Raw genomic sequence first — 72,089 nt, 5'->3', positions numbered from 1 at the left:
TTTGGTTGTGCAGGAGCCCCATCTTGTTGCGTCCTTTCATGCATGCACACTTGCATCTGCACATATGGTTTTGTTTATTTGCATAAAGCCAACAGAACCTCTTAGATCACTTTACTTTTCCGCTGCCTGATTTATCTGTTCCAGTAGGTCAGCCTGCATACCCCCCCTTTCTGTGTCTCTTTCTCCCTCAGTTCCCCTCTTCTGTCTCTCGCTCACTTCTTCCTGCTCTCTCACTCTCTGCTGCATGTGGTTTTTATTCATCTCTTGTTGCAGTATCTCCAAGATTTATGGAAAGTTGGATGAGCCGTCACTTCCAGCTGCCATGAATATACAGTCCAGATGAACGTGTGTGGGAAGAAGAGTGTTTTACAAGAGAGTTATAATGACCAATACAGCCAAAGGTGGATATGAACTATGCAGTTTTAAGTTCTCTTATGAAGCATTTATTCCTGTTTCTTTACTCTCAGACTATATATGTTCGATTAATCAAGGGCTGAGAAAAAAAGCATCAGATCTTTGCAAAGACTTGGACCATTTCAAAAAAAGTTCTTTATTAATGATCAGACAGAGCAGCCGTCTTGCTTTCTTTCTTTCAGCTGCTTTCTGAATATGTTGCAAAGATACAATGCTAAACGTTATAACCATTAGACACTGGCCTGTTGTATGTGAGAGGGAAGCTTAGTCAACCTTATATAAGCAGTGAATCATTGTGATTTCAGGGGGGTTGCATGTGCTCTCAACATGTGGAAAAGGGGGATGTGGTTTAGCTTGCTCATGATATGACTATGTCAAGTTAAGTAAACCTCAGCATGAGGGACATTCTGTTAATCATTCAGTCTTAATTCTGTAGCTGCGTTTATGGGTTTCCTAGTTTGCTCAGAATTTGAATCCAGATTCACACCATAAAAAAGGAACATCATTCAAGTGATTTCACAATTTGATCCGAGTCACTGAACCTTTTCTAAATTATGTCAAATTGCAGCAATCTGTCAATGAATATCCCAATGACACGCTCAGTGCCAATGTACAGTTTTGAAACGTGAGAGAAATCTGAATGCAGATGTGCTGTTGAACAGACCTTATTTCCTTCAGCAAGCACTGCAAAAATTAATAGTCTAACACAGTCTAAGACCTTGAGCTGAACATAAACCATCGCTTGAAGATTAATCCAAAGGAAATGTCTCACATATTTGAAGGCTGTTTTAGGTCTTTCCAGATGTAAGAACTGAGCTAATCAGTGTTTTCTCTGTGTGTCTTTTCATGTCCAACTTGTGGGTTTGATCAATGCAGGAATGTAAGTGACTCAGCTGAGTTAACACTAAAAAGAAGATTTAATTTGTTTAATACGATGATCAACATAAACAAATCTCCAAAGAGATATTGATTTTTTTTTTTTAAAGAAAAAATTACCAAAACCAATGAATGCCACATAATAATTTGAAAAAGGTGTGTATTCTAGTTTTGAGATCCTTTTCTAAAGGTTTGCTGTCCTTATTGAAATGGTAGCATAATGGAAAAGTGCTTAAACGTCTTCTTTTGAGGACACATAAGCCACTTAAGCCATCAGCTTTACAAGTGATCACATGACAATCAAAAAGCTCCACTTTTGCCTCTACAACCACATAAGAACAGTCATTTTCACATGCATACTCTCTGGAGAGTAAGTGCCCCAAAAAAGAGGGAAACATTTTTTCAATGTATGCATTATCAGCGTAAACATGGAATAATGGAGCTCATGCTGTGCTGTTGGGTCAAGGGAACACCAGATGTTGGAAGCCACTTGACACTCAGTCTCACACTATCATGTTAAATGGCTCTGGATTTTGCAAACAATGGCACCACAGTGTGAATGAGCATGTTAGCTTTTTATTAATTTCCTATTTCATTTCAGCCGTATAAATCAGATTTTGTTCAGCCATGTCTTTTGCCCTCAGGTTAATTTGCTCATGTTTATATGCTGTTAGTCTTCAAAGCACAGAGGCTTTATGGTTACGCCCAACAGTAAGCTAGCGCTTAAGAAAGAATTGAAGATTCTTCACACACCCTCATGTGCTATGTAAAAAACAGAATGAAAGTTGGGGGTTGGGCAGGTTGGCCTTTCTGTGTGCCCTCCCTTTGGGATACACTGTATAGTATCTGTGACCCATTCTGGCAGATGCCCATTCTCGGGTATCTCTTAGCTTTCACATACTGTACCTCTCATTAAACTTATTCAAATGGTTTTAGACTATATCAACACCTGTGTGTAGGAGGCTTTCTGGCAATCCAGAGTTCATTTTGTTTGTGGGTAACATCGTTGTTTGCCAAGAGAAGCACTGTGGGTTGTTGTTCCCTGATTTCAGGAACTGTACATCATTTGCAAGTCAGTGCAGTACAGTCACCTTTTTTTTTTCTTCTCTTTTGGCCGCCACACCTTGCCTCTCACTCAACCATGAAACACCATCCCACTTTGTCACTTGCACAAACTTGTTAAGATTTTTTTACAAGTACATGTCACCTGTTCCAGGAAATGTTGTCGCTTCAGACACAGTTGCAGGATATATTATAAGGGCACATGAGTCTTCCACTCTGCTGGTGTGAAAGTTCACAGTGAGTCACCTGTGAGTCAGTGAGGTCATCCTCATGGTAAATGAAGTGAAAATGAAACAGTTGACATACGTTTCTATGAATAAGCATCCTCAACCTCAAGCTTTTGTTTGCCTTGAGCAATACCATTGAAGACCCCTACACCTACTCGGTTTCCATCTTCATGCTGTGACTCCTCTCAATGTGGGAGAGATAAACTCCACATAACAGCATAATAAAACACGTGTATGATTCACAGGAATTTCAGATACTTTAAGTATCTAGGGAGGAATATTTGTTTGAGATTACTCCAGACATGTTTCTTGGAATTTACAGATTAACAGAAAGGCCCAGTGACGGGGACCTAGTGGCCTAATGGTGAAAGCGCACACCATAAAACCGCAACATCCAAGGTTCAATCCCTGGCATGGGAACCTTTGTTGCATGCCACACCCTTGACTCTCTGCCCTTGTTTCCTGTCTCACTTCACTGACTCTCAATAAAGGCAAAATGCCAAAAAAGCAGTCTAATCTAGGTCCTGTGAGGTGACTCTGGAACCGAAAACATTTGGGATTTTGCGTTATATATATTTATATGTTATTATGTCCCTTCTGATTCTTCTCTTCTTGCATCTTTCATAGCAGTTAGTGCAAGCATCGGCCCTTTTCAGAGATGAGCTCACACATGTTGGTCTTTCTCCTAAATACCCTTTGTTAGCTGCTGACTCCGGGTCTCAGGAAAATAGCTTCTTCTGTGGCCTTGTTGTGGTCCTCCAAGGCTCACATGGGCCCCCTTTGGCCTCTTGTGGCCCCTCAGCCCCTGTTGATGTCTTTATCCTTTATCCTCCTCCCACCAGCAGGCCAGATGTTCGTCTGTAATGCTTTTGATAAAGAAAAAAGCTTCCCATTTCCCACAGTCTCTCACAGGCACACACCAAGAAGGGCGCAAGGAGAGCAAGACAGTTATCATCCACATTTTTAGATTTTTGTTCAAATGAGCATGGGCAGTGGACAGCATGATGCTCCAGTATGCAGTAACAACATTTGATGGACGAGGAGACTGTTGTTGTGGTTTGCAGTGTGCACAGTTGTGATCATTTGTGTCCACCTCAGAGGTTTTGAGATTGCAGTTGGCAACAAAAAAGCTAACGATAGGGTTTACTCTGCCAAAACTTCTGTTTTGACCTCCATGCAGTGTCCTTAAATGTCCTTTTGTCAAGTTCATGTTTGTGTCCTTTTGGCTAGCTCACCCTAGCTAGTTTCAAATCAATTTATTTGATGTTTCAGACTTTGTTGTGCTACCTTTGTGACATTTCAGTCAGTTATAGTGCTAAATGTGAGTACTTACCTGTATATCACTCTTTTTTGTCAAATAAACTTCCCTTATTCCAGTAAAAACATATTTTCTGGAAAAGTTCTGAAAAAGAGCAAAGGAAGGCATGAAAGAAAAGTGATGAAAATAACCTTCACTGTTATAAAGAGTACTGTAAAAACTAGAATTGAGCAGCTCGGTTTCTCTGTAAAAGGAACATTTGCAAGAAACACACAATAGACTCAACAGACTAGAGAATTGACAGATCACTCAAAACTCGCACTGATTACTTTCAAACACGTTTTTTAATGATATTTAATTAGTTGAATTTTGGTAGGCCAATATTTTGGTTATTTACACACTATGCTTTGTTAAAGTGAATTTTGAGGAAACCTTCTTCAAATGCCTGCCTTTACAAAAAATAAGAAAATAAATAAAGATGCTATTTTAGTTTAAATCATCCCCAGCCATGAACTAGCTGTTTGTGTGTCTGTTGCAACAGGATATGAAAGCTGTGGGACAACAGTTAGAGGCTGAATGGTACTGTAGACATCTCTATTGTTTATACCTTATCTAGCTGCCTCATTTCCTCCCCTGTTAGCACTCACTGTTTGTCTCTCTCTCATTTCCTGGATGCAAAGTCTCCATAAACAGTTTGGGTGTCTGGATAATTGTATCCAGACTGTGTGTGGATGAACAGTTACCTCGTTGTGGCATGCACAAGTTTTAAGGCTTGTAAAGATTAAATTCATGGCTGTATTTCTGAATTCATGTGTAACATTTTAATATTAACACTCCAGCAGTTTGAAAAGTAAGTTACCTTCCATTGTATTCAAAAGAATAGCCAAGGTGAACACCTTTCTTTCTCTGGCCTCCAGTGTTTTTATTGTCTATTCAATGCCAGTGTTTACTAATTGGTTCCCTCTTTGGACAGCCAGGTGTGACCAGCCCCAAATGTGACTCCGCATTCCTGCCTTTGGAGACTCTGTAATTAGCTTCAACTCAAGCATTTCGTAGCCCAGCAGCTTTTCTCCTGTTCCTTTTGTCTGTATGAGTCTGTCTCACCCTCTCTCCCTCTGTCTCCCAACATGATCTTTAATCCCTACTCTACACCTGTGCTTTTTGACTGGGCTCCCCTTGTACACCAAGGCAAATATCCTCCCCATTGCCAAACATAGCAGATCCTAATGTTGTTTTTAAAGGGGAATCAGAGACATTTAGGTATGTTGGGAGTCTTAAAAGTAAATACAATGTTTCATCACTTATGTTTCTTCAAATAGAAGCCAAATGGGCTTTGAGATCCTGAAGCTGTGAGCTTTTATTTTTCAAATATAGACTAGTGTTAGTATGCAAACTCAGCCTCCTAATAAATAAATATTTCTAGTTGTTTAATATTTCAGATACCTTTTTGGTTTCAGCACTGAATAATTGATTAAATAAAAATGTTCTGACCCAGTCAAATACCCAGTCCCACAATGATCCCAAATGACTCATCAGAGCGTGGCTGACCAGCAGTGCTTCCCGGCCAGCCAGCAGCCTTATCAACAGACAGGGTCTTAGAGGGGATTGGAAAACCGGAAGAACCTTCTGCACAGGGAATAGCTACTGCCCCGCTGTGTGTGTGTGTGTGTGTGTGTGTGTGTGTGTGTGTGTGTGTGTGTGTGTGTGTGTGTGTGTGTGTGTGTGTGTGTGTGTGTGTGTGTGTGTGTGTGTGTGTGTGTGTGTGTGTGTGTGTGTGTGTGTGTGTGTGTGTGTGTGTGTGTGTGTGTGTGTGTGTGTGTGTGTGTATCCATGCAAGCAAGTGTGAGCCGGCACAGTTAGTATAGCGTCAAAAGTGAGATGTAAATGTTTGGCAGTAGTCATTTCACTTGGATTTAACTACGTCTAGCTACAGAACCCTCATAGAAAACAGCAGTATTTTTTTCTTTTAAAAGAGGTGAAAAGAGCGTATTTGGCTAGCTGGGTTACAACTACAGTGATGGGGAATGTTCACTGTAAATGGCACCCTTTGAGTTTCTGAATAGGCTTTTGTGCAACTCTTAAATAATCTGGCCAACCAAAGGTAACCACCAATGAAACAGGCCCCCACCTCTTGCCTGTTTAACAGGTCTTAGTATGACCTACTAGTCAGGTTGCATGAATACAGACTTGTGTATGGCTGTTGGCCAGTGGTAGTTTGTCTGCAAATGGACTAAGTCCCGGGTGTCAGGGAGCAATGCTGAGGATTCTGTACTTGTGTTGATTATTTATAGCTGTACTGACATTTACACTGCTCTGGTGGGGAAAACTCAAGGCTACGCTGTCCTTTGATTATGTTATTACCAGTCTTTTTCAAGACGGGCAAATGTCACTCTTTTAATTCTTAATGTCCGTACCTGGTGATTTTCTCTAAATGTTGGTCTGCAGGCCTTTAATTTCACGTATGTTTGTGGAAATGCACTTTTAGAGGGTGACTCATTTTCCTGATATAGGCTTCACTTCTTTGGGGAGTAGCTGGGAACTCAAATGACCTTCCTCTTCATTTTCAAGCTGCAGCAGGCTCACTTGGCTATGATGTCCTAAAGTTGAATGTGTTATTTTCACTCTCAGATGTACAGTATCACCCAGCCTTATCTGTGTGTCTACTATTTAGTAATGTGAGATATTTAAGAAGCAGTCGGCATAATATGTTATATATACCCATTACATAGAGGAAATAGTAATGTACCCCCGCTGCAAACCCACATGAACTTGGCACCTGCTTCTATCCTATTTATCTGATTGACTGACAAAGTCATATTGTACCTGTATCTTACCCCATCGGAAGTTTGTATAATACATAAAAAAACCACCACCAACCCACTTGGCAGATTTTAAAAGAGATAACTGTTGTTTGATCAGTCATTTCAGTACTCACTCTCTCCTAGTGCCTGTCATCATCACAACAACACGTGTAAAACGTCCTCTGATTATACCACTGCACATTTCACTCTTTTGCTGCTTTTATTCTACTTTTGAGTGTGTCTGCACAAATGATTCAGTGTGCTTGTGCCAGTGCTGCTTTCAGGCAGGCAGAAGTGAGTCTAGTCTTGTCCAAACAAACGGTTGAATCCAAGAGCTTCTGTCTGGCTATTTACCGTGGAGATGATGTCATTGTTATTACTCTATTTGCTTTTAGAAGCTGTAGTAATTATTGTCTCAGCAGCACCTAAACCACTAAGATATCAACACTTGTTATTACAGTTTAAAGGCCTCAATTAACCTTCATTTCAGTTAAATTGAGGCTGAAGACCCATCTGTTGCACACATAAATATGTTCAGTTTTTTTCCAGTGCTACCTGCATGATTAAAGAAATACTTTAATTATCACTCTCATAAATAATAAATGAAGTTACAGCCAGCAGTCGGTTAGCTGAACATGACCGCTGGCTGTCTGTCCGAAAATAAAAAAAATATTTGCCTTTCAGCATATATAAGACTCAATTATTGACACGTTATATCTCATTTTCATAGTCAGTAAAAAAAAAAGGAAGCATATAAATGGTAAGTTATGGTCTTATGGGGCACTCCAGGATGTACTGGTAGTTTTGTTACCTCAGACAAAGGCAGGCTAGCTTTTTCCAGACATGGCAGTGGTATCAATCTTCTCTTCTAGGGTATCTGCAAGAAAGCATATATTCCAGATTTGTTGAACTATTCTTTTAACGTTTTCTACTGTGACACAAAGTTGAATCAGAAAATGTTGGTACCACAATAAGCACTGGTGCCCTCCTCTTGCCCTTTTGGCCTAAATCCAAATGCAAGGAAGCAGAAGTAGACAATCATTAACCTGGACACATAATAACACCAGAGTAGGAGGAGATCTCAGCATCTACACTTCAGTTTTGAATAAGCTCCAAAGAAGCAGAGTTGGTGGAGCTACTCTGCTTCTCTGTAATTACCCAGAGAGCCCTGGGGCAAATCCATGTGGCTGACACGAATGCCTTCCCCTTTCTTTTGCTTTCCTTACACACACGTACACACACAGTGTCCCAGCGTAGCGCCATGTGTCTGCAATATGGGAGGTCTTGAAGTCGTGGCCTCTGCATCTCCCTACACTTGAGGGGAAATGGCACTCGTGCCCATCTCTCTGCCGGAATTGTACTCCCTGTTCCTCACATCTCACTGTGTTCACTCTGATATACCCTAGCGTCCTCTGCTCTTGACAGACTCTTTAATCATTCGGACTTTGTTCTTTTTGTTAAAAACGTAAGTACTGGGTTATTATCACAGTGTGGGAACATCTGAGGTATTTAATTTCGAATGCCTCTGATTCTATGGTCCCCTTGAGTCCATGTTTTCATACAACATCGAGAAGAACACAAAGTTGTGTGCAGGGAAAATTTTGAGGTTATTATCACATAAAGCCCATGAATCAATATTTGCTCAGTAATTTGCTTTCCAAAGGTCAAATAGTATCGCATGATTGTCTTGTGTAATACCCATGCTTGTATTGTACGCCTGCCAGAGTCTCATTTCAGAGACAAAAATGGTTCTCAGAATGAGAAACCAGTGATCATGCAAAGTGGTCCATAAAGACCAATAGAGCGTAAACACATCTGAGGCAGGTTGTATTGCGTTCTTGCCAGCATGTACAGTTTTGCATAAAGGAAGTGGGACCAAAGAGCTTAAGAAGAACTCAACGGGGTTATCTGTGGGGTGTTTATCTGTCCCAGACTCCCTCCTGCTCTGGGAGTGAAAGCCCTGAAACTGCTACTCCTCTGTAGCCTGTTTGCTTCAGACGGTTGTGTGAAAAGTGGAGGAGGGGTGTTTGGGACTGTGTGTCTGTCTTGAAGCTGAAGCCAAGAGAAGGGGGGTGTCAGATGAATAGGAAGACAGGTCTCCTGGTCTGCTCTCCCCACGGCTGGAGCTTCCCATCATGCTTTGCATGCCCTCTAACAGAACTCTTTATGGCCTTGGGTTTGGCGCCAGATCTCTCACACGCTTGCCAACAGCAACAAGTTTATTCGTGAATTCTCTGCTATCACCATTTTTCTACTTCTACAGTTGCATAGACAACACAGCATGGTAAAGTTTTTTTTACTTTTAAGGCATGTGAGAAACTCTGATAAGTTTGTCAAGAAGCAGGTCAAAAACCTTAATTTGACAGTACAAATAACCAGACCATGACTGCAGAAACATTTCACAGGCCTACAGACAATAAAAAGTATCAACAAACTGTCAGATGAGGCTTTATGGGTGTAGTGAACATAAACCCCTCCTTACTTTAAGCCGACAGTTGTTTGAACATCTTTGAACTCCACATATTGAATTACTTTTGGTGTCTGGAAAAGTGCTACATTAAGTACCGAAATGGAAAGATTATTTGTTCTAATCCGAATGTGCCTGCACATATAAACAGTAAGTTATTACAACCAACCCTAAAGCACCACTTCAATGTCCTCTGGGAATTGTCTGTTTATCCGTTCAGCCAATCATCTCTCATCCCTTGTGTCTTGCAGGAGGTGAAGATATTCCGAGCATTGATCCTGGGCGAGCTGGAAAGAGGGCAGAACCAGTACCAGGCCCTGTGTTTCATCTCTCGCCTCAACCGCAATGAGATAATCCCCAGTGAATCCATGGCCCGCCTCAGACAGGTATGACACACAGCATTTCTGCATTGTATAAGAAACTTTTTCACTGAAGAAAAATGTAATATTTATATGGATCTGAAGAGTCAATATTGTACTATCTGCTCAGAAAAATCCTCAGGCCATTCGCTTGGCGGAGGAACGGAGAGGACTGGAGCAGCTAACAATGAGTGCTGCGGTAAATCTAAGTCGGGCCTGGCAACTCAGCGCCCACATCCACAACATGTGCAGCGAGGCTCACGAGGCCATCTACACCAGAGAGGCCGATGTCAAACACTGGCTGGACAAAGGTCAGCGGTCATCTTATCTTGTTTTATCATTGCAACTGGCATAGGTTTTGTTGGTGGTTTGAGAAAAACTTCTGTCTGTTCTTTCTGTTTTTTTCCCCCATCCCTCCTGATTGTCTCTATATTCTCTATATCTCTGTACTGACGGTCCTTAACACTATCATTTCAGCTTCATATCGGACAAACATTACTTTTTTTAAAGATTGATTTTTTGGGCTTTTTGCATTTATTTAGTCAGTAGCTGGCAGAGATGCCGAGAGGGAACAGGGAGAGAGACAGGGGAATGACCTGCAGCTTAGGTCCCTGGCCGGATTCGAACCTGGGACACTGCGATTACGTGGCATGCGCTCCAACCACTCGATCACCAGGGCGCTCCAGGACAAACACTACTTTTGACTTAATTTTAGTGATATCATTCCCAGTATTATCTCAAGTTTTTGTTGATAAGCTCAATCACTAGTAAAGCTAAAGTATTTGCTTCACCTCCTCTTTGTCTTCACATTGTGTAGAAATGTTCTATTTGTACATTGAAAATAATCTTTAAAAAACCTGTGAAAAAAGATGAAGCAGGGTGACAAGTAGTTAAACTGTTTATTTATATATCATCACCCTAAATTGAACAACATATCATTATTTCCTTTAACTATTTGGCATTTTGCAATGGGACCCTGTATCTTAATAGTAATGAAGTCCAAATTATCTGGGCTGAGGAGAATCTATATGACAGCACTATTGTCCCCTGACAGTACTGTTACAGAGGAAACAATGTTGATGGTCATGGTTCAGTGAGCACTCTGCACCATTATCTGCAGAGGCAATCACAGTAGCATCTCCTTTGCATAACAAAGCTCCCCTCTTACTGCACTGTCTCCTTTCTTTTTAGCCACTTTGTTCGCCCTCTCCAGTTCAATACAGTATGTAATTGAGCAAAATCAGAAAGAGAATGATTCACACAATCGCAGATATCTTGCTTTTGTTTTTAATACCACACGCTCTGATAATAATGCTCCTCCTCTGTCTGTTATAGGTGTGGATGGCTCCATATTTGAGGTCCTGCCCCAAACAACAGAGGTGCCCAGCTTTCAGGCCTGTCACTCTACTAAGGACTTGTGGCAGCCATGTCTCTGCACATACAGCCTGCGTTTGGAGTGGTACCCATGTCTGCTTAAGTACTGCCGCAGCCGGGACACCACAGGCAAAGGCTCCACCTACAAGTGTGGCATAAAGAGCTGCAGCAAGGGCTACCATTTCACCTACTATGTTCCCCAAAAACAGCTCTGCCTATGGGATGAGGAAACCTAGCATTTTATTCTGGATGTTTGAGAAAAGAGAAATACATTTTAGTCTCAGCCAAGCCAAGGCATCTCCACCCATGCTACTCAAAGTAAACACAGTAATACCGGACCTCGGTTTATATGATGTTAAGTGAAGCTGTCTCAGGTTGGGAGTGGTGAGATCCAGATGTTCAAGCTGAAACTGAGATGAATTCAGGTTCCAAATGAGACCAAAACTTTTATGGAAGGAGAGACGCAGCACATCAGTATAAGAGGACCCACTAACTTTGAGCCTTTTCTGGGAAAATTACATATCACTGTCGGTTATAGTGTGACTGCCGAGAAGCTGTCATTTTAGTGCCTTTTTTGGGGGTGGGTGGGGGGGATTATTGGAGCAGATGACAGATGCCAACAACAATAACCTCTCATGAAAGCTACATTATGCACAAAACTGGACAGTGCATTTTTGGTCAGTTAGACACCAGCAAAGGAACAACAGTTCCACTTTGATCAAACATCATATACACACAATCTTCCATCCTGGTGAAGGAAAATTTGGATGGCTGATTATCTTTCTTTATCAAGCTCTGTGAAAAACTGTTTATTGCCAGCTAAGGTCCTGTTTATAAAAATATATGCTGGCTGACAAAGAAAATGCTTGTCCAATGCTGGCTTTATTTATTTTGGTTGCAACGTGAAATTATGGAGGACTATTTTTTGTGTCTTTTTGTTAAAAATAACCTCATGAGATTTATTTTCTTTCTCCATAAAAACAAGCTCTTAAACTCACATGTCTAAACCACAGCTCCTCAGTAACAAGAAGCATTCAAACACATCTCAAAACACTTTAACCTCTTGTCTGTTTCTAGTTTTCATACTGTACAGAGAGTGTGGATAAACAGGTTTATTATCCTCTTTAATAGGACAGTTTTAGTTTGGCTTCACCCTGTCATTCCCCATGGGGGACACCTTATGCCCACCACTTACATTCTCAGTCTGTTTGAAAGTGTCAAATAAACCAAAGTCAAAAGAAATGCTGTAAAAAGAAGGGTGTAAAGTTTCCATTTCTAGAAATAGGCTCTTCAGTATGGTGATTTTCCATGTTAGGGTTCACTTAAAAGTGCAGTATGGCCTTTTTAATCTATCTATACTGCCATCTTCTGGTTGCTCAGTTTTTCATTGTTTCAGTTTCCTGCTAACAGTTATGCCCCAGTGCCAAAATGATGGATTTTGATTTCAGTTTTGTGTTCATGTCTACAGTTAAATGTTGATGATGTATAATTTATGCATCTCAAATCCCTTATCACTTATAATGTGTAATTCAAGGAGCATTTCTTGAACTTGTGGGACCAAATTTCATTTAGTCTGTCTTTGAGTGTCTCTCCGGAGCATTTAGTTTAAGAGTGATTTTTATTTTGTCTTGCCACCATTTTCATTTCAGTCTTCAGTGAATTTCATTTTGTGTTTTCGGTGTCCTGCTAACTAAAGAACCAAATGAGTGAAACATTTTTATTTGTGGCCTTTTCTGGTGATCAAGTGCCTTAACATTTCCACTGATATCTTTGCTATGTTAATTGTAGATTAAGTTGTTAAACATATTTTTTCTATGAAAGAGTTTTAAATATGCTGTAAAAAGTTGCCATAAGGAGAAAATGAGGCAATTAGGTAATAAGAGTTGTGTTTCCGATGAATTGTTTCAATAAAGTTTTTCTTTGCACTGCATATACAAATTTAACATCTGTTGTTTTAAAGTATTTGTGGACAGTTTGTAGTTTATTAGACAGTAGGCCTATGCAGACAGATGACACCCTGGTCCTGGGCTGCACACAAACTGGTAACATTTTAACTGCATGAATGACTTGCACTCTTTGGCCAACAGGACTCATCCTGATGCTTTAATTTTGATCATAATGTGGTGCTTCATTGTGTGCATGCAGAAACTATAAATTGTTGTGGATGATTATGCATAGCGTTGTGTAGTTGGGACTGAATGCCTTGCAGGAGAGATCCTTGTCTGAGGCCAGGTTTTGCAAGTAAAAGGTCTCTGCAAACACAAAGTCACAGTGCAGCCCCTTTGTTACACATTATGATGTTAGTTGTGTTATACTTCTTCCATTTTGTCCCCCTGCTGGAGGGGAGTTTGGTGTGTAATGTTTGCTATTGACCACAAAGTGTCGCCACCGTCGCAATTGGAAGACAACCAGAAGGATGGAGACATGGTGATTTATTTCGTTAAATATTTATTAAGGATGCCATAACCTGTAGGCTACATAATATAGGGAAATACAAACAGGGCACAGTTCTTGTTAATACTACTACTGCATATACAGCGAGTAAAGGTGGAAGACAGGAGTGAAGGGATGCTGAGGGAACCGACTGGTGCTCTCAAAGGATAACAAATAGTCAGCGTGTCTGCAAACAAACCTTTTACAGCCTCCACCTGAGACATACCGCCACCATACGACATAAAACACACAGGGTTGTAAAACAAAGACGCAGCCACATGTGCATAATCAAGGTAACGACGTTTTTATTGCATTTGTGAACGTGTTTACAGTCCCATTATTAGGATAACTGTGTGCTAGCTGGCCCTTAGCTTGCTACTCGTTAGCTTGCTATATGATCCAGTTGCTCATCCTGCTGTGAGAGCATCTTCTTCAATGAGCATGCACATGCATGAACTAATTTAGCAAGGGGGATGTAAACATTAATGCCCTCATTTCATTATTTAAGTTCTCCTGGTAATTTAAACCCTAGTAAAGATAACATTACTTATTAGTTAAAAAAACTTCTGCACCTCCATCATTATTTCATTCAGAAAACATTAACAGCACCTGGTAATTATCATTTTATTTAACCAGAAAAAGTTTACAAAACATGCACAGATTTAAATGTATAATGAATTACATACACATGCTGCTAAATAAAGAAAACTGTTTGGAAAATGTACCTAACATTTTTGTATCCATCTTGTTTGTGTTACATTCTTGTTCATTCTCATTCTCTTTATGTTTTTTTTTCTTTTATTTCTCATGGATATGTGTTTTTTGTTTTTGTTTTCTTCTTTTCTTCTTATTTAACCCTTAAACAGGCAGGAATGGGAAATGAGATGTTAATTATTCTTTTTATTTACTTTTTTATTAACTTTTATGTTATTAGTTATCTAATTTTGCAACTAAGTAAAACATTTCCACAAATAATTTAAAGAAATATGTTGTATATTTGGGATTTTATGAGTTGTATCTCTACCAGGATCAAGGTATTAAAATGTATATATGTATCTATCTCCTGGTGCACGTTGCCTGTTTAAGGATTAAGTTATCGATGTGGTTGTGCTTCTCTGCGTCCCTCCTCTCTCCTTTCTTCCTTATTTCTCTATCCAACCGGTCAAGGTAGATATAGTTGCCCATCTAGAACCTGGTCCTTCCCATTAAAGAGGAGTTTTCCCTTGCCACTGTCACTAAGTGCTTGCTTAAAGAGTGTGGTCTTGCCTTGCTTTATGTGAAAAGTTCCCTGAGATACTTATGTTGTGATTTGGTGCTATATGAGTTAAATTTACTTGACTTGTTTTCAAAATCAAATCAGAATGGTTACACCATGGTTTCAGCTCATCATACCATCCTCACATCTGTGTTTCCATGCAAACAAAACAAGTAAGATACTAACATTGGTGAATCTCTAAACTGATTCTCAAAGGGCATGTCATTCGATTACAGTTCTAAAAGTTTCTGTCTGATGCCCAGCACCCAGTGACCTCTCATCTAGTTTTGAAACTTGCTTGTAGTATATGACAATCAAGTATCCTTCTTGTTGCAGTCTAGTGAAAGCGGGTGCGTCCATCTGTATGGTCTCACCTCCTAGTACAAACGTCACAGCAGAAGAAGAGACGTCCCCCTCACCCCACCAGACCCTCAGCCAGCCAACTATAGTGCTATTATAGTTCAAGCAAAGGCTAATTGTTGTTCACTTACAAAGGGTTGCACAGTCTAAGTCTTCGGATGGTAATGCTGTCTCTTTCTACTGTAAACGATATTGCAGAGCAAGATGTGCCTCCACTCGTTTATGTTTTACAGAGTAGTGTGATTTAAGAGTTGGCGTGAAGACTGCTGACACAAACGCTTTCGAAAGAAATTATAGGTTGGGCTTAGTTGTTTTTCTTGTTGGTTTTGCCTTCAGAAGAGAAGATGGCAGTGCTTGTGGTTTGTGCACTCCTGTGCCTGTCCGGTTGGGTCTCTCTCTACTTCCTCCTGTGTAACATTAATGGGTCCCGGAGTGACGAGTGGAACTGTCGTCTTGTCACCCTGTTGCACGGCATCTTGGTAGTCTGTATCACTGCATACATAGGCTATGTGGATGGACCCTGGCCTTTCACTGATCCAGGTAGGATATCCTCCATCTGTAGATAAACCTATTAGAATTTAATTTGTACATTTTGTTCATTTGTATTGTAACGACATAATTACAAACAATGAGGGCAGTCTCAGTGATTTAAAGAGTATAATTTTAGCTTTAGTGCTTCACAACATTATGTTGTAAATGCTACTTAAGTAGCAACACCTTGTGAATTCACAAGGTGTTCATTCATACATTCAGGGCTGCATCTCACTTTATGCCAATCATTTTCTCAATGATTAATATCAGAAAATGGTTAAAATAATGCCCATCAAATGTACACTGAGCCTGAAGTGACATTTTCACATTTCATCACTTGATTTGTCAAACCAACAGTCCAAAATCCAAATATATTAGTCTTGTAAGAAAACCAAAAGCAGCAGATTGTCACAATTTAGAAACTGAAACTATGTGTTCATCATAAGTATCGTTTCTGATTAAGTTTTTGATGATTTAGTAACCAATAAATCAGCTATTTTTTTCTTAGCATGTTGAGATAGTTAAGCGTTACTTGAAGTAGCTGTAAGTTTGTGCAATACAGGGACTGAATCCTTTTAGCTTTTATTTCTTCATCATGCATTGCATAAGTTCTTAATCAGGATAATAACATGTTGCAGTGATTGCATGTTTGTGGTTTTTTTTGGCTTGTATTTCAAATGTGTGCTAACAAAAAAATGTCTGTTTGTGGTGTTAGGTACCAAGAATACTCCTCTACAGATAACTGCCATGGTGTTGAGTCTGGGCTACTTCATTTTTGATATGGGCTGGTGTGTGTACTTCCGCACAGAAGGACCCGTTATGCTGGCCCACCACACCATGAGCATCCTGGGAATCCTGCTGACCCTGTGGTTGGGGGAGTCTGGCATTGAGTGCTGTGCTGTACTCTTTGGCAGCGAAATCACCAACCCCCTCCTGCAGGCACGCTGGTTCCTCAAACAGACAGGACATTACGGGACGCTGCTGGGGGACGTTGTGGACGTCCTGTTTGTGCTGCTGTTTGTGGCGATGCGAATCTTCGTGGGAGGCACAATGCTGTACTGTGAGCTGATCGCTCCAAGACCCAGATTCTTTATCAAGTGTGGGGGAGTGGCTATGTACGCTCTGTCATGGGTGTTCATGGTGGACATTGTTCGATTTACTGTTCGGAAGAGCAAAAGTTGGCACAAACAGCAGAGAGACCAACAAGGGGCGGTAGTAGCTAATGGCCAAGGAAAGAAGTATAACTGATCAGCTTCTGTTTGTCTGAAGAAAAACTATTTACATTAAGTATGTTTTTTGGACACACAAGAGAAATAACAAGGAAAGTCAACTTTTTGTATATTAAACTGAGATGTTAAAGGGGATATTTCAAAGTATATATCAAGGAATGTCCTGTGATTTGTATCTATAGAGTCCAACACCTGTGCATTTTGAAAAAAAAAAAACATTTTTTATGCAGATATTGCTGCTGAACATGTTAGATTGTTGTGTCAAAGGTGCAGAATAAACAACATAGATTAAGATTTCCACTGAAAACCAAAGCACTTTCTATAAACACATGAACAGATGGTGCTTTCAGTTGCAGTGAACTGTGGCCTAGTGATTTGTTTTGGTGGAGGCTTACTATTAAGAAATAGACAGTTTACATGTACAGCCCATGGTCTTTGTGAGTCATATCAAAAAATTATTTTTGGTTTCTTATCAGTCTTAGTTGGGGGTTTATTTGGGTTTTGTTTGCTTTTGTTTTATTTTTTGTTTTTTGTGTATGTGAAACTTTGAGCAGATGTGAAAGGTATACTCAGGTAGGTGAAGTCATACCAGAAGCTTGGGATGAAATGCAGATAAATGACTTTGATTACTTTGTTTAATCCAGTTTATCATGTTTAGCTGCTGTTTCAAATCCTATTCCAGAGCCTGCACATAAGAGCACTTCCCTGACATAGTCTTACTTTGGTAATAGCAATATTTGGATATTTATGTTAAACTATACATTTCTTTGAATGATGATGGTGAATGGTATCAGAATTTGAAGTCTAGACGGTATTTGAAGTTATTTGATTTGTCACTGTACCAACTATGTAAGCAGTTATCTGCTTGGCTTCTTTCTATTCGAGAAAGAAGTCACACAAAAGATCCACACTCTTTACCAATAACTCATTATTATATAATTAATAGTGCAATGTTTCAATCTCACGAAGATCTTTGTCAGTCATAGTCAAGACTTGACAAATTTAATATTTTCATGCAGATCTTTTGTCTGACTTCTCCTTAAGGTTAATTTTTTTGATCCAGCACCTGTACATTTTTCTTTGGATGTGCACATTCTACACTCCGTCTTGATTTTTGAGACAAACATGTTTCTGTGTGCATCAAGCATGCCACCCTCTGACAGATAACATGATGAAAACTTGTGCTGCTACGCATTTGACTGCATAAACTTTTGTTTCAAGCTAAAATGTTGTGTTCCAATTTTTATTAAGTCTTAACCCACATCAGTGACACATACATACAAATAGGGCTGAGCAATAACTAGCATTTCTCTCAGTAAAATCACATTGATATGATATAATCATATCAGGTTATCGTTTCACAAAAATCTGTTGTCTGATTAAATTGTGATTATGATCTAACAAAGAATGTTATTTAATTTTTGGATTTACATGTGTGAAAAGTTTTATCTGAGTGAAGTCAGTCGTAGTATTTTGTGTGTGATTTTGCAAACACTTGTCATATTATTGGAAAAGTATTCCTCTTAATATTGGGATTTTTATGTCAACCATATCATCCAGACACAAGTGCAACATGGGATGAAGACAAGTGAATTGTTACGTGTAGAGAATGATAATGCTCAGCTCACACCATGACTGAAACAGTGTTCACTGTTGTGCTCAGACTTTATATCTGTGTTGTCTTTATTGTCTTGTATTTTATTTTAGTGGACACAAATTTAAGCAGTAACGTGCTAAAACACTTGTTTTTCAATCGTTTGTACATTTATGTTTTAAATGTTATGTGTTGCTCTCATCTACCTGTTTACTTGACTGCTACTGTTCAGAGTCATGTCACCGATATATCTACATACAGTATCTACAAAGCAAAAATCAAACTGGTGTGTGCCTTAGTTATCTGAATGTATTGCCCTTTTTGTTTGTATTGTTATCTTTTTTGTCTGCTCTGTATTGTAAATCCTATAGCATAGATATAGGAGTAAAGAAGAACTACATTTACTTTATGGTTTCATGATTTTAATAAACTCTTTAGCCTTTGTAATCCATGTGTGAAATGAAATAAAAATCTGGTGGATTGTTTTTATGCTTCAGAATAAATTTTACAAGTTTCAAGTTTAAAAGTTACAAGTTTCCAACTACGCACATGTCATATTAACATTAAATACTGCAATTACTCGGCTGTATCATTAGACTGAGGCTGAAGTTGCCTCACATGACCACATGATGGTGTCATCAATTATATATGACTGATCAGTGAGGAAAGAAACAAGTCATTTGACAATGATACAATAAATACATTAACAAACTAAGAAAGCTGCTTTTAACTGGAAATAGTATCACAGTTCTAGTTAAACAACAGTGAGTCATATTTTAATTTAGTTGTAGGCTACACTAATTACCATAAAAGGCTTGTAGATTGCCATTATAGTTTTATTTCTTTCTGTTCTTTTTAGCAATAATGCAACTGTTTAAAACATTTTTGTGAGCACACAAAGTTTAATATACTGTACCACACTGTATGTTACACACTGGTGTCAGCTTCCAGAAGGGCGCATAATTAGATAGGAACGCAGAACACTATAATAAACATGTAACAGGAAACATACAAACAAACAAATTGACCAAAAGACAGTGGAGAAGTATAATTGCGCATATTTCCCATATTTCCATGTGGACTAACAGATTCTGACAGATTCAAAACAGCCCTTTTGAACCACCATTACCAATCATATGCTAAGCAATTAGATGTGTGATATTGTGATGTGAACTTCATCTTCTTCTCTCAGTTGGATTAAATTACAAAGACTCATGTGTAACTGAACACTTGTATATACACAGTGGACTACAAATAGAATCAGTGAAGATAAATTGCAATACTGCAATCCTGATCTTGGTCTTGATCTCTTGTGTACTCTGACTCTGCGGACACAATAAATGAATCAAAGCCTCCAGACAGTTTTATGTGTCAGACTCTTTTGCTTTTTTCTCCATTTCTTACATTGTGTTGTACAAACAGCCATCTGAGTGGTTTATCCCTCTCTGTCTTTTCCTCTATAGACACATTAAAGACATTTCTTCAGAAAACTGAGTGTCTTTTTGGTGGACAAAGGACTGGACTGTAAAATGTGAATAATCAGCATAATGACTGTTCCCCCAGTCTCAGACCAACCACATACTTGGCAAGAGCACAGACATGAAAACCATGACGTAATTATATAACAACATACATACATCACCAAGCTGATCAACCACCTAAAGCAAAGTGCATCCTTACTGACAAGTTTTATTAAAGACTAGTTTCCCTGCCATGGAAAAGTAAACAATTAAGCATCTTCATTAAAACAACTAGGCCTACTAGAGCTGCAGAAACATATCAACAATTTTTATTATCTGTTAATGCACAGTTTTTTAGTTGGTTAGTCTATAAAACTTGCTTGGTCCGATCAAGTGTCAAACCAAAATACATTTATTTACAATGATATAACAAGAGAACATCTTCAAATCCTCACATCTGAGAAACTGAAAATATATGTTGTAAATCATCATATGTCATGACTAATGTTATTTAACTAATAAACATGAACAACTTCATTTTTCTTTCTCTATCACAAAGATTTTGATCATGTTTAATAGCTGAATAATCCGTTAGTTGATCTACTAATTGGGCTATAATATAGGACTGCGACTACCAATTATGTTCAGTGTTCAGTGTATTAATCGATTTAATCTATAAAATATCAACAAGAAGTTCCCGGAGTCCAACGTGATATGAAAGGACTTTTTGTTTTGTCTGACCAGGAGTCCAAAACCATAAATATATATAATCAGTGTACTATAACAACAAACACATATAAGAAAATACACCTATCTGAGAAGCTGGAGCCGATGGATTTTAGCTTAAAAACACCTCAAATTGTTATTAAATTATAAAAATGTATGTTTTACTTTTCTGTCCATACACTACTTAAAATGTTTTTTTTCCCAAATATATGAAATATGATACAAAATAAAAAATTGTTATTTCATTCATTTTTAAATTACTTATCAGATGAAGGTCCGATAAACAAAATAAGAATTTTCTGGCAATTATTTGATAGTTCAGGCTTTATAGGGTTAATTAATCGACTAATTAATCGACTAATTAAAGGTCTAATATAACACTTTAGGAGTTTATTGGTCTTACTTTATACTTACATGCGTATATTATAGGTATAAATTAAATACAGTTAGACTGAATATAACCCCATCATAGTTACCATATTGTAATTCTGTAACACTGTTGTACAGACACATAGAGTTTTCCCATCTCTCCCGGCGGAAGTGGTTAGTGGAAGCGCTACTGGACTCCTAAAGCTAGCTGGCTAGGGCGTTGCTAGCGGCAGAAAGTGGGATTTTTTTTATACCTTTCCGCAAGTTATATCCCTGTACAAATAACACCCTGCGTTTGGAAAACTGGCGTTTGATGTTCCCTCAAAAGTTTAAAGCGCCTCTGTGGTTTTTTTTTTTGTGTGTGGCTGTTTACAGAGGAGTGGTTGTTACTTTTTTGTCCCGTTAGCTGGCCACATAGCATAGCCTGCTTTTCCATCCACGGGAATTCAGCCGAGAAAAACGACTCAAATCTGGAAACATGGAGTCAAGGGACGCTACGCTGCTGTGCTAACTCCGACTTCACTGGATTGTCTTTTACTCAAGGAGACTTTTTTTGTTGTTGAAGGGACATAACACGGAGACATATCGCCTGCAAGCCACAGTCAGCCAGCCAACATTCATGCGGCGCTTGTGTTGTTGTATATGTATTTTTCGGTCGTCGGCCGGCTCATTGTTGTGAACGGGAGTTTGCTTAGTTTGCAGTCGAAACACAAGAGCACACGAAGCAAAGTTTTTTTTTTTCCTCTGCTGAAAGAGCTCATCTGTTTTTGTTAGCTGGTAGCGAGACAAGATTCAACGCCAGCTCAACAGGATTTTTTTTTGCTAAATGAAAAAAATGAAGAAGAACAACAATACGATTTTTATGAATCGATCATCTTAACCCAGTGTTGTTTGTTCTGAATCTATCGTATATATAACATTTAGCTGTGTGCTTGTTTTTGTTTTTTTGCGCTAATTTGTAACACACGGGTCGCTTCAACTCGCTATTGAATCCTGCTCTTCTCATGGTCACGGGAGAGTCGTCCACACAGCCGCAGACAGGCATTTCTTGGAGCAGGGAATACCAAATGGGACTGGAGGAAATTCCAGCATCTTCAAAGATCATTTAGGCAACCGAGGCCATTCAGCCCGAGCAAGGAGGTGCACGCAGACGGACTACCCTACATCGCTGGGCCAAAGGTGGGGATACTGATTGGGTCCTCCACACCTCCATATCGGCAAAAACAAAGTCTGGGATGTGAATGGAAAAGGATTCATACATGCACATGCACGACAACGTATGCCAGCTGGAGCAGTATATTTATTCTTGTTGCCAACATATTGTGTATAGCCAGGGGTAAGGATATCATCTGACTGTTCAGCTAATACCACCGAGGCCCCCCCTTTCGATTCATTTTTAAAGTCTGCACTGTAGATTCCTTGCTGCTATTCAGATTTTGACAAGGAGTATTGGTTGACAGATAGCATATAGGTAGTATTTTTCTTCCTCTGGTGTTTGGACGTGCCTTACCACACAATCCGACAGAGTTTCCCCCTGCAGTTAATTTATTTCCAACATCATCCTCATCTTCCTTGCCCACTTCAGACGAATGACAGAGAAGGACGCTCCATTAAATCGCCTCATCACACTCTGGAAAATGTTAATCGGATATAATTTGCTGCAAATCTAGAACCGGAAGCCCAATGAGTGACACACAGTCCAGCTTCACTGACAGGTACAGTATACCACCACCTTTTCTTTTTTCCCCTCCTTCTCTATCCATGCACATTCCTCATGCACAAATGCAGCCCTCAAAGAAATGAAACAGAACATTTAGTTAAAAAGTTGTTTGATTTCAGATGAATGATGTTAATATGAAACAGAACCCACAGGCTGATGAAAATATGTTTTACGTGGTCTCAAGAGAAGCACTTCTTTGTGGTGATTTGCTCAGTAATAACTGTGTTATACAATCTAATTACTAAGGAGAGACATCAGATCTTGATGGAAACTCTGCTGATCTCAGCATGGGTAATGGAGTTCTCTGCAGACAGTAAAGTACTACTTGTACAAGGAGTGAGAAGGCCTGCCACTGTTTGTGTGCCAGGGAACAGTCATCTGTGATCCCTGTACACCTTTCAACATCACTATTACCCCTAAGCCTTTAAAGCTTACCCTCTCCTACACCTATTAAAACAATCTCCGGATTTAGACCAAACCTAAACTCCGTCAACTAATCACCTTAACTGAGGCATCATCCAATTTAAACGCAAAGCTCGGACACTGTTGTCAACAACAGCGGGCTAAGTAATGTGTCACAGCTTGAAAAACCCTGAATAGTAGAGAGGTGTGTGTCTGTGTTATAGTAATCCATTGAGATACACATTTCCAATACGCAACAGTACATGTATGAATTCTTCTGATATTTTCTACTAGGAGAATGAAGAGGTTTCTATTCTCTAAATGATGTATTCTGGCAGGGCAACTGAGGCTTGTTGTATTACGTCAAGCCTTCCCACCTGAATCCCACATACCTGCCAGGAGAGCAGGCCAATACACTGGAATGTGGATGTCAGATTCAGGGCTGAAGGAAGCTCATTGCACAGTTTGGGAAATGAAATATTCTCATGGCTGGGGCATGAGCTCGAGGCTAAAACCCAACCCCATTTTTCATGACCCCCCTCCCCCACTGCAATGATGACAGCAGTGGCTAGCACCAACTGCAATTGCGGTGCTGTTTATTATGTTTTTGTTTTGTTTTAGGTTTTTCTTAACAGTTCCACTACAACGCTGTGCACGGCACTGATGACTTAATCTGTGCAGCTGCTGTGATGTCGGGTGGCTTTCATCAGTTAAAAGAAGAAGTCCGTTCTTTCAGATCACTTCAGTAAACCTGTAATGAAATTCACAGTGCAGCTGATAGTCAGATAATCCACAGTGATGCTATTGATCTCATGATAAACGCAGTGTTAGGTTTTATTGCTACGAGGCAGGGTGGTTTGTCTAAAAAATATCATCATGTATTTGGTCAGCTCAGATTTGATGCTGCATGTGAGGGCTTGAATGTTAATCTGTTGTCCATTGATCTTTATTTTAGTCACAGCATGTAGACTGACACCTTTTTTAGAGCGAGCTTGTTCATCTGGTTGTTGTTTTTCTTACAAGCTTTGTGTCATAAAAGTCAAAATTGTCACAGTACCAGTAGAGCCTGATGCGGGCTGTTACATTCATGCAAAACAAATAAATGCAAAACACTGTGACAGCACCCTGGATGGTCTGCAGCCGGCTTGTGTTGAACATAAACTCTGTTGCAACAATATGAGAGCTGGCCTGCAGTTGCAATTATTGTTCAGGCTGCAGCAGTTTCGGAGGGCGTTTTCTTCCACAGTGGCTGATGATAATAACTTTATTGATTCCCCCTCCATTCCTTAAGTGAATCTGTATTTCCCTGTCCTTGCTTTCTCTCCCTGGCGGTGCGGGGTAGTGCATTTTGTTTTTGTTCAGTTGGCCATGGTGGGAGTGCACATCTAACATCTATTGGGGTTGGGCTGCCAGCCGGTGGGTCAGTTTAGTGTGCTGTTAGCTCTTTGTCATAGAGTTCTGCTGATCTCCACGTTTTTCCCACCCCCCCACCCCCCCCCCCTGAGGCCCTCCCGGGAAGTGGTGCTGGTGACATCACTAATAGTAAACAATAGCTTTCAGTGGGAGCAAACTGGCTGTCTGCTGTATGCTCCTCTCAGGTCCATCAGTGTAGGTCAGGTACATTCAGGGAGGCTGGTCGGAGTTCGTTATTCCCGTCGGAGGAAAAGAGTCGGCAGTGATGCATTATGTCTGTGGCAGGTTAATTATAAAAGGAAAAGAACCCAACAGTTATTTATGTATCTTTAAGCGTATCATTTAGTCATGACATGCCCAAATGCCCACCGCAACTTACCAGAATGCAAAGCGATATCTTCAAAGTGTTTATTTTGCTTGGCAACAGTCTGAAAACTCAAGAGCATTCAATTTTACAATGCAAGGAAACAGAGTAAAGCATGCAGCAAATTTGAAATGCTTTGAATTTGAACTCGATGAATGACCTGAAAGGGTAAATCGATTATAAAAATCATGATCTATAATTATTATGTCAGTGGAATAATGAAGTAATTATGTCAGCACCAAATGATAACAGGGCACCGGAGTTGAAATTTGCCTTAATGCGGCATAGGAATTTGTTTTCTCATAACGAATGTTTTCATGAGTGGTTCTGACAGCTCGGTCTGCTCATAATGCGTCTCCTGTATTTGGCAGCCCTCCCTGATAATGCAGTATGCTCCTACTCCATCTAGTCAGCACTGATACTGGGGTGGCTGTGTCAGCTGCTCTGAACTGTGCATTAAAATGAGTATCCAGAAGTCATTTAGAGCTGTGATCTGAAGTGCAAAGGCTCCAGCTGTGCATGCAGTGGGGAGCGGCAGTATTAACACACAAACATGTTTCCCACAACTGAAAGGACAAGATAAAAAGAAGTAGGGGGAAAGAAACTCAAGTTTAAGTCAAAATTAACATATGAAATTAATTTAGTAATAAATATTTAAAACATTAGCCTGCAGGAAAGCTTGAAGCGGTAAGATACGCTGTCATTTCCAAGTAGGGCAGTGAAAATAGACAGCTATACAACTGTATGCATTGTATGGGAAACACATAGCACCATTTGCTGAGTGAGATATGACCTCGCGGAAGTGTCATTTTATGGTATTATGATGCAATGTTATTTAGCTAAAGACTCTTAATATCTTATCTGCTCCATCCAATTGGTGGCATATATAAAAATACTGAAGAAATGGGGACACTACTTGTATAGTCTCATGAAATCAAACCCAACACCTCTGTAATAAATCCAACCTTTATAATAAGAGTATAATATTGAGAATTGGTTGAAATTGTGTCAAAAAAAAAGTTGATTTAATTCCCTGGTTCATTTGGAGGTTGTAGTTTGTGGTGGTGCTCTGAAAGGTGTTTCTAATATTTTGTCCACCAATGGTAAACACTATTGATCATGAAAGTACTAACTAACAGCAAGTTAACAAGGAGTAGCATGTGCACAGTTGTCCGCTGTTACACGTCAATCTAGCGAAAGTAAAAACAACTCAATGGAAAACTGGATTACCTCATTGATTTGTAATTATGTTGGACAATGATCTGGTCTCAAATCCTGTATCTGTTTTATCTTTTGAAATTCTATGTTAATATTACGTGTTGGTGTCATTGTATATTTTTTGCTATAAGGGCAATAATAGGGCATCCACAAGTACAGCTGTTAAAGATATGATCTTCCAATTTTCAACATGTGTCGTCAATATATTAACAAGACAGACACACTCAAGTAAAAGTCGCCAGTTAAAAGGAAAACTACTAGTTAATCGACAACACAAATACTCTAACTCTTCCATAATTGGTCTAATATTCTTGTCTTATATGAGTTCCTGACACATTTACTCCATCTAATAGTTATGTGAATTATGGTTGTAATGACCAGTATTTGGTTATAAAGTGGTTATCATTGTGCTGTGTTGACTTTTCACTCAGGCCAGGTTATTACACTGTTACGGTTGGCAGTGATGCATTTTACACAACACTCTTGAAATATGTTTTGTGATTGGCGACAGGGTCACATTTTGGTAAAGGTGGAAAGCTTTATAGTCTCTTTGCAGCAAAAACTGCTGCAGTGTTTTCTAAGTGTTTCTTGGTGGTTTATGAGTGAAGCTGGCCTTGAATTATCTACATTGAATCGTATCAGCTACTGAGTGTCAGCAGCGAGCGAGTGGCCAGATTCAGTTTTGTTTATTTATAGAATGTAAATGAGGAGCTTAGGAAGACTGCTCACACCTGGATGTCACTTTGGCAGGCACACACCAACTCTCACCATACTCTGTTCATTCTTGCCAGGTCCCATTTCACTCTTTTTCACACACTCTCTCCATCGCATTCATCACTTATTCAATTCTTTTCATCGGTCAGTCCCAGTCTCTTGTTATCACCACTATTATTACTTATCATCACTCTTTCTTATGCATCCAGGTAGCCAGTACTTACTTTTGTATCACATTTGCTTTCAATAATTAGCAAAGTATGAATGAAAAATCGACAAGTCAAAATGAGTTGCCTCTTCTGTGGTTTTAACCTTGATCCTCTTTTGTGTCTTTAAAGGGTGTTAATATTTTTCCTGCAGTTATCTTAGTCAAGAGAAACCTGGCTAGAAGGAAAGAAAAGACGGTGAGATAGAAAAGGAGAGGGAGCCGCAGAGAGGAAAAGAAACGGGCGATGCCCCAGGGTTGATGATGTTGGATGGTGGGTGGAGTCGGAGCATTAGCTGGGGTTCTTATGTGCAGGGGGGAGTTGGGGTCTATCACCCAGCCCTGTGATGCTGATGCTTGTGGACACTCTCTATAGTCCTCCCCTGTTAACCAAGAAGGCTTCAGGGCCCAAACATTACTTTCACTTCACAAAAGACATGATCACAACAACAGATAAAAAAGAGGACAAGGGAAGAGAGCTGTCTGGCTAAAGTGTCATGAAGGGTTGGGTGATGTTCTCCATAGTCAGATCTTCCTACCGTCACCCTGTGACACTGTGTCACTGAAATGAGAGTGGACTATTTCTCTCTCACTCACTCATTCTCTCTCAGAGTGAACAAGGCCACAGTAGGATAACGAATACAGTCTATTATGTTATTGTTTTTATTATTATTGTTCTTATTTATTAGCTGCAACCAGCACCGCATCAGAGTGTGTTCAGTGTGGCTGGCATCGTCATTACTTACCACCACAACCTTCTCAAACCAGAGAAAATAAACCATCTTGTTTATTAGTTAAAATCTGTAGGTAAAGTCTCACATAACTCCAGCATAAATGTAAAATTGTGATCTTTCATTGTTTCTGGCTTTGTGTTTATTTTAATAACACAAGGAGACTATTTATTTGAGGACATTGGACAATTGTTTGTGTAGGATTTAAAGGCCGCCATGTAAACTGAGATTGTTTTATTTTAGTTCTTTGATTTTTGCTTTTTATTTATTAAGGCCTGTTTGGTTATTTATTATTCTTTGTGTGGGGTATGGTTGGCCTGGTGTCACAGCCCGTCCATTTCATCACTGAAAAGAACATTTATTTCTGTAGCCCTGCAGTAGACAGAATATTTTACTATCTATTGTCTGCTTACATTGAGGTATTTGATTGCACTTTAACAGCTAATCTGAATAGCCCAGTTTATATGTGCAATATTTTGAGGTAAACAAGTTGTTTTTTTAAGTCAGTGTTGACAATAAAGCTGCTTTTGACTTTAATTGTTGACTGAATATTGTGCAGTGTTTGGGCCTTTGGATATAGTATTGTCTCATCTCCAATTTGGGGAACTCCCACTTAGCCAATGAAATAACAGACATGAGAATGAGGTATTACATAATTATTATTTACTTTTACTTGGTGCAACAATATCACAGCATCATTTTAGCATAATTATCTTTTTATATCACAATTCAAATCATATCCATAACGTTAACTAATCTTAAGGGGTGCAGAACAAAGTTTTGGTGAGCACTAAGCAGGGATATGGAGAACGGAGAGGTAGGGTGGAGAAGAGACTGCAAACTGGTTGGTAATTAAGGATTTTAAATCAATCACTCATGCTGATTAACGGGAATCGAGTCGCTCGACCAGAACCAGCTCTAAATGCACAAAATAAGACACAGATTCAAGTTTAAAAAAAAATTATAACATCTTCATTTTGATAATACGTTTGTTTAAATCACCTTAATATCAGTTTAGGAAAAAACAGTCGGCGATCATCCCTTCAGTCGTTGATATACAATCTGATCACCAATCAGCGCTAGCCTCGTGTCATGTCCTCACATGTCCATGTAAGGGTTTTGTAGCCATGAACTAGGGTAGTGCCCTCGAGCTAACTGTGAGACTTGTGAAGCCGTGATATTCTGCAGACTGCACAATGTCCAAAAGATATGAAGGAGATTTATCTTTATTTCTCTGTTTTTACTGGGAGAGTTTTAAAAAGGACAGCGACTGCTAATAAAGTCTTTATCTGGTTGATTGATTGTGATACAGTTACTGTAGCATGTGCTGTCTGCTGGACTGTTTGTGTACGTCTGCGCCATCTTTCTCTGATATAGTCGGACATAGTTGACATTAGAAAGCAGCTTCTCTGCCGTTCTAATTGGATGTGATTTTATGTGGCACGTTGAGGCTCCTCATCCTGGGGTCTCAGAATTGGGATGCTTTATTTGAATGTTGTCTCTTTGTGCCAGTAGAAGCTGTACTGTAAAACTAGAGCAGCAACCTGCTGTTGCACTGTGATTAATCTTACACTGCCTGTCTCTGCTGATTCAGGGGTGACTAGACAGGCTGATACACCATTGCAGTTCCTCGAAAAGAACCGCTTCCATAACAGCAGGTTCTGTCACCAACCTAGAGGCATGTTGCTTTGTCTGAATGACTTTAGATTGCTTTGATAGCAGAAAGACAGTGGATAAAAAAAGGAAGGTTAGAAGGAGAAAGTGCAGGGATATACTGTTAATAATTACGTCTTTGCTATAATAAGCTTTGGTGTAGATATTTTTGTTGTTCCTTGAAAGTCCAAATAACTTTCTCTGTGATGAATCAGTCAGCATATGAAGTATTGTCTCACATTCAACAAGCCAGATGGTTTTAGTGAGTATTGACCAATCGATATAAGGACTTGGAGCTTTGAAGAGAATGCAGCATTAGTAATGTGGTTTTAACGCAGGTTGCGTCACCTTAAATGTCATAATTGGCCAGCTTGTAACAGCCATTAATACATCTCTGAGGTTGTTAAAGGATATCAGACACAGAAAGTCAGTGCAACCAGGTGTCCGTGTTCCCCTGCCAGACACATTAACCTACAGTGTAGTGCTAAAGTCAACAGGTAAATCAATTAACAGAAAAATGTTCCCCTAACCAACTAAACGCAACAAAAAACGTACTAAAGAGAAAAAAATGCTTTTGCAGGAAAGTTGCTCCTTGATCAGGGAAGTTCTCAGGTTTTTTGTGGCAGGGCTCCTGACCAGCTGCGGTGTGCACAGTGTAGCATGTTGAACCGGCTCCTTTCCTTTTTTCAGTGCTGGAGGACAGCAGACAGCATAGCGTGAAGAAATGTCTATCCCCCAGCCCTCATGTCAGGAATCCTGATGAGGTTTATTGGGGCAGAAAGGGCACCGTTTTCCCCCTGAGGCTGTAGCTTGAGCTCCAGAGCTATTCCTCTTGTCTCTCCAACACACACCACACCTCTCTCTCTCGCCGTCTGTCTGATTCATACACTCACCTAATGCTCTCTCTCTCTCTCTTTTGAACTCTTTATATCAATGAACACATTGATACAAGGTGGCTTAAAGGAGTATCGCTGTGTGGGTGTAGACTGCTCCTTTCTCAGTGGCTGGGAGTGGAAAAAATAGTGACGTCATGCCGGCTGTGTGTTTGTGTGTGTGTATGCACCCACATTGTGTGACTCAGGTGTATAGATGAGATAAGCAGTGTGTGTTTTCTCCCATTGGCAGTCTGTAGGCTTGCATCAGGCTGCTCAAGAGACTGTATCATTACACAGCCTTGAGATAGATTCAGAGACAATTTTAAAGAGGTGGCATGAACGGCTGGCTGGTTGAATGGGAAATATTGTAAAGTATGTTCCATAGGCTACTCGACAGGCCAATGGCGTGACTCAGCACAAAACACAGCTGAGGAGACGGTGCTGTCACCACACAGCTCCGTATCAGTACTGCCAAGTTCTACAGTGTAATCCAGCATCTGAGGATGTCAGTACTGCAGTGTGCAAGGTTATGTTGTATTTCACCTCCTGCTGGAATGAAACACACCTCAGTCTGATCTCCGCAGCCTGAGGGCAACACCCAAAACTGTCCAATCCTCTCATAGTTTCAGACAGGCCGCACCTCCTACAGCTTTTAACAGCACCTGAGAGCAAACATTACTGCAGGAACTTCATATAGCATTTTATCATTTAACATTATAGTCTGAAACGTTTTTATTATTTGATCTAGCATACTCCTGATTTGCTTTTTTAGCGTCGGCACATATACGATCTGACAAGTAATCTGCGTATTTGTGCTAAAATTGATTGAAGGAGGAACTGAGAATAACCTGAAGTGTTTCCTCTGAATGTTACATGAGTTGGTCTAGTTCCTTATTGTTCAGTGTTTTCCTTCCTCTTCATTTTAGGAGACCCTTTCACAGAAATAGCTGTGTGTCGGAGTCCTGCTCCCTTAGGGCTGTTCGTTCCTCCCTCCTCCACTACTCTCTCACTCTCTCTCTTTCTCTCTCTCTCTCTCTCTCTCTGGTTTGGTCTGGTCCCGGCCTCTCTTGCTGCCACTGTTGCTGCAGTTGACCCAGCTCTGCCACAGTTTTCCATCAAAACACCAAACCTCAATGGAGCATTCAAGCCCAGGCCCGCTGCAGTCCCTCCCTCCCCTCTCCTCTCCTCCCCTCCCATCCCACCCTGTTCTGACTCTGCCTTCTTTCTCCCTTTCACTCTCCCTGCAAATTTAATGGCCCTGTCCAGGAAGAGGTCCTAGTTCAGACTTGAAGAATTACAGAGCAGGGTCTGAAAAGTTAAATGAGCCGAGGACAATTGATTCATAAACACTATAAGTAGGTTTTTTGAGACAAAAACACTGTCTTTTGGGTTTTGGTATGTTGTCTGAAGCGTTTCTTTTAAATGTTAAGATCATCTGGGGTCAAAAGTAGAGGAACTGCAATTGCCTGTGTCACTGTTGTACTGTCACACTTTTTTTTATATATATATGACAGTGAAAACTATTTTTAAAGTGCTGCAGCAGAGCAAAGTGGAACTGGGTTCTCGACCTCCTCATGATTTAGTTGTGTTTACCGCTCCGTCTTGACACACGCAATTATTAAGGCCTATGTGTTTCACAGTGATATTAATGATTAAATTCTTGTAGAACTTAAATATTATATTTACTACGGTTCGCATTTATAATATTAGTGTGTATTTTCTCTGTTATCTCAAACTGTGAACCATATTTTATTCTCTATTGTCAGAGTAGAGTAGTATTTAAAAATCATTAGGGCACAGAACAATGAACTACTGTTGTCTACAGGACAGATAATTCACTGCCAATGTGCAACCATCATGATACTACTCTAGAGATTTACTGTGGTAGACATGTAGTTATTCGAGCTATGACTGTGTGTCAGTGATACGTGTCAGTGGAAAATCGAGAGAAATGTCGCCCTGTTACCGAGACCCCTTAATAAGACCAGTCAACCTTGCAGTGACTGGAGTCTGCATGTATCTAGATACAGGGATACTGTAGCAAACATCTCTGAAAGCATGCACCACTTGTTTTCTTGGCTTGTTATCTCATAATTTGCATAGTGACAACTCTGCGGTTTCATTTCCTAATGGCAGCTACTGCTGTATAATACTGGTCAAAAGTTTGGACACACTTTCTTATTCAAATGAATAGGAAGGTTTTGTTACTATGGAAGCACTACTGGGCTAAGGTAAATTACTCAGTACTTAGTAGCCTTCATAACAATAACAGTTCTGTATTTTTAGTACATCTTTGGGTTGAGAAAGCATGCAGTTATTAGCTTCTATTGCATAAGTAACTGTCAGTCAAGTGCATTTAAAAAGTGGTGTTTTTTTATTACAGAACAGAGCAAAAATCTAAACAGAAATGCAATTGATGTGATCAAATAATGCTGTCACTTTTGAACTACCAGCATGAGTTAACATGCCATCTTTGATCAGCTTAGTAGGTCTGTATTTATGTATAATTAAACCCTTTTTGCACACGTTATAATTGAGAAAAGGCAAAAAACAAGAGTGGTTATTCATGAGGCTTGTAAGCCTACCTGTTCATTTGTCTTGCCAATGCATAAATCAGGCATGATGACCTTGTAGTCAGTTAGCTGCTTTGCTAACATGGAGGCTAGGCACTGCAGAGCTTTGTTATGGGAATTAGGCTTGTGGTATTTCCCAGTGACTCATCTGCCTCCTGTGTCAATTCCTCCTTTTCCACCAAATGAAACTTTTGCTTCCATGTTGAAAGTAACATCCCTTTTTTTCACTTTGTAAATTCAATATAGCTGTAAAGTCTGTTTCACACACCCACTAAAATATTCCTCAGTGAAGAAAAACTTCAATCTGTTTGGTTACAGAAAGCTGAACTGATAGGAGAAATTGCAAGAGGAGACTTTCTGTGAAAAACATAATGTGTAATTATGAGGATTATAGGTGTACATGATAAAGGAGTCAAACCAAAATAAATAATAAAGGTGAATTATATCAGATAGCAACACGTTTCACCTTGCTGTAAACTTTGTGTTTGCCAGTTATTTTCAACTTGTTTCTCTTTGTCCATACATGTAGCAGTTTTAATGTAATGAAATGACCCTGTTGAAGTTTTATTCAATGTCACATGTGGCTTATAAAAAATGTGCATATCAGTTTCTTCAGTACAGTTTCTTCTGAAGGCCTGCAGTAGCTCTCTCCGCTTGTCATTTTATTTTTTCTGTGCCTCCCAAGTTGTGATGGAGTTTCTTCTCATCTTTCAGACAGCTCTCTATTAGTAATACTGTGCTGTGTTGTGTTGTGATGTGTAGCTACGCTGTTATCCCGGGTCAATGTTTTTCAATTTTTCTCCCACACTCAGTTTTTTTTTCTAGTTCAGGCAGAAAATCAACATGACAGCAGCACTCTCATTCACCTAGGCAGAAAATTGTCCTCAGAGAGAATAGACGTTTTATTTTAGCCTGTATTTATTTTTATATTGACATTGGAAAAGTGGTTGTCAACAACAAGAGCATCCAGACCTTGAAAATGGTTGTTGCCAGGCACAGGCCCTGGAGTGGTTTGTGTGTTTTCACCAACTTCTACCAAAAGTCCGGGAGGTTCAGGACTCTGTACAGCGGGATACTTTTGGTTTGCCATTTATACATAATATCCATAATTTAAAGTCCCCCCTTCCAATGAAAAAATTGTTTTTCTTCTTGTTCCTACAGTTTAATGTTTGAGCTGAATGATGTATGGGCAGTTTGACACTGAGAGGCTGTTTTCACATTTATCTGCTGAGAGTGGAAAGTTTCTCTGAGCTCATTGAAAATCTGATTTTAAAGGACGGGCCTACGGGCAAGATTTGTGACATCATAACTAGTTTTGGAAACCAATCCGGGTCCTATTGAAGAAGCCTCCAGTCCACATAAACTGAGAATTGACTTTTAAGTGAAGTCGGAGACAGCTTGTGTCCAGTTGTTAAAATTATGAAATGAACTTATTTGCATATTTATAGTTTCTGGATTTTTTAATGAGGGAGAAGATGTAATTTTAAGGATTTAAAAACGATAATTTAACTTGTTTTGTTGGAAAACTATATCAGATACATTATTATTAGAGTTTTTAATGTACATTTTAAAGAGGCCATATTATACCCCTTCTCCACAAGTTTCCACTATACCCTGGGGTATTAATAAAATGCATCTGACGTTCTTTGGTCAAACTACCACAAGGATCAAGCACCACAGCAGCCGTCTCATCCTGTCTAAACAGCACAACAGGTTTGAGTGCCTGTCCCGCCCACCTCACCCCCTCTCTTCCGCAGGGTGTGCCAGCTACCATGACAACTGTTGAGCATGAACCCTGGAGAAACATGGCTGCCAGAGACAACATAGCGGTGCAGTTGACACACCAAACGACTCACGTTATACGCTAGAGTTCGACCGCAGGATCATTTGTGTTTATTCATCCTTAACAGCCAGCGAGCAACGGCAGGCACTGACTAGTCTCCAACCAGCACAGTGATTATTACTGAAGCTCAGCCAGAATGAATCTAAAATAAACTTTGATTTTGCTGTGATTTAATTGCAATAAACGAATCAAATGGATGCTGGAATAGCTACACCATGATGCCGATGTGTAAAAAGTCTGAATTAATGCTTTGTGAGGCCTGTTTGCAAGACGACAAGCAAACAACTTTTTTAAATGCTTGACTTCTGAAAGGCTTTCAGATCGATTAAGGCTATGATAACATTGTAGCATCAACACTCAAAATAACATCATCTAAAGGCATTAATACTACAGTAGCATAGTTTTTTATACACAGATATTGATCTACATGCTGTGTAACTTTAAATGATATAAACTCACTGGCTTCTAAGATATTTATTAGTGGTGACAGCAGCTGAGGTGCTGTGTGACTCTAGTGTTAGCTTAGCTCCAGCTAGGTTGAGAAGCGAGTTTGAGGATAGATCCACTTAATCCCAAAAGTTTAAAAAGTAAACTGATGCCGGTAAACTGCTTCAGATCGGAGCAGAATTGGGTGTTTATTCCTCTAGAAGGTGAGGCGGCAGCAACGCAGGACTATCTGGCGCTGCCCCCAGCAGTCGTCTGAGCAAGTAGCGTCTCCGTCCCCCATCCAGCACCTCACAAATATCATGCCCTTAGTTTAGTTTAGCTTAGTTTAATTAGCTGGGTCCCAGCAGGCACTTGCAAGAAAAACATGGCGGACCTCAGTAAATTTAATGGGTGGAGACTCAGATTGAGGTATGGATGGGGGGGTGGTACAATTTCAACGAAGCCTCAAGTGACATAAGAAGTGGCATAAAATCTGAATGGCTTGTTGAATCACAAGAGCAGCGAGCAGGCCTGCCCGCACCAAACTGACTGTGTTGTCTTATTTCACAGTTTGTGCTGTGTTGTGAAATAACGTCATATTTCCTGTTTTAGTTGACAGAGTTTATAATACACGTTTCTCTGTTGTGAGTCAGACTTTAAGTACTGACGTCTTTTTACCTTGTTTATCCACAATATCTCTTTTGTTTTAGGTTGTTGTGTCCGCTGAGCTGTGTCCCACATGTTGCCATTGTCCCGCGCCTTAGCGCTTCAACGTGTATCAGACATGCTATTTGAATGAGGCATTTTCTTCTCAATTATTTATTCTTCTTGGTGCTCTCCCTGCGGTGACCATGAGTCCAAGCCATGGATAGTTAGGATGTAGTTACTGCAATAATTCCTTTTTAGTCGTTTTAACTCGTACAGAACGCTGTAAAAAAAAAAAAAGTCTGCTAGACCTGCAGCATAATTTCTGAAGACATGACTCATAAGTCTAGTTCAGCACAGACGTTATAGACAGCCTGATGCATCATACATCCCCTCAGAGCTGGGTTTGACTGTCATTTCATTTATTCCTGTATGATCAACCAAGAACAACATCTGCCTACTCAGTTTTGCCATCGCTAGGCTTGTACTTATCCATGTCCCGGTTCAGTGTATGTGTGTTTATGTGCTGACTTTTCCATCTCTCCAATTCAGAGGTTTCAAGGGAGTGGGCGACTTAAAGCTAGTTTTTTTTCTTTTTTTTTCTGCTGGAGGCTCTGGAACTTATTACAGTCAGAGGCATTTTCATAAACGGGCCATTCAGCTTCCCCAGCATGGCTGTGAATGGGACACACTGTCGCCAGGAGAAAGAGAGTTAATGTGGGCTAGTTAGTCGTGAGACGTCCCCATTATGAACACTGGTGTTCAGAAATGTGTAGTTAGTCGTAGTACTGTTATGTATTATATTACTGTGTGCATTTAAAGTTTAAAGAATACCACTGATATTGAGACTTACAGCCTGCCTCCTTTTATCTTTGTCTAGTTAACTTTTCTTCAAGCATTTTTTATGAAGCATACTGTATTCAGCCTTATTTAGCTAATTTTATGATGTTTACAGCTTGAAAATAATTCGACTTGCAAAGACTCACAGAAAAAAGAGTTGTAGGCATCACAATAAAGTTTAAAAAGGTATTTATTTTTTTAGCACAATGAAATAAAAAAACTGACTCTAAATTTAGATTTTATGGTAACTATGTAACAGTATAACTTTTAAACCAAGTGAACATGTTTTTTCATACTACATAAAGACGAATGGCAAACATGACTCTTCCTGACTGTAGAAAAATGAGCTATGCTGACTGTGCAGACACACCAGGAATAATGTAGAGTTGAGGGGCCACCCAGATGATTGGCACAAACTTCGCGAGTGTTCAGGAGAGTTTTCATTTCAATGAAAATTACACTATAAATAAAATCTATTATTAATATTACCCTTTGGATTGCTTTTGAAGAGTCTCTTTTCAGGCCCTCATTTACTTATAGTAAAGCTATAATTTAATTTGGACCATTTTTTATCATGGATTGCATATGTTAACCCTTTGTGAGTATTATAAGTCAGTGAATATGAAGATATTTAATATTCATTTCAACTTTTTATCTTTGGTGAGTCCATACACTGTTTCTTAGATTGAACAGCTAATGTGAGGATAAACAGCACACTATCTCCTCAAATTGATTTTTTGAATTTATTCTCATTTGTCTATCCAACAGCAAGTCAATACAAAAACAGTATTATGTAACTTCTAGGAAAATATCAATTTTTCCAATATGGTACAGTATCCCTAAATGATTTAATCTCTACATCACTCTGTGGCACTAATCGGTCTGAGGGCAGGCTGCCTCGAAAGAAACAGGCCATGGATGTGATTAGGATATGATTATGACAGTCAAGTCGTGATGTCTGTGAGGAACTTGATAGAGACACACACACACACACAAACACACACACACACACACACACACACACACACACACACACACACAGCTGGGATCTAAGAGGCGAAGGACATCTGACCTGGAAAAGGCTTTAATCTGCAGCTGAAGAACTCTGATGTTTGATCAGGATTATCATGTTTACCTCTGTATGGGTCTCAGGAGAAGCTGTCATCTTGTTTTTCACTCTTTGTATAGCCATAAACAGCTCAGCTTTTTCTCTTTTTTTTTTTATTTTTTTTTTTACATTAGTATATTTATAGTTTTGTCATGTCATTGCTGTGAAATACTGATGGTCATTCTTGTTTTATTCCACAGGTTTCCCAAGAAAGCAAACAGGTAAGAGTCTTTATTTTCTTGTATTTTATTGTACAGACATATTCATGCTTATTGGTGGGTAATCCTGTGGCCACAAACACACAGTCATACACACCAGTGGTTGACATACACAGAGCTCCAGATGAAGGAAATGAGGCAGGTTTTTACTAGGCCTGGTGTGCTGCAACACAGAAGTCTTCAGAGTTTGGACCAAACATACCCTCTCCTCTCTCTCCCCCTCTAACTCATGTACACACACATATATACACACAGAGTGAGGGACAAAGGGGTCCCTCTTCTAAGGGCGGCCCATCACTGCCTTTCACTGTGAACAGAACAGTGGCCTTTCACAGTTGGGGCCGGTATAGGCAGAGGCAGCCATACATAGCCTGCCGAGGTTCAAGCCGGAGTCTGGCCTTGTGGCACCTCCTCTGAGGAGCGTCCTTTCTCTGGCCCTGCTCTCTGGGCACTCAGCAGAGCGGCTCCACATCCTCTTCGGCTGTCACATTATACAGTAGACACACTCAGCGTGATTCATACACTAGGAGGTCCTCTTGCCACATTATTCTCAATGCTGAAGTGAACAATTGCTAGTTCTGTGTGTTGCTCTAATTCCTCCTGAATCTTCACTGGCATACAGGGTAGTCACACAACAAGACGCATGCATTACAGTGACATTGCCTGTAAAAAATGCCACATATAAAAGACTACAGTGTAGTATGTGAAAGCACATGCTGGATACTTGCCAGTTGTGCCACTTATTTGAGGTGAGATTACCTGTTTCTCATCGGTGTTCCTCTTTCTCTAGAACCAGCAGCATTCTCAGTAAAGACCACCCCCCGGACAAGAAACCCAAAAGTGACAAAACCTCACTTCCCTCCAATGAGTTTGACCCTACAGGTAACTTCCCACTTTCATTCTCAGATTCTTGTTCCCTTTTCATTCTTTTGCTCACTCCATTATATTCTTGGTCACTCAGACTTTTTCCCATCCTGTTTCTCTATCTCTGTATGCATCATTTTTTCTGACTGCCTCATACTTTTCCGTCTGTCACACTCACAAATTTCTCCCTCTCTCACTTTCTGTTTCTCTCTCTCTCTGTTTCTGTCTCTCTCTAACACAAATACAAACAGTCTTCTGAAAGAATTTTGCTGATGATGGTTTGCACAAGGCATGCTGGGAGGGTGAAAGGTGGTGTGTGTATCTTGTTCTATGCTTTGTGCTCTCTTTGAAAAACTTTTACTTGTGTGGTCCAATCTAAGATATGAGTTATCGCTGAAACATGACAATTTTGAAATAATTGTGTTATATATGTGTTTATTGTCTAACTGCAATATATTAACTGTTTGCTCTACATGCTGCACATTTAAAGCCAATAAACACAGAAAGACCACAGGCCTTGGCCATATGCAGCTGCATGTTGAATGTTCACATGGTTCTTGCAGTTTTACATAAGTCTAACCACTGTGGGTTTTGTATAAGTTTTTGGGTGGTCTCAATGCATACTTGAAATGCACAAAAAGCCTCTAAGCCTGTTATGCACTCCAGTTTCAAGTTTATTGCAGGCTGAGATTGTTATAGTTCAGAAACAGACTAGTTTGATATGGTGACACTCCCTGTGGTATTTGTCAGCTATCAGGACAGTATGATTTGAGATATGACCAAAGCCTCCATATTCAAAAACAACGCAGAAAATCCTCTGCACCACATGGTGGCTTATCTCTGTATGATGCAACAAAACATAGACAAGATGTGTCCTCTGAGCGGTTACACAAGACATGCACCCTGTTGTCTGTAGGTGTTTAGCGCCACACTCAAAATCTTTTTCCATGTATTTTTCTTTGGAATAATGCACTGATCAAGCAAATTACACAGTACACACAGAGAAGCAAAGGCAGCTTTATTATACTGAAATCTTCATCTTTATGTCCTCCTTAGATTACTATTTAGATTACTGTTTCTAGACACAATCCATGTTTGAATTTCTGACCTTTTGCATGCCTGCATGGTGTTAGTTTGTAAGTCTGTTTGTCCTTTTTTGGTTATCTGCTAGTTGCATGATCTCTTTAACAATTTTTTCCCAGATTATCTCCTGGTTGTACTTTCTGCCTTAATTTCAAAGTGGTTTGGGTTTATTAGTGATTGGCATAAGATGTTAGATACTCTGGAAATGGATATTAAATCAGATTTCTGAGATTAACGCCTCCTAATGAATGAATGAATTCGTTCATACATGCCTTAAAGTATACTAGACATTTTTGAATATGTTTAGGCTGCTGATTTTAATTAATTGGACCAAGACCAGCTCTTTCTATGTTATTAGCTGTCATCTATTTTTAGCGTCGTCTATTTTACCACAACTTTACCACAGTCAGACAGACCTCTAATTGCACTGAGTGTAACTGCAGTTGCATCAGCTGCATATTCAGTATGCTAAAATTGATCTCAGATGCAATATGTTTGAGCCTTAATATCAACACTCAGCTTGATAATTTCCTGGGCGTTTTCATTAAAAAATGTTTTGTAATTTTCTGGTATTGAACAGTTAAATTTTAGGACATTTTACAGATAGGGGGGGTGGACATTAAATACCTCCAAATTACTTAAAATATTTCCAGAAAATTAGTACAAAATTAAGAGGCTTGCAAAATAAAGTGTTAACCATTATTTTTGGATCAGAAAGCTCACAAACTTTCTATTTTTTTAAATGCAGGATGTAGGGTTTTAAAGTGGGCCATTGTTAATGAAATCATCTTGAATTGGTAGGAGCAAAGGTTTTTTTTTAAAATTAACACCTGTTCCTTTATCTTGTATATTTCTAATCATGATTTAATTGCTAACTACTTTCAACAACAAACCAGGTAGTTCCTTTTAGTGACTGTGCTCCTGCCTGTCCAAACCGTTATGTTTTATTAATTACCTATTTGTTCATTTAATTTTTCTTCTCCCATGATTGTTTCTCCCTCATGATTTTCTCTTTCCTGTTTTGTGTTTCCTTTCCTTGTGTTGGTTTATGTTTTGTTTGTGCGTGTGTGTGTTTGTGTGCTACCGTGCTGTCTGCGTTGTGGGGGCTGTGGGCAGAAACTCTGGTGGTGCAGAAGAGTGGCAGCAGCAGTGTGCTAGCAGAGGGGAAGCCTGAGTCCTGTGGTAAGATGCTCCTGCAGGAATGGCTGGTGTGACAGCTGCATCTATACATTCTTCAGACTCTGTTGTGAAAATGCCTCTAGATGTTTGTTTGAAACAGAGTGGCAGCAGAGAGTTGTATTTTTATTCTTAATGATTATATCAGGCTGCCGGGTCAGAGCTAGAGGCCCCTTCGAGTTGGATGCAGAATCAGTGCCAAGAAATGAGCTCAAGTACGATATATATCATCATGTTGTTAACCTGCTTTTTATGTAAGAACAGTTCAATTCATACTTAAGAAGTACCAACACTCACTTTGTAATGACAGGATGGAAATTAAGAGGCACTTTCTCTTTTTCTAGTGGGGACTTGTTTATAGAGTTGATCAATGCAACTGATTATACTATTATATTTTTTATTTTTTTTTATTTTTTTAGATTTTTGTTGACTATAGTTAGTTTTTGTATTACCAGAATGTTGCAGTTGCAGTTTATTTTTACTTAAATCACACTATTGATCCAGGTCCTAATGTTTGTGTCAATAAATTAAAACGTTATGTGATCATCCAAATATGATTAAATATTAAGCTCAGACAGACAATAAGATTCACATGTTTACAAGGCCATGTTGTTGCTTAGAATAACACCAGTGTGTTTAGTGGGAAAGTCGTTAGAAAACCAAGAGAAAGAAATGTAATGTAATATAATGTGAGATGTCCTTCAACAAATGTGTATTTAGTAGGTGTCTGGTCTCACCTGCGGTAAATTTACAAAACAAATTCTTTTGACAGCCATCAGAACTTTTGGTCTCTGCTGATCACAGTCTAGTCTCTGTTTAGGATACAGTTTATCAAGATAATCCTCTACCATCACATTCAACAATCTTATCTGTTTGAACCGGGTATTTCCGTTTGTGTCTGGTCTTCCACCAGTTTAAAACATTCACAGATGAAAATCATTTGCAATGCAGAACAGCATTTGAAGCTTTAAGTACTTAGACTTTTAGATTTAAGAGAAGCAGTGTGACCTTTGTGTGCGATATTCTAATGAATTGGGTTCCTTCTTTTTGTGATTGTGGTGCTGAGGGTGCTCTGTCAGTATTAAAGGTCAGTTTAGTCTCAAGAGTACATTTCCTCTTGCTTTAGCAAAGGGTGCTGATTACAGATCAGCTAAACTTCTGAATAATACATTAGCATAGATGGTTAACCTGATCAGTTATTATGTCAGCACTCCTACTCCTCTTGGTTTATAAAATACCGACCAAGATCTCTAAAACACTTGGAAACAAAGCAGAAGATCAACATCTAGAGGCAATTCACACCAGCCCTTTAACCCATATGGCTTCATCTATTTCCCTGACACCCCTGCCCTCTCCCCCTTTCCCCTCCCCCTATCCCTCTCTCTACTCTCCTCCCCCCAGCCTGGGGCTTTGGCCTCCCTTAACCTCTCTCCATCTATTAGCTCCTATTCCTTCCACTCTCCAACCCCAACCCCACCACTGCCCTTGTTGATTTACTCACCTTTCTGGCTGATGCTGCACTAGCCAGGAAATCTCCAGACACAACAAGAAACTAATTCAAGGGTCACCTCACATAGTATGGGTCACTTAAAAATCTACTTTATAGAGATATTTGAGTTTAAGGTAGCTTGCTATTATTGGAAAATCTGTACACCTCTTTGTTTTTGACAACATCTCTTTGAGCAGTGTAGTCAGTATCAGCCAGACATTAGATAAGCTCTAATCTCTTTTTACCACGCCAATGAAATGCCACCTAAAGAACCTGAAATGCAATGTTTCTCCTTGTAGCCTGTGAGACAACACACAAAAGTGTCTGGAGTGTAAGATCAAATTTAAATATATAAACAAAAGTATTTACTTTTGAAAGAGTTGTTGTCAGCAAATGAGTTTTTTGAGTAAAGTTCCAAGTTTTAAAACATGTCCAAATGACAAAGTCTCCATCAAAAATGTTGTAAATGTTTTAAATAAAGAGTCTGCTCCCATGTCCCTGTATCCCTCTGTGAAACCTCCCAAAACTAAGTAACGTTCATAGACTGCATCAACTGTAAAATGTGATTATTGTCACTCAATTGAATCCCCTCACAATACATGTTTTAACTTATGTAAAATATGTTTGCCATTTCATACAGGAGTGAGGTTTAATTTTATACCTCTATGACTTTGCAGTTGATGCATGTCTTAAGTGAGTTTAGTACATTTCCACCAATGTCTTCCTGGCCCTTTTTTGAAAACACTGTTATGTGTTTCTGTACTGTCTGTCTTACTTGCAGGTCTGGTCCAGCGATGTGTAATCATCCAGAAAGATGAAAATGGCTTTGGGCTCACTGTCAGTGGTGACAACCCAGTGTTTGTGCAGCTTGTCAAAGAAGGTAAGGCGGGGTCTCAAACTTTAAAGTAAGAAGAAAATATGTTATTACAATGACTGCTATTGGTCTAAGCCATTGTAATAGAGATGTGGGCTCCTTTTTTCATGCACTGACATCAAACTGTCACGGTAGTTTGCACTGAACTCACACGTATGAGGAGTAATTGGAACTCAACAGCAACCACCGCCGCCACCACTCTGGCACTTACTTAGAGTAGTCACCAATGAAGCCAGTGACTGTACATTTCCTCCTCAGTAGTTTCAGAGTAGCTGTGTCTTCTGCTTTATCGTGTTGTCTTCTAAAATGGGGGCTTTGACAGGATACTTATGTGATCCCTGGCCGTTTTCTCGCTGTCTGGAGAGGATGATGTGGGTTGTTATCAGGTCACAGAAAACATTACACGGTCTGTTCAGTAGTGTAGAGAGACAGAAGAGGAAGGAACTGATGAACAACTTTTGTTGCACTGTCATCAGTGCTTGGCAGTTCTTAACTATCCCTGTATGGCTTCCCTTTTATGCTTTTGTCACTTATTCAACACTAAGAAAAGTATAGAGTCTCATCTAAATAATGTACACAGCTTCTTGTTCTTTTTATTGTCAACTTATGAGCAAACCAAATTCATCTTTAGTGTCTTGCTGCAGATTTTCCCATTCATAGTTGTGTTTAAAGTTTGAAAAGAGAAAGATGAAGCCTACTTAAGCTTGTGTTCATAAGCACGCACTTTTACATTTTGATGATTTTGTTGCTCAAACTTAAATCCTGTAAAACTCCATATCTAAAACTCCTTTAGCAACCATTCATCAGCAACATCCCCTCTTCTGAATTTAGACAAACTCTTCAGACAAGATTATGTCTTTCATTCAGTGACACAAACTCCCATACTGACCCAAATGACATAAATAATTCCCATAAAGACCCAAAATGCACATCATGAGCAGTGTATTAGTCAAATTGTATTTCATTTACGAAATGCTTCAGCTGTATGCTGCTGACTATAGAGTCAGACCTGGATCTCATAATAACCTGTCTCATGCCTAAATCCCTTTGTTTGGGGTGGAGCTGTGAAACAGGTCCTTCTCGTAATATAACCACTGTTATGGTCTTTCAAAATAGCACTCAAATAGTCAATTTGCGACATTGGGTCTGTCAGTGTTATATGGTGTATTCACTGTGCAGAAATATCAACAATAGCACCATGAAGCTATATGTCTTTTCGCTCCTCCCTCCCGTTTTGCCCCCATCCATTTAATTCCTCCAATAGTTCCATTTCTTTTCTCGCCTCCTCTGTTTCTTTAACGCCCTTTTTCTTTTGTGTTTGCCAGATGGGGCTGCTATGCGGGCAGGTGTTCAGACAGGAGACAGGATCATCAAGGTATTGTGTTTATCTGCCTCACTGTATTTAAACTGCTAACGTCACTGTTTTCTAGTCCAAAGCAAGTACAGAGAACATACACTGCCACCTTATGGTCAGTCAGTATTTCTGCTCTTTCTGCTGTAATAGGGAACAAAATTGGATGTGAAATTGTATCTAAAACTTGGGATAGAATGGAATATTTTGATCTTTATATCAGTTCTTATTTCACATAGTATTTATTTCATATATTTCTGCCTTGCAGGTTAACGGGACCCTTGTTACACATTCTAATCACATTGAGGTGGTGAAGCTTATCAAGTGTAAGTTCTCCTGTCTGTCTGTTTTTGCAGAAATGTGCTGTTTGGAAAGGTTTTGAGCAAAAGTAACATGTGGACAATTAATTGTGATTTAAATCTGATGTGCCTTTTTGATTTGTCTATCCTAGCGGGCTCATATGTTGCCCTCACAGTGTTGGGGCGCCCTCCAGGGCTTGCCCAGATCCCCTTGTCTGAAGCAGAGTCTGAAATGTTGGGCGTTAGCATTTCTTCTCCGAACTCCCCAGCAGCAGAACGCCCCTACAGTCCTCAGGACCGCTTCTCCTCCATACAACCACCATGGGTACACAAGGACATCCTTTATTTCTCTTGCCCTCTTCCTATTTCTTGACTGTTTCTGTCTCACTGTAGTTATCTATGTCTTTGTCTTTCTTGTAAATGTGCTTTGACTTCTGTGTTGGCTTCAATTTTTCAGAATGCTTAAATATTTGTTAAATGTGTCAGTTTTAAATCTATTATTTGCCTGAAGGCTTTTTGCCTGTAGCCTAATGCACGTCTCGCATATGTCGTTCACCTTTTTTCCTTTTTTTTCCAACAGGATGAGAATAGCAGCATCTGTAACCAGAGGGTTGACATCTTGCAAAAGATGCTCTCAAAAGAACAGCAGGAGCTGCAGGTTAGCATAACAATCAGTTACACATACTGTATTCTCTCTCTTGTAATTGTGTAATCATTGCTAGGTGTTGGCAAGAGCAAGATCATTTGCCTTTTAGTTCAGTTCAGTTTAGTACTATTTAAACCTTGGCAGGGAATTTCTTACTATTATCTGTGTTAAAAATCATCTCTCTTTAAATAGAACATTGCTTTAGGTAGGAGGCGAGAGATATGTGTATAGCTGAACAAAATACATCCCACACTTAATCCCAGAGTCTAAATATTAAACATTTTACATGCCTTATTGTAGACAAATAGAATGTGGTATGACATATAAAAGCTACTATTGCTTCTGATCTCTTGTTTTGATTTGACCCCTATTGCTGTCCAGGCCATGAAGGAGGAGTACAGCAGAAACCCCTCCCCCAAACTACTGAAAGACATCCAGGAAGCTAAGAAACACATTCCTCAGCTGCAGGGTCAGCTCGTCAAGGCCACTGGAGCAACACAGGTATAGCAAATACCCCCCCCCCCCCCCCCCCCCCCCCCCCCCCCCCCTCATTGTGTGATTTTTGTGGAGCGTATTTAGGGATTGTTCCAGACAATTATTAATCCTAATCTCATCAGAGGATTAGGCTTCCCCTATGGGAAGCCACTCTTTTGTGTCTGTGTGACATCTTATTTTAAATATGTCACCACTGTGCCTCCTGTTATGTACATCAACGTGTTAGCCTGCTTTTCTGCATTTTATAAGAAAGTCATAGTATAGTGATCGATTCATACATTTATTGATAGATTGGTTTATACAATGCTCTCAGCCTGTGTTTTAGTCAAAGTCAAAGTCAGCTTTATTGTCAATTTCTTCACATGTTAAGGCATACAAAGGAATCGAGAAGACGTTTCTCACTATCCCACAGTGGAACAGATAAAGTGCACAGGCACAACATGTTTCATTATAGGCTTGGATATTTGAAATTGGAATTTTGCCATTATGTAATTAGCTTGTTCATAATTATTAGTGACAAATCTTGTGTTGCATCAATCTCTAGGAGGCTGTTCCAGGTGGAGACGCAGATGATGGTAGCACATTTGAGACAGAGCAATCTTCTAAGGGAGACAACAGTACAGACCTGTCCTGGACCAGCACTCCTGTAAGTTTTCAACTCTCAGCACTACTAATCAACAGCAGGCATTATGATTAAATTGAGTAAGTTTTATTTTGCTCTGACTAGCTTTAGCTACTTTAGATTTTCACTGCACCACCGTTCTATGTTATGCATTCAGGTTTTTGTTGGACATATTCTGTAAATTGTAGACTAAAAAATGTAACTTTGGAGGTTACGTTTTTTTTGTGTGATTTCATTTGGAATAGATTGAGAATATAAAATTGTGTTTCATACCACATGCAGATTTCTCGTAGATTTTGGCACGGATATCCAGAGAGTTTGTGCCAAAGGGAGTCATCCTGCCCCAGCCCAAAGAGCACACCCAGGAACAGCTTCAACTCCTGCCACTCCCCAGACGCAGAGGATACCACTGACCTGGTAGCTATAGCCTTTGATCTTGTTCAAATTCACCTCAAGAAATGTACTTACTGTAAAAACCAGTGTATAAGTCGCACCAGTGTATAAGACGCAGTCTATTTTGGGGAGTCTCATGCTGGGAAAAACACTTTTCTATTTAAAACTGGTTCATTTGAATGCACCAGTAACCGTTCATTTATAAACACGTAGGTTTATACTCCAAAATTTTCTCAATTAACTTTTTTTAGAAACACAATTAAAACACAAATATTACACCTGAAACAGTGTGTCGGGTTAATGGTTAATGGTCCAGTAATGATTTCATTAACTGAACTGGACCAGTATATTAACTCTATGAGTTTCAATTAAACATTTTAAAAGAACACAGTAACTTTACATATTTAGTACAGTGTGTACCTGTATGCTTACTCGAGTCCCAAAAACTTTTCATCAGAGCTGTCGCTGTGTGCAAATAGACAACTGCACCTGAGTCGCACTTTTACACATCGCGCATCAATATCAGTTTGGTCTGTAAACACTGAAACATCACAGCAACCAGTGTCCCGAAATACTTCTGATCAACACACAATCATTTTTCCGCACAACATACAGCATTAAAGGGTCTGTTTTCATTAGCTGCTGACACAGCTGGAGTGCACAGCGCGTGTTCGACACCACTGTTTATAGGACGTTATAGTTCATAAGTGTGGACGCTCACATCGTTATCTTTACAGTTATAGCTATTGTTCTTAGTGTAGACGGCCCTTTACATACCTATGATCATAGCCAGATCCAACCTCTCTCTATTTTGCCTGTGAATAGGACACACCGGTGTATAAGACGCACCCCACTTTTAAATTAAAAAATATTGCATTAAAGGTGCATGTTATACACCGGTTTTTACGGTATTTAGTCTTGAGTTACGTGTCTGTGTGATGGTAGTGATAAATAGTAGTTTTATAATATACCGTGTTTTCTCCCCAGGACTCTCTGTCCCCTACCACAGTCAGCAGTCCCTCCTCCTCTCGCCTCGTCTCACAAATCATTGGAGCTGAGGATGACTATTTTGATTCAGACCAGGAGCAGGTATTTTACCAAACAGCAATATTGGCCTATGTGTCATTCACAATATCACTAAACTCAGCTGACAAATACAAAACATTTTTTATGGTTACAAACCTAACTTTGCTAACAAGATTGCAAACTGTTGTGCTGATGGTTTTTCAGACAAATGGCCAGTGTAACAGCTTTAACAGCATTGAGCAGCTCAAGTCTCGGCCCGCCCACCTCGCAGCCTTCCTGCATCATGTCATCTCTCAGTTCGACCCTGCTCCTGTGGTAAGACCGTCTTCCTTCACACCTGGTTGAAAATTATTTATTTTTAATTTCCTGCTTTTTTGAAGCCTGGCAGACACTACAGCTCAGTCTTTTATATTATTCCTAATCTTGTGTCTTCAGCTGTGCTACCTCTATGCTGACCTCTACAAGCAGACCAACTCCAAAGAGACCAGACGGGTGTTCATGGACCTCCACACCTACTTCATTGACCGGGGAGCAGTAAGTACAACACATGTTCACCACAGAGAAACACAGGGAGCATTGTAGGTCAGACTCATTCATTGTGCATCCGGCTGTTACACATTATGCACACAGTACACTCATTAGATTTTAACAAGAACTGAGAGCATGTTGAATATCACTACATTGCTTCTTTGAAATTAAACTAATTAGACCTAAAAAAAAAAAAAGCCCAGGCATCTGGTGTTTTTTCTTTGAATCCTTCACAATATATTTTGATTTAATATGGAAAATCCACAGTACCAAAGAATTGATTTATACAGAGGAAAGTGATACATTTATTACTGATTGGCTAATGCATCATTCAGAGTTTATGATCAGCTTGTTTTATGATGTGTATTCACATTAGCATATATTAAGAATGATTTACTTGATTGATGTGTTTTGCTATATCTCAGTATATTCACATTTCTCTTTTCTCCGGATGGTTGTTTAACTATTAAACACTTTTCTTTTTGTTACAGAATTTAAAAGTTGCTGTTCCTGAATCCATCTCTGCTGATCTTGGTGAGTATTTCAGCCTTGACTTTTGCTTTATTTTGTTTTCTGCCAAGTGACATTATGAACAGGTAGTGATTTTTTTGTCCTCATTATACAACCACTGTAAGTTGCTCATGAACTCAGCCATGCAAACTTCCAACTAAGGTATTAAGAAATCAAATGCTCTGGTGGTTTGGAAAGTATTGCTTAACTTTAATTGCCGTATTTAGTGTGCACATGTCAGAATCCCTTGAATGATTTGGCAAGTAGTAAATGTGACTGAGTGCGTGTTTCTGCAGACCGGCGGCGGACAGAATTCATCCCAGAGGAAATACACAGACAACATGTTCAAACACTGCAGGACTCTTTACTACCTGACATCCTGAAGAACCTTGAGGATTTCAGGTAAACATCTCAACTGTATTATTTTTTTAACTACTTAACTCAAGAACTTGAGAGAACTTAAAATGATAAAAAATAAAGCAATCTAGCCTAGTGCACGGGCCCATATTTAGCCATCTCTGTCTGAGCCAACTTCAACCTGATAACAGTATATGATCCAATGTGTTGGTACCTGCAGGCAGAAGCGCAGTATGGGCCTAACAGTGGCTGAAGTGGAGTTGACCAGACTGGACCAAGAGCGAGTCAGAGACCGTGTCACACTCGAACGTGAGCGCTCATATGCTGAAAATATCATCACCAAGATAGAAGATGTCCTGTAAGTAACACACATACACACAGACACACGCATACAGACAATCCTGCTCAGATCTCAATTCTGTAATCATTACTGCCCACTTTTACATTGTTCATCTTTTTATTGTATATAGGGTGACTACTCAGACCACAGAGGAAGAGAAATGGTAAGAAAATTTAGATTGTTCAGCAACTGGTTAATTGATATAAAAAGCATCTCAAAGCATGTAAAGACGGATCATTTACAGCTGCAAGAACTCCAGAGTTCAAGAGGTTCTTTTAATCATCTGTCCTCATCACGTTTATGTCTGTAATGTGTCTTAGAACAGAAAGAATTCTCTAAAAGAATCTCTGTTGAGGTGCGATGTGCGTATCTCAAATCTAAATAATGTCAGATCACACTTTGCAAGACTTTTAATTAATAATTGAATGGGTCAATTCAAAAATCTTGTGCTGAAGTAATTTCAGTTCTGATGAATTTGATCTTAAATATGGTCTTTGACATTTAGGAAACACATATAACATATTGGTGTTATCCAAGCCCACATTTTACAAATGGACAAATGGTGGTTTTTCAATTGTCCGTTACTATGTTTTAATAAAATATTCATGTTGCCCCTCTTCTTTGACTTTTACTAAAATGTCATATGTCATATAGTGCCCCCTATTGTTAAAAATAGTGAAGAAAAATGTTCTGTGTATTTATTCTGTATATGAAATGCATATATGTTCAAGTGGTTAACTTTCAAACACTTTAAGTTTACTAAGCAACCAAATTCATTTATAGTATGTAATCTGTCATAATTAAATTATAGAACGAGTAGAGGAGAATAACCTGCTAAAAACTCCTCACCAAGTGCCTGAAATGCAGGAAAGTTGTTAGTGAAAAATACATTGTCATGGTGCTAAATGTTTGGTCAAAGTGTGTTTAACATAAGTACCAAAACACAGATAATGATTAAACAAACTCAATTTGTGACTTTAAATATTGCTTTTTGAAGACAATGCCTTAGTACAGTGACAGAGTACATTTTTTAGCAGTAGAAAACCTGAAGCTAGGTGCACAGGTTAATTTTCCTGTTGGCGGTTTTAGTTATATAACGAGCCCTGGTGGTTGTAGTGTTAAAGAAAACATGTAATTTATGCAGCATGTTTATATTAAATAATTCAAAAGTGTGACTGATTGAAACAGTCTTGTTTGAAATGCCATATGGTCGTAGCATACTCCAGATGGTTTGTGTAGAAATTGTACAAGGAGGACTGGTGGGACATATGGTGCAAGCCACAATATGGACACTTATTCTCTTCATATTTTAGCATTCTGTTGTTTTCTTGATTATAATTGAGAGAAGAGCAGCCAAGCTTAAGTGTTGTCGCTTTTGTTTTTCTATTTAGCACTACAATGCAGTATGTTATTTATACATACATGAAGCACCTTGGTGTGAGGGTCAAGGAACCTCGCAGTCTGGAGTCTAAACGAGTCAGGATCAACTTCCTTCCTAAAATTAAGGTATTTAATTTCTCTTTGTGCCATGGGCCTTCTCTCTCTCCCTTTTTCAGTTACTTGATACTTTGCCTTCCTTTGTTTTTGATAAAAACAGAAAAGCATCAAGACAGAAAAGGAAGGCGAAGAGAAGGTGAAGAAACCCAGATTTCCCAGTATTCTTGGACCTCAGCGTAGGCCCAGCCGCGTTGAAGCAGCATCAGGTGAGTTGGGACTGTTGAACAAAACAAAATAATTGGACGAGTTTTAAAGCTTTTTCAAAATCTGACACCACTCCTCTTTATATTCAGTGGGTAAAGCTCTGGATGGTCGCCCTCGGCCTCAGAAACAGCTGTCTCAGCCTACCTTGGGTGCGAGTGAGCACATGGAAGCTGGTCGTCTAAGAGGCAGCCAATCCAGCGAGGGCTCTGAGCTCGTACACTCCACATCTGTCAACACCTCATCCCCAAACAGCGCCAACTATAGCTCAGACGCTAGCAGAGACGCTGATATAGGTGAGCGACTGAGCCAGTGAATTCATGTAAAATTTATGTGAAAGGAGGAAGCAGTGGTTTTAAACTTCTTGCTTGTCTCTCAGGCGGGACTCCGACCTCAGGCCCCTCCAGACTGAGTGACGGCCTTCAGTCCGATCCTCTGGATGGGTTGCAGCACCCTGTTTCGCACTTAGACCTATACAGCCTAGACCAACTGCAGGAGGATGACCGAGAAAGTGACAGGTGCAGTTACAGTCAAATTAGCAGCAACACTTTTACTTCCTTACATTAGGAATACTTACTTATTATTGATGTATCTTTTAATATTTATTGTAGAACCCATGAGGGAACACCAAAGACTATAAGAAGGTGAGGGCCCATTTGACATTTCTAACTTGAATCCATCTTTAAAAAATAAGTGGTAATATGCAGTAGTAAATTTCTGTTTGCCAGATGTAAAGTTAACTTTCTGTCTTGGCCAGGCTTGAGGGACTGGGTGCCGGTGATGTCCAGAGTGAGGACGACCAGGGAACAGACTCGGAGCATGACCCTCCAAACTGGCAGCAGCTGGTGGGGCGAGAGGTCCTTGCAGGTCTCAGGCCTCATGAAATCAAGAGACAGGAAGTCATCAATGGTGAGAAACATGGTTTACCACTTCAGAGTATGATATTGCATGATAGCATCTTTTTAAGAAAAAGCGAAGCTCACCTCCCAAGAATATACTTGGGAGAGAGAGAATATATATAGAGAGAGATGTGCAGCAGCTCAGCATCTGCTGGGACATAACTTTTCTTTTGTTACTGTCAGATGTACTTCACATTGAGTTGTGCAAATGACTTGCCAACTTGAATGAATACCTTGCATTGTGTCTGCAGAGCTATTTTACACAGAACGTGCACACGTGCGTATGCTGAGAGTTCTGGATCACGTTTTCTACCAGAAGCTATCTAAAGAGGCCATCCTGCCTCCTGCTGACATTAAGAACATCTTCACCAACCTGGAGGAGATTCTACAGCTGCATGGTACACGCACGCACGCACGCACACACACACACACACACACACACACACACACACATATACACAACCCAAAATCTCATATGACAGCCTAGCCATCATTAAGAACCAGTAAAACAAAAAGGTTTGATATAAAACAACAACAAAACAAATACAACAGAATGATAGAAAACAGAATTTAACTGTGCATAGCACCCAGCCATTTCATGTTGTATTCTTCATCATCATCATCATCATCATCATCATCATCTTACACACACACAAACACGCACCCAGAGACACATACTGACCATTGGTGCCTCTTTTTTAAAATTTCAGTTTCAATACTGGAGCAAATGGTAGCAGTTCGGAAGAGAAATGAGTCTTCAGTAATTGATCAGATAGGAGACGACTTGCTCTCCTGGGTGAGTACAATTCTCAGGCTGAAATTTTATTTCCTGTTTCAAACATTTTCTTATATTGAATAAATTTCAAGATGACTGATGTGGTAGAAAAAAAGCATATTGTGCGCAAATAAATTGAACTGTTGCTTGAAATTGCTTTATAGCAAGAAAAAAATGTTGATGTTTGCATGAGATTGCTTTTTCTCAGTCTCACATAAGTTTATTTTGACCCATTGTATGTACAAGAAGATAGTTATATGTCATAAAGAAGGGGTTATTTTTCACACGTAAAGAGAAATTAACAGTAAATCCTAAAATCTCATAACAAAACCTTGAAAGACAAAGCTTAACCATGGTCCAAAAACAACTCTACGCTTCCCTCCTCAGCAACTAGAAATGTTATCGCAGTGGAAACCAGAGAGTGAAATGGAAGCCTGTTTGTCAGTAAATGGTCATGTCAAACAATGCCCTAGATTCGCCTGACATCTCTGCATCTCGATATAATGCCTGATACATTAGATGTGAGATAGCCACATATCAGCAGGCAGCCTTGTCTAAAATGTCTCTGTGGGGGATAAGTAGGGTAAACGCTCCCCTGAGGGTCTGAGCATTGATCTAGTCCACACTTAAACTTAAGCTGTCTCTGCTACCAGGGCTTAAGCCTGGCCCCCTTCTGGGCGTTGCTGCTCAATGTAGTGACTAAATACAAGACATTTCCATGGCAACTACCCCTGACCCACATCAGTGACTGATAGTCTCTGTCCATCTTTGCTCTGTCCTTTTCCTGTCCTGGGCTGGGTGGTTACAGTTCAGCGGTGGAGAGGAGGAGAAGATCAAGCAGGCAGTGGGGACGTTCTGCAGTAACCAGCCGTTTGCTCTGGAGATCATCAAGACCAAGCAGAAGAAAGACTCGAGGTTCACTTCCTTCATCCAGGTAATAATCAGCTCAACAGACAAAATGCACACACAGTTCCTTATTATAAGATGTAGAAAATGTTATGTGTTTTTCAGCAACTGCACTGACTGAGGATAAACTCAGTCAGGGTGTGTGTCTGTTTTATTTAAGAAATGCAGCAGAAAAAGATCTTTAGTTCAGTAACTCATTCTTGTTAAAGATACATTTTGGGGTGTTTTGTGACTACTTAAGTGAACCCAGGAGGTATTTTATTTCTTCTTTTTTTTTGCTTTACAGGAAGCAGAAAGTAACAGACAGTGTCGCCGACTGCAGCTTAAGGACATCATTCCTGTAGAGATGCTGAGGCTCACCAAATATCCCCTGCTACTAGACAACATCTCCAAGTACACAGGTGCTGTAGTCTTTACTTAGCAACCAAAGCTCCTTCATCACAGCAGACAATGATTTGTTTATGTGGTAATCAGCTTATGTACACACGGGGCTGATTCAAAGCGAGATTTACTCCATAATTTACTGCTTGTATGGTCTTGCATGCAATAATGATTTAAAATAAGATCTTACAAAAACTACAAAAATCTGGCATGTGCATATTAGTTACTTTGATTAACTCACCTTGGCTCTGGACTTGCATCATGTCTGACACCTGCAGGCAGAGCCACAGAACCGATTTGTCCAATGATACAAAGCACATACAGTTTATGAAGGTACAAAAACTGATTTCTCTCCTGCTGTCTCGCTCAAACACTTTAAAGTCTGTTCCATTCAGTCAAAAATATTTAGTTGATCACTAATGTAGACGCATGGAGAGAAATAAGGATCTACTTTTAACAGACACAATTAAAATGTTTCTGTCTAAATACCTATTCATGGTTACTGGATCCACATGATGCCCATATCAGGCAGTTCCCTCACACAACCCAACATTTATGGCATTTGCATTAACTGTGCATGCACTAGAACAGCAATCCAGTACACTTGTTTCGTGTGTTGTATATATGTACCGAGGGTGCAATTTTTTGGGGGAAAAAAACAGATGAAAGGATTTTTTGGAAACATTTTTATTTATGTAAATAAATCAGAACCATACTGGGCCTATGCAAACAATATATATATATATTAGGGATGCACCGAAAATTCGGCCACCGAAAATCTTCGGCCGAAAATGGCCCAAAAGCGCATTTTCAGTTTTCGGCCGAAATACTTTTATCACCGAAACAACACGGCCGAAACAGCTAACTAAAGAGATCAGCTCCTCTGATGCATCTGTAGCAGACTTTATTCCTTTAATTGCAGCACTAAAGTGTAGTACACTCTTGGAGTCTGTGAGCACACGTTTCACTGATATCTATTTTGATCCTCTGCACTTCATTGCGACTGTACTTGATCCGCGTTATAAAGATCATTACTTGGATGTGGGATTGAAGCAGTGCTCACGATGGATGCGGAGAACCCGCTTGGAGACGGAGAAGCGCACAGCACAGTAGAAGATGTGTGTGTGTGTGACTATAAATGCAGCTCGGTGAGAGTAAAGCGTGCTTATAGCTCTGTGTTGCTGCTTATTAGGCCGATACCGATCGCAACCCTCCACCAAGTGTAACACTAAGTGTTATTTTTAACTTAATTTAATTATATATTATGCATTGTTGTAATGTCATTGCAAAATAAATATTTTCATACTTTTGTAATTTATTTATTCTTTGAATTGCAAGTCCTTGATTTTAGTGAGGTTAGTACACAGTCATAGCCATAAATGCAATGGTACTAATAATTGGCATAATAATTTCTTTCAGTGTTTCGGTTTTCGGCCTTGGTTTCCTCATTTTCGGTTTCGGCCAAGAATTTTCATTTCGGTGCATCCCTAAAATATATATGTGTGTGTGTGTGTGTGTGTGTGTGTGTGTGTGTGTGTGTGTGTGTGTGTGTGTTATTGCAGCTGTTACAGTAACAAATTATAAAATTATTATGAACTTGAACTTGACCACTGCATTTGAAGGAATATTTTAATCCATTTAAAATTTGTGCCTTGTCCGCTGCCTTTGTTGAAAATTATGATGTGATTTTGACGGAAAAAAGGCAGAACTCAACTCCGATGGCTGTGAAGCACTCAGTCTACAGCGTGCATGTACTTGAGCTATTTTTAAATTAATCTTCACAAATGGCAGCATGTGCAAGCATTTTTTGATTTAATGACTAAATAATTACCTTTGCCGGACTCATAGACTGATGTTAGCAGAGTAGAAAACTCCAGCAGTAACAAATGAGATGGACTGACCAGCACACACTGCAGCATTAAACAACTTAAACCAACTCTGAAGTGAACAACAACTCTGCGCCCACTCAGCGTGTTGGACAGTGATGTCTTTCTCCAGAGCTAACAGTGCATCAGAGAGTCTGCACTCCACAGACATGACGTTGATACTAACACAGCAGAGCACTCCACCTCCTGCTTAGTCTGTTTTTCTAATGCTCATGTTACTCTCATTTAATTAGTTAATTAATTAATGCAGTTAACTTTTAAAATAAAAATACTTTTGGGCAATTATCTTGATTTCCAGGTATTTGTCATATTGTGTTTCAGTGGACTAAGGACACCAGTTAATTGGTTTGATACACAGTATACTGGAGCAAGAGGCTGAAAATAGTGCCCCCTTTTCTATTCATTCAACCAAGAATTGATTCTGAATTGAATCGGCTCGCTAGTATTGTGAAAGTATGGACACTTTTGTCTGTGACATCATGATTTTGTTATTCTCTTAAGCGCACAACACTTTAAGGGCCTGAAATACTAAGATCCAAAATAAATGGTACTAAATTGTAACTGATTGCACGTTCGGTTAGCGTGCTTTTTGTGGGTGATCTACTAAAAATAACTGTGCATATGACAACAGTTGCAGATAGTAGTATATAAATGAGGGTTTTGTGTGTCTTAATGGAGAGTTTGGATGAGCGAAAAGCCCGCGAGTGCAAAATGAAAATTGATCCCATGGATTTAGAGGTTCTAGTGGAATATTGAGATATGGCAAAAAATAGTTAGTAAAACCAAACATATTCCACTCCAAAAATATTAACATGGGTGGAAAAAGTCAGTTATCTGCATATTCTGTCATTGTGCCTCTGTCTCCTCCTCTCCACAGTAACAGATATAATCTGTGCACAGTGCACAGCCGGTTAATAGCTGCCCTTCAAACGTTTTATTTATAGACCCAGTTACCGTCAGCAAAATTACCAAAAATTACCAAAATTACAGTTTTGTAAATCACAATGCGTGTGCTAAATAACATATTAGCATTTTCTCCTCCCTGTATTTTTCACACTGGTGTAAAAATGCCCCATATTGCATATTTTTTATGGCAAATGTACTAAATGGACAGCGAGTATTATCTTGCACATTTGAAAGACACAAACCAACTTTTGTCCCTGCCAGGGATGAAAATAACCCAGCAGAGGCAGGGATATATAGACCGGGGCATATTGCACCCCATACGCCATGCTTTTACCATCCTTGGTCCTGTTCTCTTTAGTTTTCTTTTTTCCTCTTGAGTTTTTCTTGTTGTTCAGCCAGACACGACAAACAAAGGATCTCTTCTCCTCGCTGTTGTGAGGTCGCCATCTTGTTTTCTAGCATGCATGTGTTGAACTCTTCTACTTAAGCAAACCCCTGATGGTAGTATGTATAGAAGTGTGTGTGCATCCACTGTTTGCACACAAGTCCTCAACTGTATGTCAGCACCTCTGCATGTGACCTCCCTGATGAGAGTTCAATCCTTGTATTCAACCTTTCTTTCCTGTGATCTTCAGAACAATTACATTCTATGAAGCAATTAATTCAATATGGAAATTAATGTACTCATATTGCATGTAACTATGGAAACGTGTAATACAGGATTAATACCCAGTTTGCATGTTCAAACCTGAATGTGGTATATTAAAGTTCATTAATGAAACTCAGTGAATCAACTCTTGAGGTAGAAGAAAAGTAGATAAAAATGAACCAAATGAAGTCTTAAACAAGACTGTGTGTGGCAACATGCCAGCCATTAGTGAATTACAGAGACAAATGGAGAGATTATCATTTTAATGGTCCTGGAGCGGTGGTGCAAATTTGGGGAAATGTCTCACCCATTATTTGGTCCATCATTTTAGTCTTGGCTGGGGTTTGGGACTCACACGGCGAATGCACTAACGATAAAGTATAACCAGCTATTATGGGATCATAATGCCTCCCCGCTTTATCATAATTTATGAGAACGATTGTGTGTTAATGGACGAAAGAACTATCAATTTGCCGGACAACCCCCTGCAGAAATAGGGAGGCCTTCATATTTGGTGTCCTAATATCTTTCAGATAACACCGTGGAGAAAGACAAAGTGAAGCAAGCTGCGGACTGTTGTCGAAAGGTCCTTAATCACGTCAACCAGGCTGTGAAGGAATCAGAGGACAAGCAGGTGTGATGTTTAAAATCTCCTTTCAATTTTATGCCATCCTTAGCTTTCTTCTTCCTTCATCTCAGTCCTCATTCTAAGTCCCTACTTTTTTTTTCCCAGCTCAGCCACAATTTATTTTTTCACTCGTCCCTCCTCTGCTCCCCAGACAGTGACCTCACTTTAACGAGCGCTTTCTTATCCCCTTGCTCTGTCTCCATTCTTCTCTGTCCTTCCTCTAGAGGTTGGAGGACTACCAGAGAAGATTAGACCTCTCCTCTCTAAAGCAGACAGACAACCCCATGATCCTGGAGCTCAAGGTGACTTATCCACATGACCCTTTTACATTCAGTTAAAGCACATTCACTGGTCGTACACCTACGCTGATTGAAATATCCACTAGGTCGAAAAAAAGTGGTGATTACTTCTAAGCTGTCTCTGTTGCACCTCCATCAGAACCTGGATCTAACCAAGAAAACTATGGTGCATGAAGGACCACTGTCATGGAAAGTGAACAAGGACAAGACAATTGGTTTGTAATCAGCACATTATAAGAGTTTGATTGTTGTTGAGTCTTGATATAGCTTTTAAACACCCCCAGGTGACCACCAGTCTAGTTATTACAGTGAATTCAAGTGTCCTTTCTGTCTCCTTTCAGAGTTGTACACTCTCCTCCTGGAAGACATCCTAGTTCTGTTACAAAAACAAGATGAACGTCTGATCCTGAAGTGTCACAGCAAAAACCTGGCCGGCACCGCAGACACCAAACATATCTTCAGCCCCATCATCAAACTCAACACTGTGCTGGTTCGCTCTGTGGCCACAGGTGTGTTAACACCTGCTGTCTCATGAACATGTGAAATCTGTTTTGGTTAAACAATAATCAATGCAATCAATGTCAAAATGCAACTTCACAGCTTTCTGTACAATCATGAGTGTTTAGCTTCATGCATGCAGGACTGAATATTGATTAATCCTAACCCAAAGCTTCTGTCCTCTCTCTCTTCTGCCAGACAACAAGTCCTTCTTCGTTCTTTCTATGTCAGACAACGGAGCTCAAATCTATGAGCTGATGGCACCCACAGTCTCAGATCAGAGAACGTGAGACCAAATCTTCTGATTGATTCATTTAATTTCCATTGCGCCAGCTGTTAAATAGGCTGATAATGTGTTTTTCTTATTCTCGCACAAGGTGGCAGCGTCTAATCACCCAGAGAGCTGATGCCATGAAAATCAAACCTCACAGCGTCATACCATTACCTCAGACTGAGTATGTTGCTTTATCATCTTTGATCAGAACAGATAAATTCTCAGCCTTTGAGCGTGTAACTAATGTAAGTTGTTTCTTGTGTGCCAGTGGGGAGAGAGATGGTGTGGAGATAATCACAGCAGGTGTTTCTAGGCTCAGCAGAGACGCTGACCAAACATCCACTGGCAGCACCCAGTCCACAGGTAATCAGAGACCGTTTTTTCTTCAGTTATTGTTAGATTTTTCTCTTCCAGGTTACTTAAATATTCTATCCCACTCAAGCTTCTGTAATTATGGCTCCTCGGATAACTGTAATTATACCTCCTCAGATAAAGAGAGCAGTCCAGCTGCGAGAAATGTGGTGCAGAGCTCTCTACCAGGTAATAATCCATTTGAGGGAGTGAAGGCAGAGGAGGAGGAGGAAGGTTTTGTGGACCCAGAACTTCCATACCAAGTGGCTGAGGAGGGTAGAGGAGACTCGTTTAACATGTATCCCTCCAGAGCAGATGAAGCACTGAAAACATGTAAGCAAAGAACAGACATGTAAAATACACAAGCTACACATGTGATGGATTAATGTCAGCTGTACACAGATAGAATTACAAATAAAAACATTTTTACTATCCCTCAGTGGCAGCATTAAAACAGGTGTTGGTGACCCAGCTGATGTCACAGGAGGCTGGAGAGCGAAGTAAGCGCTCTACGGGGGCCCGTCTTCTCAGGACCACCTCTCTGAGGACTCCCGTAGACAACCGTGCACGGGTGATGGTCCACAACGGCTCAGAGAGGAACAGCTCCCAGACAGAGGACCTGGCTCAGGACCTGGGCTCCGGGGACACCGGATTCTTTGACTCTCCTGAAGATTATGGTGAGTCTGTCCAGTGTGAACATTTGATTTGTCATTTGGCATTATAGTACATGTATGAATACTCACAGCATGTCTTTTACATTTATTTATTGTAAGCCACAGTTGTGAGTGGTTTGTTCCTGATCCTGACTTCTTTCCGCTGCTCCTTTTATTCTCTCAGCAGGATATTTAGTCCTGGAAGGTTACGGTGGACCAGGAGAGAGCAGCACAGATGATGACATCTTGGCATCAACCACAGGGAAGCAGCTGAGTGCATCACAGGGCTGCGCTGCCGACTCTGGCATCAATTTGAGGTTTTCTTCAACGTCACATGCCGGCAGCCTCTCCTCTTTTAGCAGACAAGTGCTGTCTCATCTTAGAAACCTTCAGGCCAACCTCAACTATCTGAAGGTATTTAATCATTAAGCACCCTCACCTCTCTTATGTATAATAATAGTATGATATGCATGCACAGTGGTCATTTTTATTGCCTAATCTGACAGCGATTTGTTTCTTTCCTGCAGGAGGTTGAAGCCAAGTACAATAATCTAATACGCCAAAGGCCAGAGAGGTCAGCCACAGACACGGATGGAAACAAAGGTAGCTCAGTTCATGCTCAGTGTCAGCTACAAATCACTGACTGTAGATCTTAATATATGAATCACTTCCTACATATGTCCTTTATCTGATTGTATACCTCCATTATTTTCCCAGATAAAAGATAGTGGAAGTCCACGCCGCAGCTTTTGGCTCTGGTCCCAAAGAGGAAGTACCGACTAGTAGTCTGTTCCTACTTCTTGTGTCCTGGACTTTCTGGACGTCCTATAAGCTTGTCCTCTCAATGCTGAGCCCCCTTTTCCATCGCAGTCGCCCACGGTTGCCACAGAGAATGAGAGACTGAGTGTGAGCAGAAACATTTGAAGGGTGGAGTCATCTTTGTGATGCCGCAACCCCCCCTATCCTCCATCAGCACAAGGCAATCAGGGAAGTGGGATTGCCCCAAAACCTCACCCCTCTACCATCAAACACCCATTTTCCCCTGAACTCCCTGCAAGAAAGAGAACTTATACCAAAATGTACAAAGATATGTCAGCAGTATATATATATATGTATATGTATATAAAGTATATACACATATATATATATATATATATATATATATATATATATATATATATATATATATATACTGTATGAGTAACATACAAAACAAGAAAAGGAAAATTTTAAGATTATGTATTAAGATTTTTTTTATCCCAAGATGTATTTATTTTCTTTCTTTTCATTTTTTAAAAAGTGTTTTCCCCAATGCTTGCATGCTTTTTGGCCATGGTGTTGCCATTTTGGCTGCTTATCCTGCTTCTGTCACACAGGGTTAGTGTGAGTGTTGAGTGCACGCTAGCATAGGAGCACGCTAGCCTAGCTTACCCTGATGAAATGGCAGGAATATATTCAGACTGATAGAGGCCAGAGTTGCACTGGTGATGGCTAGTTCCCATTGTGTTTAAAAACTCTTGAATTGTGTTAAAGTCTAGAATTTCAGATGCAATTCTAGGTGTGGTGTTAACTAGAATGAAGAGTCTGAAGGCTCTGATCTGGTCCTGTTGCATTTCCGTGCTGCTTCCTTCATCCTTCCTCCTCCTCGCTGTAAGGGGTATTATGCCTCTACTATGGTCCTCTTCTCCTTTGCGTGTGACTCTCCCCCCTCCTTTTTCCCTGTGAACACTTTTGGGTGTCATCCTTCTCCTTTTCCTCACAGCCCAGTGGCTTTCATGCTTATTTATCCCCTCCCACACTCTATATGTCATGCTTCCTCATCTGCCTTTGGGTATCTTGCCCCGATTCCCCCTCTTCTACAAGGAGCAGTCATGCTTCTTCTGTATCAGCTCCTGACAGACATGCTGCTTCTTTCTGCTTCTGTTGGCGATGCTGATCTAACTGCCTGATATTCTAATAATGTCATGAAGTTCAACATATACTGTACAATGATCAAGATGGAAGGTTATGCATAACTTTAATAAATAATTGTGCCATGACACATTCAAAAAGGAAACACTGACTATTTTTTCTATATGATTTTAGGTACAGTGCCCTTGTACTGTTTGAACCTGATGATTTCAGGCTGCCACATTGATGGTCACTTAAATATCTTACTTGTATAATACTGATCAAATGACAGTCTCAGTAATGGAGAAATGATGGAAGACCTTTTTTCTCACTTAAATCATGATTTTAAAAAAAGATCCTCAAGGACACCTGATCAATTCTAATGATGGATTTGCAGTTAGTGGTCTATCCTTGAATTTTGACACACCCTGTTGTTACAATGACTATTTTATCAATAACAGAGAAATTAGAGAGATTATAGGTTGTTTACACCATTATTTTCTCCTCTTGGTTGAATTCTAGCTTGTAATGAAGAGAGTCACTGATATTTGTCAGAATATTTCAACCCACTGTCTACAGGTCATAATGTTTCCTGTACTACATGTGCTGACCTCTTGTCCTTGCATGTAAAGGATTGTATAAATCTGTCAGATTCCTGTGCTTATATGTTACCTCCATACATCTCCTTGTAGGGTTTTATGTTGTGCAATAATGTAATCTATCTGTAAAATAATATAATCTATCATAAGATTATTCTCTATGTTCCTGTGAATTCTTGATATAATCTTTTTTTTTCTTTTTTTTTTTACAGGCCATCAAAGATAATTTATTAATATAGCTAAAATGAACACACCAGATGCTTACCCAGATGCTTTATATTAAAGGACCAGTGTAGAGGATTAAATGGCATCTTGTGGTGAGATTGCAGTTTACAACTAACTAAATACACTCCACCTTTAAGTGTGTAGGAGAACTTATGGGGGCTTTGAAACAAACAAAAAAAGCAAAAGCCTCTAAACTTCTAAAGCCATCATGCAATCATGGCGGCCTCTGTGGAACAGGACCTGCTCCCCATATTCCATTTCTGCCGTCTAGTCCGTTCTACTAGATGCCACTAAATTCTACACACTGCACCCTTAAGCTGCGTTCAGACCAAAAGCGTCTGATGCGGAAAAATCGCTTCATTCGTGCTTGTGACGTCGGGAGAAACTCGCCGCTGATTGGATGTCACGGCGCGATGCCGCCTGAAAAGTTCAATTTTTCCAACTTTATTCGCGCCGCTTCAGACGCTTGATTCATTCATTCATTCATTCATTCGCTTCAGACGCTTCATTCGCGCCGCCTGATATGAAATTGCGTGTTATTGCGCCATTTACATTCATTTTCTATGTAGACTTGCTGCTCAATTTGCGTCGGACGCTTTTGGTCTGAACGCAGCTTTACAGCGTCTTTAACCTGCGATAACTGTTTTTCAGACCACTTGGGGGCAGCAGACGCAAGTTATAAACACAAATGTGCTTGGCAATTCAACTCTTAAGATGATATAGCAAACTTGCTAGACTTGCTTATTAATTTAATGTGGCTCCAGCAGATGCAAAGCCACATTAACATCTATTTGGAGTCATGTTCCCGGCCAGCTGATGAATTTCAGTTCTTCATCAGTTCAATATTCAATCAACTTTTAGTTCTTTTTTGGTCTTCACCATCTGTCACTTTAACTGCTAAATGCTTGCTCATGTTCACTGGCAACTTGGTACATTTGATGTCTGCATGGGAGAGCATTATGAAAACAAAACCCAAACAATCAGCTGAAAGATGCCATACAGCTGATGGCAACTCCAGAGTCCTGGGATTATTCAGTTTGGGTTCATCACAAATCCCCTTTCTAATACCAGTTCTTAGACACATTGTTATAAAGTATAAAATACATTATATCCCCTTAAAATTCAGTGAAGGAATCCCTTTAAAAAGTCTTAAAGTTGATTTTTCTACAATCCTCCATGCCACAGCTAAGCTTACTACAGCCTTCAGGCTAAATTTGGCCTTTTAATTCCATGTTATTCAAAGAATATTTTACTTAACTAGGCTAAACTAATGCCAAAGTCATACAATTGGAACTGGCTTAATTTACAATGTGCATAAGGCAAGGAGGTAGTGGGTACATTTCTGTTCAAACATTGGATATTGGACTTCAATGCAATAAAGGTATACAGTGTAAGTAAGTTCAGGAGTACAGGAGCATTTTGACAGATGTTTGACAGTTTCTCGCTATGCAAGGATTTAGTGAATTGTTCATGGGCACAAGGCTTGAACCTTGGAAATTTGACAGATAGCCTTATATATGAATACATTTCAAATTTGAAATGGCTAGAAATTTGGACAAGGTAGACATTTTGACGCATTTTAATTTGATCTTCTTAGTCAAATGTCAAGAATTTTTCTTTTGACCTTAACAGAATAAAATGCTTTTATGAACATTTGGCAGTGTTAAATGTCAGGGGGGCGTTTGAGTATTTTTTTTAAAGAAACCATCAGAAAGGTTTGGACACTGAAGAAGGTGATGATCAACACCAGCAGGTGGCAAACTTCCACCATTAAACTTTAGGTCGAGAGGACCCACCCTGAAACCTGCAGCGACATCAGTGTTTTAAATAACACAAGGTACATATTGATTTTCCAGATATATTTGACTTTAGTGTCTGACAAATAAATGAAGTAAGACATGTATCCAGTTTCCCCCCTAAATGAGACAAAGCTGTGGTTTGCCTCATTAAGGAAGATCCCGCAGAGGACTGTGCAGCATTCATTGTGACTTTGTTGGTTTACTGATACCTGTAGCAGTACAGTCACATCAGTACAAATGCCTGGCAGTGATTTTGCTTGCTGTGCGTGAGAGGGAAGCCGAAGGAAGCTTCACAGTCTCAGCCGGAATGACATTTTCCCGCTTTTTCTTTCGCTGTCACCCTGACTGTCGGCATGCTGCAGTGAAACACAGAGGAGAGGGATACGGTGAGAGAGAGGATATGTTATGAAGAGACAATGAAAATTCAGAAATCCAGACAAGGTGTGAATGGGAAATGGGTAAAAAAAAAAAAAAGAAGAAGAAAGACAAAAGAGCTTAAATAAAGAGATATATAAAGGAAAAGGTGAGGAAAAGAGTGATAAAGACACAGGGAAGATGAAGAGGGGACGGGGGAGACGAGAAGGATGGTAATTGATTGTCTCTTTTCTCCACATGCATCTGTCACCAAGCTAATTGGAGTGGTGAAGACAAAGTGGAGAGAGGTGTCAGTCACACCAGAGCCTTTCAGGAGGGCAGTTCATGTCAAGCTCCGATGAGACAAGCCTTTCTCCTCCTCCTCCTCCTCCTCCTCCTCCTCCTCCTCCACGGCTCTGCTCAAATATGCAACAGTGCTGTGTGAGTCAGTCAGGAAAATTAAGCTTTCTTCTTTTGGAGGAATCTGAAATCAGTCCTGTGTACAACCAAAGGCAATGACCTGCATTGTGGTTTTCTCATTTTCACCCACCAGGCTTTTCAAGTTGTGTCATCCTTTTAAATATAGTATGAACCAGACCAGAAAACATTCACCCACATGTTTTCAGACGCTCATTTGCATACATTTTTGGATGCATATTCAAGACAGAAAATCAAGTTGAGGATTTGATGTGTTTACCTGATGCTGTGTGCCACAAAGAACCGCTGCAGATGATTATGGGGAGCACATCATTATGGTTGTTGCCATGGGGCTTAATTCCAAGATAAGGATGCTTGACTAAATAACTCACCTGTGACAGGAAACAAACAAGGAGAATTTTCTGGAGAATGTGGGCTTTTTCATCCACATCCCCCCAAACAGCTTTGCTATCATCAAACTCTGAATAACCGTGGATATAACTCAACTGGGGTTCCTGGTAAACACACATATACTGTACATGCCCATATACATACAGTACTGTGCAAAAGTCTTAGGCCACCACCATCATACAAACTGAAAATATAGGAACTATGTACACAAAATTTAACATGAATTATTAAATATTATTAATTAAGGTGCCATTCTTTTCTATTTTTTTCAGTTTTTTAATACTGCACACACATGTCCTGTATTTTCTGGTTGTATTCTTATTAAGAGACTGAAAAATAATGATATATGGTCATTATAGCATTGCTAAAACAACAATTCTAATGGTGGCCTAAGATTTTTGCACAGTACTGTATATCTGTGGACTATAAGCAAAGTGATGAGGGACTTTGAGGTGTGTCAGATTTTCCTGCTATTTACAGATAATGGGGGCCAAAGACACAAAGTCCTCTCTCACAAATCTTAGGCCACCTTTAGATTTGTTGTTTTAGCAATGCTATAATGACCAATATATAATTATTTCTGTCTCTTTATTAGAATACAACCAAAACAATACAGGAAATGTGTATGCAGTATTAAAAACAGAAAAGAAAACAGCTTCTATAGGCTAAAGTGTGTAAGTATTCAGACCTCCCCTAACACTTGAGCAATAGCAACCTGGTTCCTCTAAACCTAAATGGAATGGAGCTTCAATTAATAATAATATTTAATAATTCATGTTAAATTTTGTGTCCATATTTCCTGTATTTTCTGTTTGTATGATGGTGGTGGCCTAAGACTTTTGCACAGTACTGTATGTGTTCATAATTCTGTCCCAAATCAGTTTCCATCAATATGCTAATGCAGCTTAAAGTATCTATTACCATTCTGATGTTTCAGGTCTTATATGCCTTGCCTCATATATTTAGTGACCGGCGTGTTTGCAGCCACTTTTCATCCTGCTTCACTGTAAGGAATTGAATCAAACTCTTATTGTTGCTGCATGGCTGCCTGCTATAGCCTGCGCTGTCACATAGTTGAGTATTCAGTGTCACTGCCTGTGATAAAACTTGAAGTTGTCACTCAGCGAATCATGCACAGAATGGGTCTCAATCTTTATTCTTCGCCATTCATTTTACAGGTTTGGTGCACTTTTAATCCATATTCATCCATCTGTTTGCAGCCTGATACACACACACACACACACACACACACACACACACACACACACACACACGCACACACACACACGCACACACACAGTCATACCAATATATGGTCAATCAGCAAAATTGTATGTTGAAATATTTAAGATCAGTCAACTTAATAATACGTTTAAAAGTTATATTCATCTATTATTGCTGTGCAGCTTTTCTTGCAGAGTCACAGTGTGATTCTGTTTCTCATTGCAATAATAAATCACTGTCTAGTTGTGTGGTGCTCATCAACGACCATTATATTTGAAAATGTGGAGGAAAGAAATAAAGCAGAAAATAAAGTGGACTGCACTTAAATGTTAAAGTTGGATTAGAATAAATCAGGTATTCAGATGGTGATTTATGGCCGTGGCTATTCTCTGGTTTTGGGGGATGGGGAGTGGGGGGAGTAAGGGAGGGAAGGTGTTTACAACTCCTTGTCAAACTAGAAAAATGTGTTTGTTTTTCTCTACCTTCTGTACACTTTCCTATGTTTATTTTCATTGTAAATATTTACATTGCAGATATTTTATTATCCCTTACAAGTGTTTAAACTAAAAACCGTGAGTTTTCTTCAAAAAAAAAAATCAAATGCATGTCACACTCAATCAAGGCAATTTGATGATTACTTGTAACATGGTCACTGCAATAATAACCTGTTTCCCAAACAGGAACCCCTGACCTTATGGGATTGATTTCCATGCTGCACTTCTCTCCTGCCATTGAGCAGAAGCCAATATCAGATGGATTGGACTGAAGATCAATGAACTCTCCACGCTCTGATTAATCCATAGCCTCTCTGGAGTAATCACTGTCCCAAGCACAATAATCAGCCAGGTGAGATGTGGAAAGGAAGTGTTAAACTGATGACGAGAGATGAATGAAGTGAGTCTTTTAAATGAGAGGAATATGCTTTAAAATGTGATGCTGAAAGAGCATATAGAGTCATTTATTCCAGACAACAAAAATGTTAACCAAACCTATTCAGCGGTTGTTGCTATGGGATACTTTATAATCAACCTATCCAATAATAAACAGTCACCTGTGGCTTGGCGTTAACCCTGTCTAATTATCACACCGCATTTTGATGGAGTATCTGGTTGAAAAGCTTCAGGCCAGCTGGCATCGGGGTCCCTGGTTCAGTCTGCTGTGAAAGAGAAACCAGAGAGCGCCGACAGGCGTTGAGCTGTTGAGCTGTGACCTGGGACCACAGCCGGACTCAATGTGATCCACAGAGCCACAGCAGAAATGATGGTAGTGTTGGCAGCACAGCCATGCCTTCTGCTGATTTTAGTGACTAGCACTGGCAAGGTAGGCCTACACGGCTGCTACCTCTGTCCTGCATGGTTAGCCAGACAGAGAATGTGGGTATTGTTTTGTTTTCAATGCCATGCTCAAAAACAGGAAGAAAAAGAGTACATTTTAAATCCAAGATGAGGACAAAGCAAGATGTTTAAAGCTTTAATGGGCTGATAGACATATGGACAGAGTCAGCTGCTCTGCGTTGTCCTCTAGGCAAGTGATGAGTCCTCAGCTACAATATGTGACAGCGATGAATGGAGACTGCGTCACTTCTCCTGATGCTGAATTTGGTTGAGAGGAGGAATTGATTAGATATTCATCATCCCTAATATGTGGCTGCCACCATCAAGACACAACAAGAAGAGTCACTCAAAACGGAAAACAACACACACAGAATACATGTTTTATTTTAAACATTAGCAAGAAAGTAAATAAGTGTGACCCCAACAGGTCAGACCATTCCTTTAAAACATGAATCTCAGAAAAATGATTCTTCTGATTCGTGGCTCTTGGGGAGACAGAAGAGCTAAGAGGAGCTACATTAAGGAGGCTGGGTTTAGTTGTTGCCAATAGCACCTTGTGAGGTGAAGAATGGAGACATACACACGAAGCTGGTGCTGGTGTATAACAGCTCACATTGGATTCACATATAAAGACAAAAGGCTCAAGGCTGTATTACTGTTGCATAAAGTATGACAGTATCAAGAGCAGTTTCTGGCATCCTCCTTTTTTAAACTCCTCCTCATACAAAAATATTAATGAGTCACCAAGTATGAGTCATATAGAGTCATGAGTCCTCCTCTCTTGTGTAGATCGTTCATAGTTACCTTAATTGTGTGATCATTCTTGGTGAGCATGTACAGTATAAACAGGCTTTTGCGGTATATCCATATCCATAATTACAACATGTTGTCTTCTTATGAGTCGATGATGCTCCACCGCTGGCTAGGTTTATGTTTTAAGCATGAGCATGAATTTTTCATGAGCTTTGAAGCTGAACACGTTTGTTTTACATTGACAGTATTTGTAAACAATGAAAAAAGGTTTCAATCTGGACATGTAAGGGAAGAAAATGCATATTTTCTGGGTTTGGGTAAAGCTCTTCAATGAACCAGAATCTAATTTCTTTGGCCAAAAACGTATTCAGCGACGGGACTCTTAAAGATGCTGAGCGTCCAGAATGTGCCACGTGTCTCTTCCGACCACAATCCAATTCCTCCCTTTTCTTATTCTGTCTGTTTTGTTTTTCCATTTCAACTTTCAAAATATGTAAATAGATTATTTATAAAAATGATTATTCTGAACTCTGCCCTCTACGTTTTTGTTTGTTTGTTTGTTTGTTTGTTTTAGAAAAAAAAACAGTGATACAGAAACTGAATAAACATTTTGAGGTCATATGAGATTCATTAATCTTCACACAAGATTTAACCACTTGGTATCTTTTAGGTGTTGGGAGGGAGGGGCCTCATCTCGCTAAGCTTTTACACCTCCAGCTGTATCTCAGCATTAGATAAGGAGCAGTAATGCACGCCTGTCTAAAAGTCCTGAATGGATGCTGAGAGACCAAGCTGGGGTCAAGGGATTTAATCTACCTGACATGCTCCTGTGGAGTGCTGATCAATAATGCTCCAATGCTAATGTCAGCATTAGGAAAGAATGAATCCACTTGAAGGAAGAAAAAAAAGATAAGAGCAAGCAAATACGGGAAGAAAATCACAACAAAACCTGACTGGAATTGGAAATGACTAGTCATTTGGAACATCCAAGAGGGTCCCCTGCCGTCCTCTTTAAGTCATCTGACAGTATCCTGCTGGATTTTGAAAAGGGCACGAATTCAGTGGACGCTAATAATCCCCTGGTAAGGCCTGAAGGTGAGCTGTCTCTCAAAACCTACTGGAGCAGAAGTTCAGTCAGGGGTTCTGCAGAGAATGACTCCAGTCAAGGGCCCTGCTAATCCCGCTAAACTGGTTCACGAGGGCACTGTTTTGCAGTGGGGGGTCGGGGAGCGAAGGAAGGGTACCTATTAAATGGTGGCCCACCGAGAGGCTTTCTACTCTCCTGCATTAACATCTTCACCTTTAAAATGAGATAAAAGATTATTTTTTCCTCTCAAAACAGCTTTTACAGCACACAGCTTTTTGTCAAGTGTTACAGTATTTTGACCTTTCAAAATAATACCCGTCACTTCATTGTTCTCTTTCCAAGAAGGAGCACTTGCTTTTGAAAGACGAAAGAAGTTATTTAGGTAATAGCTGATCTGGAATGGCCTGTTTGTAGAGGTCATGGATTGACAGTCTCTGTGTGCCATTGGCTATGATGTAGTCCCCCGATTAAGAAAATACTTTCCTGATGAATAGACAGTTATAGAGGGAGGGCAATATTTTGATCTGTGCAATTTAACCCCTGATGAAGTCAGGACTGTTGATTGACACTCAGACCAGATTACTCCTGAGCTGTGTGAGATGAAGATAATGGAGGATATTGTGTAGCCTGCAGGTGAATCTGCCTAAATTCAAACTGACTTCTTCATTCGGGGTCAAAAATTTGCACATTTGACTCATACGCTGACAGATGGTGTGTTCCTGAAAGGGCAGAGAAAGCAGCCGTTATGCATGCTACGTCTTGGTGATAGAAGGTTGTGCATGCTTCAATGGCTGCACTGTTTTCCCAGAGATCAGTATTTGGTCTTGCTTATACACTTAAACTCTTTGTGAGATTCTTTCTGAGAGTCTTTGTGTGCCAACTCACCTCATATAGTCTCCTACTTCCCAGCCAGATGCCTCTCAAGCAGTGATTTGAGTACTTTCTCAAACTATTACTGTCACTTGAACACTCCCACCTGTCCTCATTGCTCATTTTTCCTGCCTTGCAATGAGTAAGAAAAACACTTAACTGCCCATTCTCCTCAGCTGAGTACAACATAGCTCTTCTCTGAGCCTGGGTAATAGTTTGTTACCAGTGACGAAATTGTCCAAACAAAGCCTATAACCCTGGATTTCCCCATCACACACTCATCATACTCAACAGCACGTTCTCTAGAAAGGCATATACACAGTAGCACATGTGGATCCAGGTCCAGGCCACATCTAATTTTATGATTGCATTCAAAGCTGTCACATACAGTTAGTGTTGGAGTTGGCCAGCTGTGACAACAACATGGAAAAGGGCTTCTTGGTGTGCTGTTCCAAATTCATGTCACCCTGCTCTTCTTTAATGCTTTATTCCTTATTACTCACCCTCTCTTTTTTTCTCTCATCCTT

The 72,089-nt window shown here is 39.8% G+C and overlaps 3 protein-coding genes across 5 annotated transcripts in view; all 3 read left to right on the top strand.

Annotated features, from left to right (window-relative positions):
* oafa (OAF homolog a (Drosophila)) overlaps positions 1–12,787 on the top strand; it is a 14,915-nt gene extending 2,128 nt beyond the window's left edge. Inside the window, exons 2-4 of the mRNA XM_062419804.1 lie at positions 9,357–9,491; positions 9,595–9,775; positions 10,800–12,787. Of these exons, the coding sequence (XP_062275788.1) occupies positions 9,357–9,491; positions 9,595–9,775; positions 10,800–11,074 (591 nt within the window). The 3' untranslated portion in view covers positions 11,075–12,787. The remainder of the gene's footprint in view (positions 1–9,356; positions 9,492–9,594; positions 9,776–10,799) is intronic.
* A 2,443-nt stretch (positions 12,788–15,230) lies between these two features.
* tlcd5a (TLC domain containing 5a) lies at positions 15,231–17,139 on the top strand. Its single transcript, XM_062419805.1, has 2 exons — positions 15,231–15,426; positions 16,133–17,139. The coding sequence occupies exons 1-2, from the start codon at positions 15,231–15,233 to the stop codon at positions 16,663–16,665; spliced, it is 729 nt and encodes a 242-aa protein (XP_062275789.1). The 3' UTR covers positions 16,666–17,139.
* Positions 17,140–21,003: 3,864 nt separating this feature from the next.
* Positions 21,004–62,627, top strand: arhgef12a (Rho guanine nucleotide exchange factor (GEF) 12a). Of its 3 annotated transcripts, XM_062419801.1 has the most exons (42): positions 21,004–21,974; positions 22,381–22,510; positions 37,726–37,746; positions 38,534–38,625; positions 40,807–40,872; positions 43,137–43,235; positions 44,555–44,604; positions 44,849–44,906; positions 45,032–45,204; positions 45,460–45,537; positions 45,907–46,026; positions 46,565–46,666; positions 46,925–47,059; positions 48,023–48,124; positions 48,266–48,376; positions 48,497–48,595; positions 49,081–49,123; positions 49,396–49,501; positions 49,677–49,814; positions 49,927–49,959; positions 51,188–51,302; positions 51,394–51,499; positions 51,587–51,790; positions 51,874–52,012; positions 52,106–52,138; positions 52,252–52,403; positions 52,645–52,791; positions 53,104–53,189; positions 53,977–54,102; positions 54,361–54,475; positions 58,430–58,530; positions 58,749–58,826; positions 58,963–59,038; positions 59,165–59,332; positions 59,520–59,607; positions 59,699–59,776; positions 59,864–59,958; positions 60,085–60,279; positions 60,387–60,623; positions 60,784–61,013; positions 61,127–61,202; positions 61,317–62,627. In XM_062419801.1, exons 2-42 carry the CDS (start codon positions 22,479–22,481, stop codon positions 61,325–61,327), a joined length of 4,314 nt encoding a protein of 1,437 aa, XP_062275785.1. In that variant the 5' UTR covers positions 21,004–21,974; positions 22,381–22,478; the 3' UTR covers positions 61,328–62,627. The 3 variants fall into 3 exon arrangements, with proteins under 3 accessions (XP_062275785.1, XP_062275784.1, XP_062275786.1); XM_062419800.1 differs by having other exon boundaries at positions 21,004–22,510; XM_062419802.1 differs by lacking the exon at positions 40,807–40,872 and having other exon boundaries at positions 21,004–22,510.
* The last annotated feature ends 9,462 nt before the right edge of the window (positions 62,628–72,089 follow it).

Source organism: Scomber scombrus, chromosome 5 (assembly GCF_963691925.1).
Source record: "Scomber scombrus chromosome 5, fScoSco1.1, whole genome shotgun sequence".
Classification (NCBI taxonomy): Eukaryota; Metazoa; Chordata; class Actinopteri; order Scombriformes; family Scombridae; genus Scomber; species Scomber scombrus.
The sequence above is the reverse complement of the archived record's forward strand: the minus strand, read 5'-3'. Positions and strand labels throughout refer to the sequence as shown.

Coding starts and splice junctions, on each gene's coding strand:
- tlcd5a (XM_062419805.1), top strand. CDS start 15,231: ATGGCAGTGCTTGTGGTTTGTGCACTCCTGTGCCTGTCCGGTTGGGTC. Junction 15,427..16,132: donor CTGGCCTTTCACTGATCCAG/GTAGGATATCCT, acceptor TTGTGGTGTTAG/GTACCAAGAATACTCCTCTA.
- arhgef12a (XM_062419801.1), top strand. CDS start 22,479: ATGAGTGACACACAGTCCAGCTTCACTGACAG. Junction 44,605..44,848: donor CAGGAGACAGGATCATCAAG/GTATTGTGTTTA, acceptor TCTGCCTTGCAG/GTTAACGGGACCCTTGTTAC. Junction 52,013..52,105: donor GATGACCGAGAAAGTGACAG/GTGCAGTTACAG, acceptor TATTTATTGTAG/AACCCATGAGGGAACACCAA.